The following is a 72,089-nucleotide window of genomic DNA, read 5'->3' on the forward strand; positions in this document are numbered from 1 at the left end:
CCTTCGGGCATGTTGGATACTCCGGCAGGTGGCTAAGAGCGGTGAGGCCATCCTCACCAACAATACCCCAGAGAAGTACTCTTCAGAGGATGACGATCTCAACGTATTTACGGTCTTCGAGACCTTTTCTTCAAATAATCGGCGCAAAAGGGCGCTCCGCGACCTCGCCGAAGTCAACCAAGTAGCCGCAATAAATCCTTGGAACGATACGGCGATAACTTTCAACGCCAACGACGAACCAAGGGCCCGATCAGTCCGAGCACCAGCCGCTTTGGTCCTAAACCCAATTGTGGACGGCTTTCGGCTCACCAAAGTGATCATGGACGGTGGCAGCGGACTGAACCTCATCTATGAGGACACGCTGAATAAAATGCAAATGGACAGGAGCCGCATCGAGCAAAGCAGTACAACCTTCCGAGGCATTATCCCCAGTCGAGAAGCGCGATGCTCGGGGGAAATTAAACTTGACGTGGTATTCGGCACGCGGGAGAACTACAGGCCCGAAGAGTTGATCTTCCACATGGCACCTTTCAATAACGGTTATCACGCCCTGTTGGGGCGAGACGCATTCACACACTTTCAAGCCATCCCCATTACGGGTACATGAAGCTCAAAATGCCCGGGCCCAACGGAGTTATCACTATCACCAGTGATCTGGACATAGCACTCCGCGCCGAATATAAAACCGCATCTTTGGCCCTCGAGGCATTATCCGAGGCCCTGGCGGCCGAGGAGCTAACCACTCTGCGTTCCACAGTGAACAGAGATGACGTAATCCTCGATAAGAGGCCGAAGTCTCTTTCAAGCCAGCAGACGAAATAATCAAATTTCAAGTTCACCCGATGGATCCCAACAAGACAGCCTGGATCTGATGGTTCACTCTGTCTGACGCGAGTTCCTGCGGGAGAATTGGGACATCTTTGCCTGGCATCCTTCGGATATGCCAGGAATCCCACGACGACTGGCCGAACATAGCCTCAATATAATAAAGGGGTTCAAACTAGTCAAGCAAACGTTGCGGCGATTCTCCGAACCCAAACGACAAGCTATGGGGGAGGAGCTGGCTAAACTACTCGAAGCCGGATTCATCAGAGAGATCAAACACCCGGACTGGCTAGCAAACCTGGTCATGGTGCCGAAGAAGGACAAATCCTGGCACATTTGTGTCGATTTTAAAGACCTCAATAAGGCCTGCCCTAAAGACCCCTTCCCGTTGCCCCGCATTGACCAAATCATTGACGCAACTGCTGGACACGATTCACTGTGTTTTCTCGATGCATACTCCGAATATCATCAAATTAAGATGAAGGAATCCGACCAGGCCACAACGACATTTATCACCCCGTATGGGCCTTTCTGCTTCAACACTATGCCTTTCGGACTCAAAAACACCGGCGCTACTTACCAACGCATGATTCAAACATGCCTGGAAAAGCAAATTGGCAAGACGATTGAGGCATATGTAGATGATGTAGTCATTAAGACTAAACACGTTGAATCATTGGTGGACGATTTACGCCTCACATTCGACAACCTCTGAACATATGACATATGGCTCAATCCGGAAAAATGCATTTTCGGCTTTCCGACCGGAAAGCTGCTTGGGTTCATTGTTTCCAATAGAGGAATCGAAGCAAACCCAGCCAAAATCCGAGCCTTGTCACAGTTGGCAACGCCAACAGACCTAAAGCAGGTCCAAAAACTAGTTGGGTGCATGGCAGCATTGAGCCGTTTTATCTCCAGGTTGGGAGAAAAGGCACTGCCACTCTATCGCCTGCTCCGACACACCGATCAGTTCGAGCGGACGGATGCGGCAACAGCCAGATTGGAAGAAATAAAGGCTTTGTTAGCAAGCAACCCAATCCTTGCCACACCAACTGTCAGTGAACCCATGTTTCTCTACATATCGGCAACTCACCAGGTGGTGAGTGCGGTACTCGTCGTCGAACGAGAAGAAGAGGGACACAAATTCCCACTCCAAAAACCAGTGTACTATGTCTCGGCGGTCCTCACACCATGCAAATCTCGATACCCACACTATCAAAAGATAGCGTATGTGGTCTTTATGGCATCCCGGAAGCTGTGACACTACTTTCAAGAGTGTTCGATTACGGTGGCTTCCGAAGTACCACTCAATGACATCATAAACAATCGAGACGCCACTGGCCGCATTGCCAAATGGGCCATCGAGCTCTTACCATTTTAAATAACATACAAGCCATGCAGAGCTATTAAATCTCAGGTGTTGGCCGACTTCATCGCCGAATGGACAGAAGCCGAGCTCCCTAAAGAGTACAGCACATACTCCAACTGGTGATGTACTTCGACAGCTCTAAAATGTTAGCCAGATTAGGGGCCGGCGTCATCCTAACATCCCCTACGGGGGACACAGTCCGATACATGTTACAAATCATGTATACGGACTCCAACAACACAGCCGAATATGAAGCACTATTGCACGGTCTCTGAATGGCTGTTTCTATGGGAATACAACGCCTCAAGGTGCATGGGGATTCAAACCTCGCAATATCCCAAATAAATGGAGAATTCGATGCAAAAGACCCAAAAATGGCGGCTTACCGCAACACCGTACTCAAGATATCAGCTCGGTTTGAAGGGCTTGAGTTCCATCACGCGGCTCGAGACAGTAATCAAGCGGTGGACATCCTTGCTCGAATGGGCACTAAACGCGACCCCGTCCCGCCCAACACCTTTGTGGAAAGACTCTTCAAGCCATCCGTAGTATGGCAGGACGAGAGCGCCAACACTATCCCGGAGCCAGTCATACCCCCAGATGCCGAACACAATTCCGATATCATCGGGGGCTCAAGCACCCAAATGACACCTTCCGCACATGAGATCATGGCTGTCATCGCTCCGTGGACCGAAACTTTACTGGCCTACCTTAATAGGCGGGAGCTCCCTGATGGCCAGAATGAGGCCCGTCGTATTGTTCGACGTTCGAAAGCCTACAAAGTTCATGCAGGAGAACTCTATAAGAAAAGTACCACCGGAGTCCTTCAAAGATGTATCTCTGAAGAGGAGGGGCCAGCTCTTGGCCGAAATACACGCTGGTCTCGGCGGCCATCATGCTACAGCTCGGGCCCTTGTAAGTAAGGCCTTCCGTACAGGTTTCTATTGGCCCACGGCCCGAGCAGATGCGCAGGACCTCGTTCAGTGTTGTGTTGGATGCCAGTTTTTTGTCAATCAAAGCCATATGCCGCCCACTACCCTACGAACAATCCCCATTACTTGGCCTTTCGCGGTCTGGGGGCTGGAGATGGTCGGACCCCTTAAAGGGGGAAGCCATAAGAAGAAATATTTGCTGGTTATGGTGGATAAATTCACTAAGTGGATAGAGGCCAAACTAGTAAAAACGGCTGAAGCCGGACCGATGATAGACTTTATATTCGGTGTCGTACACCGTTATGGTGTCCCACACAGCATTATTACTGACAACGGCTCTAACTTTATGGCCGACGAGGTGAAAACTTGGTGTGCTAATCTGGGCATTAAGCTCGACTACGTGCTACCTCTTGAGCACAGCGTTGGTTTTCCCTTGAAGAGGAAAGGGTGATGCAGCAAAGTAGCGTAAGTATTTCCCTCAGTTTTTGAGAACCAAGGTATCAATCCAGTAGGAGGCCACAAGCAAGTCCCTCGTACCTACACAAACAAATAAGAACCTTGCAACCAACGCGGTAAAGGGGTTGTCAATCCCTTCACGGCCACTTGCAAAAGTGAGATCTGATAGAGATGATAAGATAATAATTTTGGTATATTTATGATAATGGTTGAAAGTAAAGAATGCAAGATAAAATAGATTGGAAACTTATATGATAGAGAATTGACTCGGGGGCCATAGGTTTCACTAGTGGCTTCTCTCAAGATAGCATAAGTATTACAGTGGGTGAACAAATTACTGTCGAGCAATTGATAGAATTGTGCATAGTTATGAGAATATCTAGGCATGATCATGTATATAGGCATCACGTCCGCGACAAGTAGACCGAAATGATTCTCCATCTACTACTATTACTCCACACATCGACCGCTATCCAGCATGCATCTAGAGTATTAAGTTCATAAGAACAGAGTAACGCATTAGACAAGATGACATGATGTAGAGGGATAAACTCAAGCAATATGATATAAACCCCATCTTTTTATCCTCGATGGCAACAATACAATATCTGTCGTTTCCCCTTCTGTCACTGGGATTGAGCACCACATGATTGAACCCAAAGCTAAGCACTTCTCCCATTGCAAGAAAGATCAATCTAGTAGGCCAAACCAAACTGATAATTCGAAGAGACTTGCAAAGATATCAAATCATACATAAAAGAATTCAGAGGAGATTCAAATATTGTTCATAGATAATCTTGATCATAAACCCACAATTCATCGGATCTCGACAAACACACCGCAAAAAGAGTTACTTCGAATAGATCTCCACGAAGATCGAGGAGAACTTTGTATTGAGATCCAAAGAGAGAGAAGAAGCCATCTAGCTAATAACTATGGACCCGAAGGTCTGAGGTAAACTACTCACACATCATCGGAGAGGCTATGGTGTTGATGTAGAAGCCCTCCGTGATCGATTCCCCCTCCGGCGGAGTGCCTGAAAAGGCCCCAAGATGGGATCTCACGGGTACAGAGAGTTGCGGCGGTGGAAATAGGGTTTCGTGGTGCTCTCAAATGTTTTCGGGGTATATGAGTATATATAGGCGAAGGAAGTAGGTCAGGGGAGCCACGAGGGTGGGGCGTGCCTAGGGGGGCAGGCGCCTCCTCGTTCGTTTCTTGACGTCCACTGCAAGTCCTCCGGATCATGTTTGTTCCAAAAATAACTCTCCCGAAGGTTTCATTCCGTTTGGATTCCGTTTGATATTCCTTTTCTGCGAAACACTGAAATAGGCAAAAAAAACAGCAATTTGCACTGGGCCTTGGGTTAGTAGGTTAGTCCCAAAAATAATATAAAAGTGTATAATAAAGCCCATTAAACATCCAGAACAGAATATATAATAGCATGGAACAATCAAAAATTATAGATACGTTGGAGACGTATCACTACGCCTCTGTATATCACCCTCAAACAAACGGTCAGGTCGAACGGGCTAACGGCCTGATAATGAGCGGCATCAAACCTAGACTAGTGTGATCCTTACATGAATCAGATAAGCACTAGGTTGAGAAACTTGATTCCGTACTCTGGGGGCTGCGGACCACGCCCAATCGCACGACCAGATACACACCCTTCTTTATGGTGTACGGCGCAGAGGTTGTCTTGCCCTGTGACATTATTCATGACTCACCTCGAGTGCGCATGTATGAAGAGAGAGAAGCCGAGCTCGATCGGCAGGATGATCTAGACGGCCTATAGGAGGAGCGCGATATCGCAAAAGCATGTTCCGCATTTTACCAACAACAGGCTCGGAGATACCAGAGCAGAGAAGTGCGGGCAAAGACATATAATGTCGGTGAACTCGTTCTACGCCTACCAGAGAAGAAAAAGGACAAGCTCAAACCCAAATGGAAGGGTCCCTTCATTATAGATGAAGTTCTCACTGGAGGAGCCTATCACCTTTGCAATGCATCGGATAACCGCTTAGAGCCAAACCCATGGAACACTGCTCGGCTCCGAAGATTCTACGCCTAAGTCCGGACATATACCTTTGATTCGATGCTTTTTCTCCTTTTCAATTTTTCTTTTTTATCATTTTTATTCGTTTTCTAGCGTGTGTTCGGGTAAGCCGCACACTTGAGGGGCATACATCCTTAAATGTACATACCCCACCATAATTGGGGGCTTCTCTACATGAAAGCTTATTATTATTTTGAGCATAAAGCTCACCATATATATGTGTCGACTGCTCATATACGTCCTTTCTTCGCCATTATATGCACCTCTATGACTTAAGTTTTTGCCAAGCTGGGTTGCCTAGCTCCTGTGCTTATGCCCTACGTTCCCGCTTGTTCGGCTAGGGCATAAAGGGAGCATCTCTGCGATTGTTACAACAAAGTCATCCGGACATGTACCTCAGACGGGTGAAGCCGAAAGCTAGCGTTCTTAAGAGAATAATTGGTCGGCGGACAAACGACGAACTGCCTTCGTTGCAGTATAAACTCCCTATGATTTTTTAGCATCACAGTTGAGGCATGCATCAATACTGCATACTGACCCAGGGAGAGGAACCCTTAACGGAACTATTCTCTCTGGAAGATGTTTCTTACGTTCAACAGTAATATAACATAACTCCCCGAATACAGTTTGTCTGTTCAAGCACTATGACTGGATTGCCTGGTTTCCGAACATACTTGGTGTTTTCCACAGGTATAGTATTCGGAAACACTCCAACCCTTGGGTTTTGGAGGTTGAAGCGGATGGTCTGCCATGACAAATCTTTTCCAGTTCGGACAGAGATAAGTTTGATGATAAAGTACATTGCTAACATGGAATCAAACACCTACTCCTCATCTACATCATCCATCAGGCTGTCTAGTTTACAGTCCTGTTGTGAAAATTTGGCGGCTGTCTTTACTTGGTCGTACACCAAGCTCACTGGAATTTCTTGTTCGTCTGGTCCCCGTGGTCCAATCCGGGCCATATGATTCGAATCGAGTCCGGTATACCGCGTTTTCACCATGGCCCAAGCTTCTCGCGCACCTTCTCGACATGCTGATGTCTTCCATAGTTCAAAGCGGCGCCGAGCTCCCTTGAATAAATTCACGAGCTCCCCCATAATTTCTGGAGGAGAATCAGATGGCCATAAAGCCTTAGCCATGCTCCTCATGGCTTTACGAGCTCGCTCGTGCACGTTGGATAGCTCTTGCAGCAAGTCTCCTTGAAACCCGGACACTTCTCCCTCGGGCCGCCCAGTCAACAAACCTACAGGAACAATCTCGTAAAAATTTCCATTAGGGGAATCATATGAAAGTTAGGTTAAAGGACATACTGAATATGCCGCCTTTCAGCTTTCTGTTATCCTTCAAGGCATCCGACAGTTGGGCTCTTACGTCCTTTAGCTCTTCGGCTTGCTTGATGTTTGTATCCTGTAGTTTGTTCTTCTCATTAATGGTTCATGTTAATACACATTGACCAGCGGCTTCTTGCCCTTTGGCATGTTGTTTGTCCGCCTGAGCAACCTTCGGCCTCTCTTTCAACTGATCTACCGATCCTGCCGCTATAAACAAAACAAGGCATATTTAAAAATCATTGTTGGCGCAGAATCGTAATTTTCGAACACTGTTGTGCTTACCATCAGATGCCTTCCTGGATTTCTTCAAATTTTCTAGTTCGGTGGTGACATCAGTTAGCTTGGTCTGATATTCTTCAAGCTCCTTGGACAGCGTGTTGTTTTTCTCCGTGAGTACCTGATGATATAATGACCCTTAAATCAGTTGGACCAACTGCTTCAAGTCTCGGGGGCTACTGGCACATGATTACTGAATCTGCACAAAGTTTTTACCCGCGTATCCTTTGAAAGCTGGTGTGTGGCTCCGGCAAGTCCATCCCGAGCAGCTCGGATATATGCGTCCGCAGAGCTGAGGGCGTTGAATGCCTCTTCGGTGAAACTTGGGTCGTGCATGGCCTCTTTCCGCTGCCGATGATTCATCGCGCTCTCTACTTTGGAATTGGTGACGGATACATTATCCGAATCCTCCTGGAGATGACAATCCGGCGTTACGCCCGTATCAACCCTAGTCCTCGTGGTAGGGCCCGGGGCCGGATTGGTCGATGCCTGGCCGACGAGGTCCCCGGATATTGTCCGATGTATGCTCTTCCTGAAATATGGCACAGCAGAAAACGTCATAATCCGGTCTATCCGCCGAGGGCATGTTAAAAACTATACCTCTTTGGTGAAGGTGGGGGCCCGGTAGCATCACCGTTTGTCTTTCTTTTTAAAGACTCGCCCTGCGCGGGCGTCGCCTTCTTAGAGGGCGCCTTTGGTACAGCTCGGCGAGACGAACGCCGCCCCTTCGGAGCATGAGACAGTGCGGTGGGTGAGGCGCAATGGGAAAACTCTTTTGGAGGAGACGTCTCCTGGGTACTTACATGGGAGGAGGGGAGAAGACCGAGGTAATCGGCTATAATGGCCACTTGCGTGACGTCGTAGCTCGCCTGATAAAAGACCCCCTCCTTAAGTTCTATAAATATATCCGGGTCTTCTTCAAATCTGGGATCCAGGTCTCGAACATGGTCCTTTGGCTGTGGAGCGGGGCTGTAGACCCCCTCGGCGACCTTTCTCCATTCCTGTTAAAAGTAGCCGGATTAAATTCGACTAGCATAACTCAGGAAAAAGATTGAGTGAGGCCAATAATCAAGAAACTCGCCCAGTCGATGGGGTTATACATGGAAAAACCTTCCCGACATTTCAAGCGAGTGAAGTCTTCTTTCTCCCCTTTGTAAAGGTCAGCTAAGACGGTGGCCAGGCAGGAAAATTGTCTGGACCCTTGCGCAAACAACGGGATGCATCGTCCTCCCCGTTGTAATGCCACATAGGTAAGCCTCTAGACTGGAGTGGCTGAATGCATCGCGTTATTGAAATCGCCATTACCTCAATTATAGATAGTCTGGAGTTGGTAAGTACTCTGATCTTGCTGGCTAGCCTCTTAACCTCCGCACTGTCTTCTTCCTCGAGGCTTCGGGGACGCCAGCTGGAGCGCTTCTTTAAAGGAGCACTAGAGAATTCGGGAAGACCGCGCCGGATTGTGTCCATTCCAAGGGCCATTCTTCGAAGTGCCGGACAGGTACCCTGTCCCGGCTATGCGCCACACTTCGGCGCCGCCCACCTCGAAAATAGATCCCTTTTGGGAGCGGGGGACGAGGCAGAAGAATTTCCGCCATAGCTCGAAATGAGCCTCACAGTCTAGAAACAGCTCACCAAGAGCAACGAAGCCCGCAATATGCAGGATGGAGCCTGGCGTCAGATTGTGCAGTTGGAGGCCATAATACTCCATGAGACCTATGAGGAAGGGGTGGATAGGAAATCCTACACCTCTCAACAGGAAGGAAACGAAGCACGCCGGCTCCTCTTTAGAAGGATTAGGGAAATTATACGCCAAGGCTTCGTCGTTGAGGGAAGTTAGTCCAGCCCGAACAGAGACTAAATCCGCGGGAGGAAGATATCCTTGCACCTAAAGTTTATTCAGATGGGCGTGGGATACTGAGCAGCTTTCCCAATCGCCTTTTTGAGGGCCGTGGGGGCGTGGGGAAGAACTGGGAACGTCGGCCATGTTTGGACGATTTCCTATGGCGAGTTCTAAGGATTTCCGTGTGGTGTTGAATGGCATCTGAGATCTAATCTCCTTAAATAGATGCCTTCCCTGTGTGGTCAAGGGGTTATTTGTAAAAAACACCTGGACCGTTTGCATTCTTTGACACGTGGAAGCCGAGGCGACGGCAGCAAAGGATCAATAGAATGTGGTATTTAATGTGGAGCTGAACTATCGTCAATCCGATGTATGATGGAGAACCCGCCTTGCAAAGCCGAAGACATAAAGCCGGATACTACGTCGTCATTGAAGGCAAGTTCCAGGGCTACTGAGGGAGTCCTGGATTAGGGGGTCCTCGGAGGGCCGGGCTGTGTGACATGGGCCGGACTGATGGGCTGCGAAGATACAAGATAGAAGGCCTTCCCCCCGTGTCCGGATGGGACTCTCGTTTGCGTGGATGGCAAGCTTGGCGTCCGGACGTATAATTTCCTTCCTCTGTAAACCGACTTTGTACAACCCCAGCCCCCTTCGGTGTCTATATAAACCGGAGGGTTTAGTCCGTAGAGGTCATCACAAATCATACAAGCTAGACATCTAGGGTTTAGCCATTACTATCTCGAGGTAGATCAACTCTTGTAACCCCTATACTCATCAAAGTCAATCAAGCAGGAAGTAGGCTATTACCTCCATTAAGAGGGCCCGAACCTGGGTAAACATCGTGTCCCCTGCCTCCTGTTACCTTTGATCCTCAGACGCACAGTTCGGGACCCCCTACCCGAGATCGGCCGGTTTTGACACCGACAACAGCATTTAATTCCCTGTAATCTACACACAGTCTCCAGCCTCCATCTTTCTTTCTGACCATGATAGCTGGAGAAGAGAAAGGACTAAAACTTTCTTGTATCTCTCCCTTTTTTATGAGTTGTTTGATAATCTCCTCCATAGCAGCTTTCTGGTAATGTGGCACTCTATAAGGTCTCAAGTTGGGAGGTTTTGCTCCTTCTTGCAAAATGATCTTGTGATCACAATCCCTTTTTGGGGGCAGTTGTTGTGACTCTTCAAAAACATCAGCAAATGTTTGCAAAAGGGGTTGAAGTGCTCTGGGAGGAGGTTGGACATGCTTGTTGTGTTCTATTTCTACTTCATGCACTTTGAGAATATATCCCATTACTCCTTTTTGTAACAACTTCTCCATTCTTGCTGCTGATGTAACACACTTCTTTTTGGGAATTGTGTGATCAAACAATGTTACTGGCTGTCCTTGCTTGGTCACAATGAGGATTCTCTCGACCAAATCCAAACAGATTGGACTATATTGATAAATCCAATCTGCCCCTATGATGATATCATAAGAAGCAAGGTCTAGTACTTTGAAGCTCCTGCTGAAAGTGTGTCCTTGGATTTTAAAGTTCAACTCCGGTATTTTTTATACTGATAGTAGTTGTCCTCCCCCTGCTACAGTCACTTTTCTTGGCTGCATTGGTTGCTGATAGCAATTACTTTTGATTGCAAATTCCTTGCTCATTAAGGTATCTGAAGAGCCACTGTCAAACAGTGATGTAGCTTTCTTTCCAACAATTTCCACAATTAAAGAGAAGGTATTAGGTCATGTAGTTCCTTCTGCAGCATTGCCTGATATATGCATAGCTTGAGAGGCTTTTGCTACGTTAATCTCAGGAAGTTTCTATTTATCTGGAGTGTTTGGGGTTGTGTGGTAAGCTTGCTCAGGAGCATTTACATCTTCAGTTCCATCACTGTCAGCCTCTTCATCTACTTCTTGTAGTATGTGTAAAGTTTTCCCAATTTTACATTTGTGTTGTCTTGACCAAGTTCTTTATAGTACCAACATGCTCTTGCATCTTTAGGAAAAGGTACTGAGTATTTTTCCAGATTAGGGACTTGTACTTGTAGTGGAGGGCTGGGTTGTCTGGCAGTGTGTGTGTAAGATCTTGATTTATATCCTGTAGAAGGGAACACTTTTCTTGATGTTGCATCTTTCTCATACACCTTGGCATACCAATAAGCTTCAATAATGCATGTTGGTTTCTATCCACACACCTCATGTTTGATCTCAGCTTTAAGACCTCCAATAAAACAACTGAGCAAAAAAATTCCTATAAACAAGGATGATCTCTCTTGACCAAGGCCACACAGTGCTCAAAATCATCTATGTACTGTGCTACTGATGTGTGTTGATGTATGTTTTTGAGCAGTTCCACTGCTTCATGCACACTGGCTTCAGAGAATCTGTCAGCTATCATTTGGCAGAATTGCTGCCATGTGATCATCTGCCAAGGCACACAAATGTTCTTTAACCAGTTAGATGCTCTTCCTTGTAAATGCCCTGTAGCTAAGTTCACCCATTGATCATAAGGAGTACCAGACGTGTCATAAAACTTTTCACACGCAATCAACCATCCGATTGGATCTTCCCCACTAAACAGAGGTATTTCCAGCCTGGGCCCCTTAAGTACAGCTTCAGCAAAATAAGATGGACCTCCTAATTGAGTGGCATGCTGATTTCTCTGGGCATTATAAATATTTCCAACTGCTTGATATACTGGTGGTTGAGAACACCCAGTAGTTGACAGACTGATGTATTGTCTTGTGATAGGATTATATGTAGGGGCTGGATTGTATAGTGGAGCATTAATGGGAGCAAAGTACCCACTATTTCCTGAGAATCCCAATGTATGTGCCTGAACTGCTACACTGGTGCTCTCTGGAGTTAACCTGAATTGTTGCTGCCCCTGCACTTCTTGTTGTCTGTCAGTGTGCACTCTTGTGCTTTCTGTGAACAAACTGGTATGTGCGAACCCAGATGTTACTCCTGATATATTGTTTGGGGGGATATTTGCCCTGCTGTTAAATTCCTGCTGCAGATTTCGGTTAACTTGATGTTGACCCTCACCGGCTGGATCTGTTAGAGGAATGACAGATGGGATACCGGTCATAGCTGCTCCAGTGCACACGGGAGGTGGAGCGCTTGGAGTAAGTGCCTCTGTTTTCTGATTCCCAATTTCATGTTCACTAGAATCAGCTGCAGAGTCTTCTGAATTTCAGCATTCATGTCTGTTAGCTTGGCTTCTACCTTTGGCATCATCACCATCTTTGCCCTCAACTGATTTACCTCCTGCCGAAGGCCTTGTAGTCCTTCGATATCAGCCCGCAGATCTGCCACTTCTTTCTCCACCTTGTCGATTGTGATATGTACCTTTGCCCTTGTATCCGCCATGTCTTCCACTGATGTTGGACACACGAACCTCTTCCTGCGACCTTGACGCACGGATCTCTGCAGAGATCGGAATTTTACCACCAGGAGAATTTCTCCTAGCAACCGTCTCCGACTCAGAGATCTGCGCCCGAATTTCGCCGCCGACGTGTCGCCGCCACTGGAGCACACCACCGCCGCGAACAGGGAGGGACGGGAGGGATTTTATGAGAGACCCCAACCTCCTGCTCTCCGCTGGCCGATTCGCCGCCGTCCGCTGTCGCCGAGGAACAATTGTCGCTGTGATACCTTTGTAAGCGCCAATTCAGCGGAATTTGATCAATCTACTCAATTACTCTCACTCAAGAGCAAATCTCAACAGTTTTGGGGTAAAAATTGGTATGGATCGGAGGTCAGAGACCCCGTCTTAGCAGTACAAATAGCTAGGGTTCTAAGCTAAGATATGAAATGGGGAAAAATGACTTGTCTAGAGAGTTCTCGAGCGATAGAATATAAAGACGGAGCCAGCTCAGCGGCTGTAACTGTAGTAACGGTTACATAACAGTAGTTCTGCATTTAATCTGGGTGGAGGTGCGAGGACACATCCGAGCCGTTGATCTTCAGTGATGGATATCATTGCATCTGGACCGTTGCTTGTCTGAATCTCTTGTTCCTGTCATCTCTTCAGTAGTGTCTTGGTTCTGGTCCTGACAGTGCACCGGTTTGATGCTGGTTCTGTTAGCTGCTACCCTGATGTGCCCTGGCAAGGCTTAGGTAGCTCTAGTTGGAGCTGTTCCATTCAATTGAAGTTGCTTTGTTTCCCCAATGAATAGTCTAAACCTCAGTGTGCTTAATTGGAATGTGCGTGGGCTGAATTGCCCAAACAGAAGAGCCATTGTCAATTCAACTATTTCTACGTCTGCGTGTCATTTGGCCTGTCTGCAAGAATCAAAGCTCCAAGTTGTCGATGCCGCTGTTGCTTCTTTCCTTGGCAGATACAGATTGAAAGGTTTTGCCCAGCGCCCGGCTGTAGGCACGCGCAGTGGGATATTGCTGTTGTGGGACGAAGATCATGTGCGTCGAGAAAGTTCACCATGGCGACTACACTCTCGGCTCAAGTTACTATAATCATCTCAATACTTCCTTCAAGTTTACCACTGTCTACGGTCCAACTAGAAACAACCTCAAAGACGTATTCTTTCAAGAGATGAAGGATGAGAAGCGGCCTTTGGGAGAACAATGGCTCGTCGCGGGTGACTTTAACCAAGTTTACCAGGCAAGAGACAAGAACCGTTCTAATGCAAACCGTAGTCGCATCACCCGTTCCCGGAATGCCCTCAATTTTTGTGAATTAAAGGAAATCCACCTACAAAACAGGAGTTTCACTTGGAGCAATGAGCAAAATAACCCGACCATGTCCAAGCTAGATGGTTTCTTTTGCAATGAGGATTGGGATATCACCTTTGACAAGCACATCTTGCATGCCTTATCTTCATCTCTCTCTGGCCATTGCCCCCTTCTCCTGGCCAACGATGATGGCCCTCGGCGTCCGCAGAGTTTCCGTTTTGAGAACTTCTGGACCAACATGTCGGGCTTCCAGCAAGTCATCCTAGAGGCATGGAGCAAGCCCTCCCAGCACCATGATCCTTTCCTAAGGCTGTTCCACAAACTAAAAAAGACCAGCCAGAAACTTCGAGGTTGGAGTAGAACCCTTTTCTCCAACGCCAAAGTCCAACTACATATGGCCTTGGAGATCATCCTTCGCCTTGATGAGGCCCAGGATGTGTGGTCTCTCAGCACCGAGGAGGCGGACCTTCGAAAAGGACTTAAGAAGAGAGTGGTGGGTCTTGCAGTTCTAGAGAGAGCTAGGAAGAAGCAAAGCTCTCGGATCACAAACATCAAAGAGGGTGATGCAAATACCCGGTACTTCCACCTTAGGGTTAATGCTCGGCGACGGAAAAATCTTATTCACCGACTCAAGCAGGGCAATGACTGGGTGACGGACCATGAGCACAAGAAGAATATTGTCCACTCGCATTTCTCTGAGATCATGAAGAGGGGTGCCCCGCTCTCAAAGACCATCAACTGGGCAACCATTCCCCAGGCTGACCATGATCTCTCCATGCTTGGAGATGCAATTACTGAAGAGGAAGTGAAGACTGCAATCTTTGCTCTCCCTAGTGACAAAGCGACGGGCCCGGATGGTTTTACAAGAAAATTCTTCAAAAGCTGTTGGGAGATTATTAAAAATGACATCTTGCTCGTGATTAATAGCTTTTCCAATCTCCAATCTAGATATTTTCACTAGCTCAACTCGGCGAATATTGCTCTCGTGCCCAAGAAGGATGGAGCGGGGGAGATTTCTGACTTTTGACCGATCATCCTAATCCATGCGGTGGCCAAGCTCATTGCTAAGATTCTTGCCGCTAGGCCTGCTCCCCACATGAACGACATCGTCTCCATCACCCAGAGTGCTTTCATAAAAAAAGCATACATGACAACTTTATGTATGTGTGGAATTCGGCGGAAGATTTCACCGCACAAAAAAACCCATGCTCCTCTTCAAGCTTGACATTAAGAAGGCATTCGACTCTGTCAGGTGGGACTACTTGCTGGAGATGTTGAGCCATCATGGCTTCCCTACTCGCTTTTGAGACTGGATCTCGGCCCTCCTCTCCTCGGCATCCTCGAGAGTCTTGCTAAACGGAATTGCTGGCGACCCCATCAAGCATGGTTGTGGCCTCAGACAGGGTGACCCACTTTCCCCTTTGCTCTTCATTCTCGCGATCGACCCGCTACACCATATCCTCAACAAAGCCACCACTCATGGGAAGCTTCGCCCCCTGCCCGGGAGGCACACGGAGATTCGTGCCTCCCTGTATGCCGATGATGCTGGTGTTTTTTGTGCCCCATATAAGGAGGATGTCCAATTCCTGACCACCATACTAGCTTCCTTTGGTGAGTCCACGGGCTTGTCCACTAACTGCGCCAAGAGTATTGTTGCGCCCATCAGATGTGCTAATGTGGACCTCGACGATATTCTTCAGTCCTTCCCGGCATGTCGTTCCTCCTTCCCTATCCGCTATCTTGGCTTGCCTCTTGTGATCAAGAGACTTAAGAGGATTCACTTGCAGCTACTAGAGGACAAGCTGCTGGCAAATTAGTGCCTTGGAAATGCAAGCATGTTGCTATTTCGGGTCGCATGACTTTGGTCAAGGCGGTCCTCACGGCGGTGGCCATCTATCACATCACTCCGCTGGACCTTTCGATTGAGGTCCTAAAGGCAATTGACAAGCTGCAATGAGCCTATCTTTGGGCTAGAACGGACAAGGTGACTGGTGGCAAATGCAAGGTTAACTGGGAGCAAGTTTGTAAACCGAAGGAATATGGAGGTCTTGGCATTCTAAATCTCGGTAAGTTTGTCGCTGCCCTCCGGCTTCGGTGGCTTTGGCTAGACTGGGATGAGCCCCCGAGGGCGTGGTACGGGCAAGGGACGTCGTGCACGGCTGCGGACCGTGATCTTTTTGCAGTTGCGACCAAAGTGACGATTGGTGATGGGAATAAAGCGATTTTTTGGGAGTCATCTTGGCTAGAGGGTCTAAGACCCAAGGACATTGCGCCAAAGATCTTTGAGATTTCTCGCAAGAAAGGCGGAACGGTTGCCCAGGCTTTGAGGGATCACCATTGGATAGCTCAAATTGACACCGAAAGCGGCCTCACGCTTGAGCACCTTCAGCAATTCTCGGCCTTGTGGGAGAAGCTCGCGGGCGTTGTCATCCAGCTGGGCGTCAAAGATAGCATTTTGTGGAAGCTCGCCAATGATGGGAACTACTCTGCTAAGTCTGCATATTTGGCGCAGTTCGCTGGACTCACCCTCTCGACCTTTCAGGTCTCAATTTGGAAGGCATGGGCTCCTCCCAGATGCAAATTTTTTGCCTGGTTAGTCAAACAAAACAGAATTTGGACCGCGGATAGGCTGCAACGCCGAGGATGGCCAAACTGTGACTGATGCCCGCTCTGCAACCAGATCCGAGAATCGGCTGCCCACCTCCTTTTCAAGTGCAGGTTCTCTCTTCGGGTTTGGGATGAGGTGTTCTCCTGGCTTGGGCTTGCTGTTCCAACGACTACTTGGCACCAATTCGGCACTGTTAAATCTTGGTGGGATGAGCTCCTCTCGAACAACACCCGACTGGTTAAGGCCTTATCCTCTCCACTTCTTGTGGGGTGGGAACTTTGGAAGGAACGGAATGCGCGCGTCTTCAGGAGCAAAGCAGCTCCGGTGGCGATTGTCACGCGGATCATCAAAGAAGAAATGTCTATTTGGGCTATTGCGGGTGCCAAGCAATTGAGCAATGTAATGTCGCGAGAGTAATCCGTTTAGGATTGTGCTATTTCACGGCACTTGTGTAACAATACCCTCTTCTTAATTAATGAAAATGGCAAATCTTTTGCCTAGTCTCAAAAAAAAGAAATCGGTCAAAGATTTCCCAGGCAATTATGCATGGCAGCAACTACGCGGTGTCTACAATGAAAGGCCAGCAGAATCAACAACAAATTTTCCAACAAAGGTAATCTCACTATAACATCGTGCAAAATGATAAATGCTTAATTGGACAGTGAGACGTCCGGGGCTTGCGTTTTTAATAGCAGCAAAATCTTCTGGTTCAGAGATTAAGAAATCCTTATTGGTGGTTCATTTTCTGATTCAGATATTAATCTATTTGTTTAAGAGATTAATCTAGTAGTGCTGGTTAACATTAGCTTTCTAGGAAGTTTAAAAAATTGTTTTAGGTCTCCTCCGCGCCCCCTCTCCTCCGCGCCCCCTCCTATGCGCCGGTAGCCACTCCGGCTCCGACGGACACCGCCGCGCCGGTAGCCACTCCGACTCCAGCAGACACCCTCTCGCCGACGCGCATGGTTAGCCGGGTCCAGCTCTCGGGCTCCCCTTCCGACAGCTCGGGCCCTTCCTCCCCTGCAGATCTCGGCCACCCCTCCCCACCGCCGGCCCCCCAGCCCCGCGGCTCCGCTCCCTCATCGTCGCCCCGCCCCCGCCACCGTCGCGGGCCATCGCCCCTCCCCCGCCGCCGCCGCGGTCCTCTCCTGCTGCTCCTGCCCCGGGCGAGGGCGGAGCCCCTTGGCAGCAGGTGCGGAGCCGCAAAGATCGTCGGCCTCCTGCGCCAAGAAAGTAGTCCGCTTGGCTTCTTTCGGCCCGGCCATGGAGTCCAAAACCCTGCCTGCTTCGCTGCATGGATGCTTATACAACTGCGGAGAAGACGATGGCCACATCTCACTCCACTGCACCAACCCGACTAGGTGTGTGCGCTGTGGGGGTCAGAACCACATCTCCAGGGGTTGCACCCGCCCCCGCAGCTCCTCTCCGGTGGATCCGGCCCGCCTCCCGCCCGCGCTTCGCCCTCGCCACCAGCCGACGCCGGTCGCACCCCCCTCCCCGCCGGGCCCTCCGCCTGTGGGCGCCGTCCGGCTCGTGAGACCTTGGAGCCAGGTGGTACGCTCGGGTTCGTGCGAGAGCGTCGCCGGCCCGGGTTTCTCGGCCCCCTTCGCGCCGGCGGCCACCCCGGTCCTGGTGGAGGATCAGGTGGACGTCTGCTTCATGGAGACCGGGCCGGACCTCGAAGTCATGGAGGCGGAGCTGGCCCGTGCTGTGGTGGTCACTGTGGTGGGACGGCATGAGGACGCCGACCTGGCGACGGTGGCGGCTATGATTCATGCGGAATTCGAGGTGGATTCTTCGGGCATGTCCATCAGGCAGTACTTCCCCGAGGATTTTCTCGTGCTTTGCCGCTCGCCGGAGCTGCGCAACAGGATGATCCGCCGCAGCCGCGCAGGCTCCGGGAGTTTCAACTTGCTGCTCAGGCCCTGGTTGCGCCAGGCGAATGGAACTGGCATCGCAATGCCATTCTTGGTCCCGCTGGCGCTTTGTGGTGTGCCGGCAAATGCGTGGACGAGGCGCACCGCCAATGTGCTTCTCCATGGGCTCGGCATCGTCGTCAAGGTGGACGCTTCTACAGAGGCTAGAAGCGATATGTCGGACTTCAGGGTGTGGCTGCGCACTGACGACCCAGCGCGCATCCCGTCTCGGCGCATCCTCGCCGTCGAGGAGCCCGGGCGGCGGAGCAGCCGTGCGCTGCGTGGCGAAAGTGAGGTGGACGCCATCTGGTACCCTGTCTCCATCACCCAGGTGGCTGCGGCTGTTCGTGTGATCCCTCCGGCAAGCGCGCCCGGCCCCCCGCCGCCGCCGCCCCCGCCACCGATGTCGCCGCCGTTGGAACGCGAGGACGACCGGGACAAGCCGGGGTCCAGACGCGGCAGGGGATCTGGTCACCTAGGTGGAGGTGTCAGCCCAGACGGACACCCGAGTGGATCTCCGGCGAGCTCGTCGGCGTTGGCTCCTACGCCGGCCCGGCGGTGTGCGATTCAAATGGTGGGCGAGGACGGTCAGCATGGTCACGCAGGTCCCAATTCTAGCGTCATGGCGGACGTGGCTCAGGACGTAATCGAGACCAGGGTGGTGGAATCTGCAGCTGTTGACGGGCCTATCAGGCTTCGACATGTCGAGTTGCAGCAGAGCATCGGGGCCCCCTGTCGATGCAAAGCTGCGCCCGGGCCCGCCCCCGCTCGTTTGGTGGATGGCCCGGGACACGAGGAGGATCAGACGCGACTTCTGGAGCCTGCGGTCGCATCACCCAACGGTTCCCCGGCGCGATCTCGTGGAGGTTGTGCACGGTCGCACCACGTGATTGGCACCCCCACGCACCTCATGACAGGAAACCGGACCGATGTGACCAGAGATTCCTCGACAGCTCGGATTGGTGGGTGGGATCTGTGCATCGCTGCGACGGGTCCCACGGACGGGGGGGTCAGCTTTTCGCAGCGGGATCTCCCGGAGACCGAGGAGGATTTGGATAGCACCGGGGATCCGGCCAGGCCGGGGCCCACCCTACATGGCGATGTGACTCCCCCATGCACGCGGGAGGGGGGTTGGTTCGTGGTTAGCCTCTCAGCGGAAAATCAGGAAAATTCACCCCCAGCCTTGGCCGTGCTGGACGGGGAAATTGCTCAGTCAAGGCCGCCTCCAACTCCTCCCTCCCCGCCGACTTAAGTCACTCATCTCTGCAACGACCTGCGATGCGCACTATCACCCATGCTTTCACAGCCTTGCCGCAGAGAGTTGCCGAAGCAGCAGAGGAGGCCAAGGCAAAAGCGGCCACCAGTCACCACCCCGTGCAGGAGTGTCAGGCTCGCAAAGGGAGGCAAGGGATCCAAAGCTTCCAAGCAACAAGTTGTCATCATCAAGAAACTATGTCTGGCGAACGAGAGCGGTCAGATTAGCGACGAGGAGCTTGAACCCTACGCTAGGCTGTTTGACAAGCCACTGCTTGATTGCCACGTGAAGGCCATTCTGGCACTGTTCGCCTGGGACGCTAACTGCCTTCCGCTCGAGAACGAGGACGTGGCCATGTTGGAGGGCCAGTAGGTCGTGCTTCCCTAGGTGTGGGGCTGTGTGGGTTCGGAACATGTCAAACCACCCACCCAAAGTCCTTGTGTGGAAAGTGTGTGGCCACAACTCGGTGGCACGGCGTAATGCAGTATTCCAAGTTGTGGAGGGGTGATACGTCTCCGTCGTATCTACTTTTCCAAACACTTTTGCCCTTGTTTTGGACTCTAACTTGCATGATTTGAATGGAACTAACCCGGACTGACGCTGTTTTCAGCAGACTTTCCATGGTGTTATTTATGTGCAGAAACAAAAGTTCTCGGAATGACCTGAAACTTCACGGAACATCTATTTGGAAATAATAAAAAATCCTTGCAAAAGATGAAGACCAGGGGGCCCACACCCTGTCCACGAGGGTGGAGGGCGCACCTGTCCCCCTAGGGCGCGCCCCCCTACCTCGTGGGCCCCCTGGAGCTCCTCCGACCTCAACTCCAACTCTATGTATTTGCTTTCAGGGAGAAAAAAATCAGAGAGAAGGATTCATCGCGTTTTATGATACGGAGCCACCGCCAAGCCCTAAAACCTCTCGGGAGGGCTGATCTGGAGTCCGTTCGGGGCTCCGGAGAGGGGGATTCGTCGCCGTTGTCATCATCAACCATCCTCCATCACCAATTTCATGATGCTCACCGCCGTGCGTGAGTAATTCCATCGTAGGCTTGCTGGACGGTGATGGGTTGGATGAGATCTATCATGTAATCGAGTTAGTTTTGTTAGGGTTTGATCCCTAGTATCCACTATGTTCTGAGATTGATGTTGCTATGACTTTGCTATGCTTAATGCTTGTCACTAGGGCCCGAGTGCCATGATTTCAGATCTGAACCTATTATGTTTTCATGAATATATGTGAGTTCTTGATCCTATCTTGCAAGTCTATAGTCACCTACTATGTGTTATGATCCGGCAACCCCGAAGTGACAATAATCGGGACCACTCCCGGTGATGACCATAGTTTGAGGAGTTCATGTATTCACTATGTGCTAATGCTTTGTTCCGGTACTCTATTAAAAGGAGGCCTTAATATCCCTTAGTTTCCATTAGGACCCCGCTGCCACGGGAGGGTAGGACAAAAGATGTCATGCAAGTTCTTTTCCATAAGCATGTATGACTATTCGGAATACATGCCTACATTACATTGATGAATTGGAGCTAGTTCTGTGTCACCCTATGTTATGATTGTTACATGATGAACCGCATCCGGCATAATTCTCCATCACCGATCCAATGCCTACGAGCTTTCCACATATTGTTCTTTGCTTATTTACTTTCCCGTTGCTACTGTTACAATCACTACAAAACACCAAAAATATTACTTTTGCTACCGTTACTTTTGTTACCGTTACCACTACTATCATATTACTTTGCTACTAAATACTTTGCTGCAGATATTAAGTTATCCAGGTGTGGTTGAATTGACAACTCAACTGCTAATACTTGAGAATATTCTTTGGCTCCCCTTGTGTCGAATCAATAAATTTGGGTTGAATACTCTACCCTCGAAAACTATTGCGATCCCCTATACTTGTGGGTTTTCAAGACTATTTTTTGGCGCCATTGCCAGGGAGCATAGCTCTATTCTTTGAGTCACTTGGGATTTATATCTTCTGGTCACTATGAAGAACTTGAAAGACGCTAAGACAACAATTTATCCCTCAACTACGAGGGGAGGTAAGGAACTGCCATCTAGCTCTGCACTTGATTCACCTTCTGTTTTGAGTAAGCTTGCGACACCTAAACCTGCTTCTGCTATTCGTTCTGATATGTCGCATGTTATTGATGATGCCACTTCTGCTATGCATGACACTTATGATGAAACTACTTCTATGCTTGATACTACTGTGCCACTTGGTGAATTTCTTGATGAACAAATTGCTAGGGCTAGAGAGAAAGAAAATATTGAAACTGATTATATTGATGAAAATGATGATGAAGACTTGCCTGTTATTCCTGAGGGTTATGTTTTTGATAAAGAAGCTACTTTAGCTATTTTAGCTTGCAAAGATAGATATGAACTCAAGAGGTTATTAGCTAAATGGAATCAGCAATCTCTTAATGATAGAATGAAACCTCACCCTGCTTTTGCTACTTCACCTATTTGTGTTACTGATAAGGATTATGAATTCTCTGTTGATCCTCATATAATTACTTTGGTTGAATCTGATCCTTTTCATGGCTATGAATTTGAAACTGTTGTGGCACATCTTACTAAATTAAATGATATAGCCACCCTGTTCACTAATGATGAGAAATCTCGCTACCTATATATCCTTAAAATATTTCCGTTCCCATTAAAGGGTGATGCTAAGATATGGTTCAATTCTCTTGATCCTGGTTGTGTGCGTAGTCCCCAAGATATGATTTATTACTTCTCTGCTAAATATTTCCCTGCTCATAAGAAAAAACCTGCTTTGAGGGAAATATATAATTTTGTGCAAATTGAAGAAGAGAGCCTCCCACAAGCTTGGGGGAGGCTTCTCAAGTTACTTAATGCTTTGCCTGATCATCCTCTCAAGAAAAATGAAATACTTGATATATTTTATAATGGACTAACCGATGCTTCCAGAGATTACCTGGATAGTTGTGCTGGTTCTGTTTTCAGGGAAAGAACACCGGATGAAGCTGAAATTCTATTGAATAATATGTTGACAAATGAAAATAATTGGACACTTCCTGAGCCTATTCCTAAACCAACTCCGAAGAAGAGAGGTGTTCTATTTCTCAGTCCTGAAGATATGCAAGAGGCAAAGAAATCTATGAAAAAAAAAGGTATTAAAGCTGAAGATGTTAAGAATTTACCTCCTATTGAAGATATACATGGTCTTAATTTACCGCCTGTCGAAGAAACATATGATATTAATCCATTACCTATTGAAGAAACTCATGGTCTTGATAACCCGACACAGGTAGTAAAGGTAAATTCTCTCTATAGATTTGATGAAGGTGATATTCCTCACTATAAGTCTGCTAGACAATGCTTGGAAGAGTTTGATAATTTTATTGTCAAACAAGAAAACTTCAATGCTTATTTTGGTAGACAATTAAAACAAAATGCTTTTATGATTGAGCACTTGGGTGATTATATGGCTAATGTTAAAGGTGAACTTAAACTCATTACTAAACATGCTTCTATGGTTACCACTCAAGTAGAACAAGTACTTAAGGCTCAAAATGATTTGCTCAATGAAATGAATAGTAAGAAAAATGATTATGTTGTTAGAGTGGCTACTAGAACTGGTAAGATGACTCAGGAACCTTTGTATCCTGAAGGCCACCCTAGGAGAATTGAGCAAGATTCTCAGAGAAATAATATTGATGCACCTAGTTCTTCTAAAAAGAAGAAAAAGAAAAATGATAGGACTTTCCATGCTTCCAGTGAACCTGTTGCTGAACCACCTGAGAATCCAAATGATATATCTATTTCTGATGCTGAAACACAATCTGGTAATGAACATGAACCTAATGAAAATGCTAATGATGATGTTCATGATGATGCTCAACCTAGTAATGATAATGATGTAGAAATTGAACCTGCTGTTGATCTTGATAACCCACAATCAAAGAATCAACGTTATGATAAGAGAGACTTTGTTGCTAGGAAGCACTACAAAGTAAGGGAACCATGGGTTCAGAAACCCATGCCTTTCCCTCCCAAACCATCCAAGAAAAAGGATGATGAGGATTTTGAGCGCTTTGCTGAAATGATTAGACCTATCTTTTTGCGTATGCGATTGACTGATATGCTCAAAATGAATCCTTATGCTAAGTATATGAAAGATATTGTTACTAATAAAAGAAAGATACCGGAAGCTGAAATTTCCACCATGCTTGCTAATTATACTTTTAAGGATGGAATACCAAAGAAACTTGGAGATCCAAGAGTACCCACTATACCATGCTCCATTAAAAGAATGTATGTTAAAACTGCTTTATGTGATCTTGGAGCCGGTGTTAGTGTTATGCCTCTCTCTTTATATCGTAGACTTGATTTGAATAAGTTGACACCTACTGAAATATCTTTGCAAATGGCTGATAAATCAACTGCTATACCTGTCGGTATTTGTGAGGATGTGCCTGTTGTGGTTGCAAACGTTACTATTTTAACGGACTTTGTTATTCTTGATATTCCCGAGGACGATAGTATGTCTATTATTCTTGGAAGACCCTTTTTGAATACTGCAGGGGCTGTTATTGATTGCAACAAAGGCAATGTCACTTTTCATGTTAATGGTAATGAGCATACGGTACACTTTCCGAGGAAACAACCTCAGGTCCACAGTATCAATTCTATTAGAAAAATTCCATCGATTATTTTTGGAGGTTTTGAATTTCCTCTTCCTACTGTCAAGAAGAAATATGATATTCTTTTTATTGGGGATGTGCATATCCCCGTTGAGGTAACATAGTGTTTTTCGAAATTTCTCCAGTTCCATGTTATTCGGAATGAGTTTGTTAACAAGACTTGATCAACCTTGTTAGTGGATTCCTTTTGATGAGCATGAGATGGATGAAACTAGAAGGCACAACCTTCTGTACCCTCTCTCTACTTTCTGTTATTTAGTTGAAATAAAGTAAAAATAGTATTTTTCTGTCTGTTTTCTGATTTATCCGTGCAATATAAAAATACCCCAAAAATAAAAGTTCTCCAAATGCCCTGAAAATGGAATATGATTTTTTTTGGAATATTTGAGAATATCTGGCACTGAGAACACAGCAGGAGGGGCAAGCACCTGGCCACGAGGGTGGAGGGCGCGCCCTACCCCCCTGGGCGCGCCCCCCTACCTCGTGGGCCCATGGTGGCTCCCCTCCACTTATTCCTGCACCCACACATTCCTTCTTCCTTCCACAAACACCAATATCCAGCCCAAGCACGAGTTCTAGCTCATTTTGCTGCGATTTTCGATCTCCTTGCTCAAAGCACCTCTCACAAAACTGCTTGGGGAGATTGTTCCTTGGTATGTGACTCCTCCATTGGTCCAATTAGTTTTTGTTCTAGTGCTATATTCATTGCAAATTTGTGCTGCCTAGGTGACCATGCTCTTGAGCTTGCATGTCAAATTTATATGGTTCCAAGTAGTTCTAATGCTTGATATAGGCTCTAGGCACTTGTAGGAGTAGTTGCTATCAATTTTATTGAGCTTGGTTCACTTTTATTTTGAAGTTACTAAAAAAATTCAGAAATTTTTCAGAGTAAGAAATATGCTTAGGAAAATGTTCCAAGGTGGTTCTTCAAGGAAGCAAGGACCCAGGCTTGCAATGCGTGATGCTGACGATGAGCCACCAAGGGACGCTCCATTATGGCCTTGTGAATGGCCTTCAGAAAACTTTATGGATCAAGCGGGAATCAAGGAAGAATTTAACGCATATTTGCGTAACGCTGATCTTGTGAGCTTCGAGGCAGACAAATGCCGCCAGTACCACTATCTCACTAGTTCCTTTGTGAGGAGGTTTGAATTTTCTTCTTCACGTAATTCTCCAACTGTCTTGTTTGATCTCTATGAAAAATCTTATACTATGGACTTAGAGGATTTTACCACTGCTTGCAAACTTCCACAATGGGGTAGTGCTAGTGAACCTCGCAAATCTGAATTTAGAAATTTTCTTGCTAGTATAACTGTGGGGGAATCTAGAGATATAGCACAAGCTACCATAGGGAGCATTCGTTTTCCTGCTATACATTATTTTGCTCTCTTCATAGATAGGTGCATAATTATAACTTGGGAGCCATTGTTGCACGTAGGTTGCATCATAATAGATTTAATGGAGATTTCTTTGGAGGAATTTATGCAACCCGCTTAGCTGATTTTCTTGGTGTGGACGTTCGTGAGGATGATATTGAGTTGCCTCCTACTTATTTAGGCTATAATGCTATGGTCCACCACCAGTTTATCGAGAGAAATGAATCACCTCTCCGGTATCGCTTAATCTTTGACAGACGTAGGGTTGTCCGTATTACTCTCCCTGCTCCTGCCTTCTTTGATTATCAGGCAAAAGGAAGATATGTTATTACCAGAGAGGAGGCAGATGAGTACGAGAGGAGAGCGGAGGCAGCTCGCCGCCACGCTGCAGCTCAGGAGGCAATAACTGTCGCAGCTCAGTACGACCCCAGCTACAACTATGGATATCCGCCAGGTCATCCGTGGCAATGAACCAACTTAGGCCAAAAGCCTAAGCTTGGGGGAGTACGTATTTCCCACCGACATTACATTTATGTTCACACACTCATTGCTGGATGTCGGTGCTCATACTTTTTCACTGTAATATTCATGCTAGTTTATTTTATTTTTCTTGCTTTCTTCTTGTGTGTTTGATAAACCTTAAGAAAAACAAAAAAAATAGTGTAGCTTTTAGTTAGTTTACTTTTCTTGCTGTAGTAGTAATAATTAAAAAGAAAACCCAAAAATATTTCATGTTCTTCTTTTGCTTGTTGGGAGCTTTTCCGTGTAAATAGTTTTAGATCTTTTCTTTTCTTTGGGGGTCGATAGGAGAAGACCATAATTAAATTGTTGAAGTGGCTCTTATATGCATTATTGTTGATTTAACCAAGAGCCCATATTGCCTTGTCTTCTCCTGTTTATTGAATGCTCGCAGATTCCAGCTTAGTCCAATACACGTGCACTCTTATTATTATTCACATCGCTCGGTCGTGCAAGTGAAAGGCAATTATGACGATATATGATGGACTGACTGAGATGAGAGAAGCTGGTATGAACTCGACCTCTCTTGTTTTTGTAAATATGATGAGTTCGTCGTTCCTGATTCAGCCTATTATGAATAAACATGTTTGCAATGACAATTAGAGATCATAGTTGCTTATGACATGTTTGATTAGCTATGAGTTATAATGGTTTACCTTGCGTGCCAACATGCTATTAAAATGGTTGTGATGTGGTATAGTGGGGTGGTATCCTCCTTTGAATGATTTAAGAGATTCGACTTGGCACATGTTCACACATGTAGTTCAAATAAATCAACATAGCCTTCACAATATTTATGTTCATGGTGGATTATATCCTACTCATGCTTGCATCCAATGTTTATTAATTTTAATGCATGTTCATGCCTGTTGTCCCTCTCTAGTTGGTCGCTTCCCAGTATTTTGCTAGCCTTCACTTGTACTAAGCGGGAATACTGCTTGTGCATCCAATCCCTTAAACCCCAAAGTTATTCCATATGAGTCCACTATACCTTCCTATATGCGGTATCTACTAGCCGTTCCAAGTAAATTTGTATGTGCCAAACTCTAAACCTTCAAATAAACATTCTGTTTTGTATGCTCGAATAGCTCATGTATCAACTAGGGATGTCCGTATCTTCCATGCTAGGTGGGTTATTCTCAAGAGGAGTGGACTCCGCTCCTCACTCACGAGAAAATGGCTGGTCACCGGGATGCCCAGTCCCATGCTTTATGCAAACTAAATCAAAATAATTGCAAACAAAACTCCCCCTGGGACTGTTGCTAGTTGGAGGCACTCGTTGTTTCCAGCAAGCCATGGATTGATGCTTGTTGGTGGAGGGAGAGTATAAACTTTACCATTCTGTTTGGGAACCGCCTATGATGTGTGTAGCATGAAGATATCGCCATCTCTTGGTTGTTATGTTGACAATGAAAGTATGCCGCTCAAAATATTATTTATCTCTATTTCAAAACCGAGCTTTGGCACCTCTACAAATCCCTGCTTCCCTCTGCGAAGGGCCTATCTATTTACTTTTATGTTGAGTCATCACCCTCTTATTAAAAAGCACTGGCTGGAGAGCGCAGCTGTCATTTGCATCCATTACTATTAATTTATATTGGGTATGACTGGATCTCTTTTACCATGAACTACAATGTCTAGTCAGTCCTTGATCTTTAAAGGTGCTCTGCATTTATGTTTTGCGGACTCAGAAAGGGCTAGCGAGATACCATCTTATTATATCATATCATGATTGTTTTGAGAAAGTGTTGTCATCCGAGATTTGTTATTATGGCTCGCTAGTTGATTATGCTATTGATATGAGTAAACATGAGACCTAAGAGTTATTGTGAATGTGGTTAGTCATAATCTTTGCTGAAAACTTGAATGCTGGTTTTACATATTTACAACAAGAGCAAACAGAGTTTGTAAAAGTTTTTTTTATCACTTTCAGTTTATTAACTGAATTGCTTGAGGACAAGCAAAGGTTTAAGCTTGGGGATTTGATACGTCTCCGTCATATCTACTTTTCCAAACACTTTTGCCCTTGTTTTGGACTCTAACTTGCATGATTGAATGGAACTAACCCGGACTGACGCTGTTTTCAGCAGACTTTCCATGGTGTTATTTATGTGCAGAAACAAAAGTTCTCAGAATGACCTGAAACTTCACGGAACGTCTATTTGGAAATAATAAAAAATCCTTGCAAAAGATGAAGACCAGGGGGCCCACACCCTGTCCACGAGGGTGGAGGGCGCGCCCCCTACCTCGTGGGCCCCCTGGAGCTCCTCCGACCTCAACTCCAACTCTATATATTTGCTTTCGGGGAGAAAAAATCAGAGAGAAGGATTCATCACGTTTTACGATACGGAGCCACCGCCAAGCCCTAAAACCTCTCGGGAGGGCTGATCTGGAGTCCGTTCGGGGCTCCGGAGAGGGGGATTCGTCGCCGTCGTCATCATCAACCATCCTCCATCACCAATTTCATGATGCTCACCGCCGTGCGTGAGTAATTCCATCGTAGGCTTGCTGGACGGTGATGGGTTGGATGAGATCTATCATGTAATCGAGTTAGTTTTGTTAGGGTTTGATCCCTAGTATCCACTATGTTCTGAGATTGATGTTGCTATAACTTTGCTATGCTTAATGCTTGTCACTAGGGCCCGAGTGCCATGATTTCAGATCTGAACCTATTATGTTTTCATGAATATATGTGAGTTCTTGATCCTATCTTGCAAGTCTATAGTCACCTACTATGTGTTATGATCCGGTAACCCCGAAGTGACAATAATCGGGACCACTCCCGGTGATGACCATAGTTTGAGGAGTTCATGTATTCACTATGTGCTAATGCTTTGTTCCGGTACTCTATTAAAAGGAGGCCTTAATATCCCTTAGTTTCCATTAGGACCCCGCTGCCACGGGAGGGTAGGACAAAAGATGTCATGCAAGTTCTTTTCCATAAGCATGTATGACTATTCGGAATACATGCCTACATTACATTGATGAATTGGAGCTAGTTCTGTGTCACCCTATGTTATGATTGTTACATGATGAACCGCATCCGGCATAATTCTCCATCACCGATCCAATGCCTACGAGCTTTCCACATATTGTTCTTTGCTTATTTACTTTCCCGTTGCTACTGTTACAATCACTACAAATCACCAAAAATATTACTTTTGCTACCGTTACTTTTGTTACCGTTACCACTACTATCATATTACTTTGCTACTAAATACTTTGCTGCAGATATTAAGTTATCCAGGTGTGGTTGAATTGACAACTCAACTGCTAATACTTGATAATATTCTTTGGCTCCCCTTGTGTTGAATCAATAAATTTGGGTTGAATACTCTACCCTCGAAAACTGTTGCGATCCCCTATACTTGTGGGTTATCAAGGGGGCAAAGGTCGCCATTGTATGCCTCCAGGAAACTAAGTTAGAGGTGGTTACGCCGGAAATTGTGAAACATTGCCTTGGTAATAAATTTGAAAACTTTTACTATGTGCCAGCGGTGGGCACGCGTGGGGGAATCTTGCTAGCGTGGGATGCCTCAATGGTGTCAATCTCCAACCACCATATCTCAGAGAATGCCGTCACGGCCTTGGTGCAACAGGAGGGAGCACCCATGTGGTGGCTCACAGGGGTTTATGGACCGCAAGGAAATGCGGAGAAGATTGCTTTTCTCCAGGAGCTGGTAGACATCAGAGATTTACATATCGGTCTGTGGGTCTTGGCGGGTGATTTCAACCTCATCGTCAACGCGAAAGGCAAAAACAATGCCAATATCAATCGGCGAATGTTGGCAGGATTTAGAGCCCTCCTGAACAGGCTGGAATTGAAGGAGCTCTATCTCAACGGGCGGAGGTACACGTGGTCGAACGAAAGGCTAAACCCCACGATGGAGAAAATTGATCACATCTTTGCTACGAACACTTGAGAGGATGGCTACCCAGCAAATCTACTCACTACCCTTGGTACATCAATCTCGGACCACTGCCCACTCCTGCTGGACTTGGACGCGGAGTTCCATATGGGCCGCCGGTTTCGTTTTGAGAGCTTTTGGACTAAGGTGGACGGGTTCCATGAAGTAGTACAGCAGGCGTGGCAATCTGTATCGGCTGATGGCAACCCGTTCTTAGTGTTGGATAGCAAGCTGAGGGCGATGGCGAAAGCCCTTCAGAGTTGGAGCGATCGCTGGATTGGGAACATCAAGCTTCAACTTGCGATGGCTATGGAGTTGATTGCTCGCTTGGACGCGGCGGCTGACAAGCGTATACTCAAGGCCACGAAGCACGACCTGCGGAAGCTGTTGAAAAAGAAGCTTCTTGGCTTATGCTCCCTCGAGAGAACCATAGACCGGCAGCGATCTCGGCTTCTCTTCCTGAAGGAAGGGGACGCGAACACAGGTTTCTTTCACAAGCATGCAGCATACAGACAGCGGAAAAATGCCATCTTGAGCCTGCACCAGGATGAGATCATAACAGGCCAGGAAGATATATCATCGGTGGTGGACGCGTACTACGATGCCTTGTTGGGAGATTCAAATGCCAGAACAGCATCCATCAACCTCGATCTCCTGGACTTGCCCTCGTACGACCTATCTCACCTAGAGGTTCAGCTCACCATGGAGGAGGTGGAGAAAACCATCAAGGCAACGCCGCTCGATAAGGCTCCAGGCCCAGACGGCTTCACAAGGCGTTTCTACGCCTCCTGCTGGCAGATTGTAAAAGCAGACTTCATGAGGGCGCTCGACCATTTTCATCGAGGCGACATGCGTGGACTCGCGGCGATAAATAAGGCGTTGGTATCGTTACTGCCAAAACAGGAAGGAGCCCTTGACATCAAAGATTTCAGGCCGGTGAGCTTAGTGCATAGTGACATCAATATCTTCGACAAAGCTCTCGCTCTCAGACTAGCAGAGGACATGCCAAGACTTGTCGGAAAAGCACCAAAGCGCGTTTGTGCGTGGGAGATCTCTGCATGACAACTTCATGTTCGTGCAATGCACGGCTAGGCGGCTTCATGCACTCCGTCAACCTTCCGTCTTGCTCAAACTTGATATCACCAAAGCATTTGATACGGTGAAGTGACCCTTTATGCTCGAGGTGCTCGAGAGATTTGGCTTTGGGAGCCGCTGGCGCGCATGGATGTGTGGCCTCCTGGCCACCTCGTCGACGAGGGTGATGTCAAGGGCACCGCTTCACTGTCGCTTCTTCCTTTGGCTCGCGATCCAAAACAGATGTTGGACTTCGGACCGTTTGGCCAGGTGAGGGCTACCTCATCAGGACGCGTGCCCCCTCTGTGACCAACATGAGGAAACACTACAACACCTACTGCTTGGCTGTGTGTTCGCACGGCAGGTCTGGCATGAGATGGGGAGGACGACAGGGCTTCATGAGCTGGAGCCACTCCAGAATGAATCTTTGAGTGCTTGGTGCTTGAGGCAGGATCATGATCCGACATGCAGAAAATCAACACGAGCAAAATGCATCCTCGCTTTGTGGACAATTTGGAAGCATCGAAACGACGTCGTGTTCAACGGGGCACCGGTTTCTCTGCCACGAGTCAAAGAGCGGCTACTAGAAGAAGGGAAGCTCTGGGCAAAAACTGGCTTGTTTAAAGATGACATTAGAGTGTTTGAAGAGCTAGGTAGTGAGCGGACAGACAGTGAGTAGTATGATTTAATGCACGGTGGAGTCGGGAGTGTTTTGTGTAAATATTGTAGCCCGTGTGGATGTTTGGGGAGTCTCCCCCCCCCCCCCCCCCCCACACACACACACACACCCCCCCCCCCCCACCACACACACACCCCTCTCTTTAATGAATGATACGCACACTCGTGCGTATTCGAAAAAAACATTAGCTTTCTAGTTATGAGAATGTTGTGATGGCTAACACTGCCCTTCGGTATCAGCAGGTCTTTTTGATTAGTATCATTCTTACGGGTTTTTCCGTGATTCTTCCTCATTACTAACAGCTTCTTGATGATCTCCTCCCTTGTGCAACTTCACTCCACCGGTGTTCTTCTGAAGTTCAGTGAGCATCAAGTTATCATCAAATTACCTTGTCTAACGCTGCTCTTCAAAAGACCAACACATAACTACTAGTCATAAAACTAACTCTACACGCATGATGCAGTCTGTTCATGCATGTTCGCAGTATGTAGTCATAAAATATTTTATCTGAAGTTATGCAGCCCAATACGAAACGAATGCTGCTTTTAGAACCTTTTCTATGTGGCGTCTGAACTCTGAAGTATCGTCTGTCGAGTCTCCGTCCTTGCGATTAGTTGCCCAATCAATCCACCAGCTTATCCCCATCAGAAACTCCAGTCCTCAGAGATCTGCATGTGCAAAGCATCATCATTCCACCTCGCGACACCAGATCGGACAACAAGACTTCTCGGTTGCCTTTAACAAACGCAGCCAGCTGCTGAAAGTTACTGTCCAACGTTTTTATATGGCTCCTCGACAGAAAGACTTCTCGGTTGCCTTTATCAAATGTAACAACTGGTACAGAAAAAAATTACTGCCCAACCTTGCGAGGAGTGACGATGTCAATGTCATGCCATAAAGATACGGGCCATGCCGGAGAGATACCGGCTAATGTGGACACAGGATCGAGTTGGCATCAACGTAGCATTGTCGTGGAGGCAGGCCTGATAAATTCCATTTTGTTTCTGGCACTCATGCCAACCACTCTGTACTTTGGGTATTTGGCAGCACCAGACTTGCACGTCGCCACCTGATCCTGATGTTACCCTTTTCTCGCCTTCTTTCTTTCCCCTGCCTTCTAGACCTGTATGAGGTATCATTCAGGACGCCCTAGCCCCTAGGTGCCTGTTGCGGCCAAACATGATCAAAAGTAGGAACCCTTTTTTCCATGGCTGCATGCATCTCTACTATCATCATCAACGTCAGTGCGATGTATGATGGGTCATCAATCCAGTAGATGAAATGGCAGACAACAGTGATCAACCATCGCAAGGAACTGCAAGGAAAAGTTATTTCTTTGTCTTTTACCGCTAGGAGACACGGATGGCCGTCTCCGGCCGGGCGTGTATCCATTCTTGAAGGCGTTGATGTGGAAGAAGATGACTCAGTAGTATGTGTTATATTTACATCTTGATGTTTTTGGCCTCGTTGCCTTGCATCAACTTCAAAAAAGATGGCTGTGTGCATCACAATGATGCAGCGGCCAAGGGTCTTAACCTCCTTTTCAAAAGAAAGAAAAAAGATGCATGTGGGAAAAGCTTAAGCTAATTTACCACATGTGCGTGTGCATGGGCTGGTTTCCAATATGTATGTCTAATCAGTTTGGGGTGCTTGGGCAGCCTTCCCTGTGAAGAAAGGAATATGTGAATAAATAGGATTTCTCACCATCACATTCAGATTGTGTACTATTGGATACCTGGAATGAGATCAGCATAGCACTTGCAACAGCTGCGAACAAGCGATGTGTTCCCTGTTGAGGCCAGAGAAAAAGCAGTGATCAGGAACCATCCCTAGTAGTGATGACCAAATAGAACACAGGAGAAGAGTGGACAAACAACAAAGGAACAAGATACCAAACAGGTCCCTGATAAATTGCGCTTTGAAAATGCACATAGATCTGCATATCTGGCCGAGGGCGACGCATGTTGGTACTGCCCCCTGCAGATATGGTTAACTATGTGGAAGGGAGCCTAGGTGCCTCTCCTTTTCTATCCTCATCAAGTTGACCCAGTATCAAATGTAAGCTCTATCCATTCCATCCCAATAAAAAGCATCCCAATGCTAACATCATCACCACCACAACCACACTTGCGCAAACACAGGGAAAGCAGCAAGATGGCAAGAACTCAGCTTCCATCCCCACACAAAAGACTACCTAAAAAGTACAGGCGGACCTCTTCCGGTGCACTTGTGACAGCAACAGTCTCCCACTAAAGCAAACAAATGTGATGATGCCCAACAAGTTAACAGCATATGGCCACAACTATTTCCACAGCGTATATACAAGTCAATTATTGGCTCTGGAGGGGATGACACGATGCATAAAACAATACTATCGGCCTCACCGTTCTGACTCAAAGTTGTTGTGTTACTTCTCGCTTTTCAGATCAGATTGTTATAATATTGTTGACAGAGTTGCAAAAAGGATGTATGTTTTTACCAGCACCATCTTTGAGTGATAGATAGTCTTCAGAATAGTGATGAAATCAGCTGTTGGCGTCTATTGACATTGCTTGTTGTGAGTTCTGACCTAACCATCATGCTTTCAGTGCAAGCAGTTAGTTTGCCAAAAAAAAAGTAGCTGTAGTACAGATAGAGGGTGAATGAAAAGATTGTACACAACTATTGCAACAGTATCTGTCAAACAGTGTTCAGGAACCAATAATATAGGATTGCTTCTTGTGGCCTAACCTAAATATACCTTTTTTTTTGCGGGAAAACCTAAATATACCTAACCACCATTCTAGAGCCCCAAACTGTGGGCTTTCCTGATTCGACTCAACCACAATCCTAACAAGATTCATGACTTTGTTATTAATGTGAGATCGCTTTCAACACCCCACCTGCCGAATAGTCAAATGGGCACCTGTGCTGTGTCAGGCATGCTTGCAAATGGAGGAAAGCTTGTCATGGAAACCTCATGCCCTGTACTGTGATTCTTGTTGTCTCTTTTGGAAAAAGAGTAGGAGTACACACAGCAGCAGGCATATATGGTGTGAAACTAGATATCAAGTCACCAAGGCAAGTAGAGGAAAAGATGACGGGAGCATGCATTCCCTTGCCTTGCCCTGGGATATGTAGCACCACTATGATATATGAATGGGCCAGCCAGGTAGGAAAGAAAGAAAGAAGAGATAACCAAATAAAGATAGAGATCCACTAACTCCAGACGAAGTTCTCTTTACCTCCTGATTCCTCACAAAGACCCCCCACAAGCCTCAATTATTAGCCAGAAAAAAATTCCATGCACCTCCCAACCTCGTCCCCCTTTATAAGGCAAACTGCGAACTGGAAGAGATGCACCACCCACCCATGAGCCGCAAGCAGGCCTAGAGGGAGAAGCAGGAGACAGTTTCATGATAGGATATGGAGCGAGCAGACGAAGCATCATCGGTGAACAAGGGGAGCCCAGAGCGGCTTACCATCGACCAGGACGACGGCGCGTCGTGGCTGAGCCTCACGGTCGGCGCAAATGGGTCGGCCGAGGCGGCGGCAAACTGCTCCGAGCCTGAGCCTGACCCTGAGCCCAAGCCTTCTGCTGCCCCACACAAGGTTTTCTCATGCAACTTCTGCATGAGGAAGTTCTTCAGCTCACAGGCGCTGGGCGGCCACCAGAACGCCCACAAGAGGGAGCGCAGCGCAGCCAAGCGCTCCTACCATGCGCAGAGGATGGTGATGGGGCTGCCTCTCGAGGCGCACGCCGCCTTTGTGCAGTCCCTGCGAGTTAGCCAGAGCTCAGTGATTCAGAAGTCCAGCCAGCCAACACAAATCAGGACAGCACCAAGGTTTCATGAAGATGGGATGACCTGGGCAACAATTCCCTGCGAAGAGGTGCTGAACTCAACATGGCCAGGAAGCTTCAGAGCGAGGACCCAACCTTCAGACCAACAACCATCAGAACAAAGTAAGATAGACTTGAATCTCAGGCTTTGATAGGTTGATGTATCAACTTTGAACAGTACAAAAGTCCTCATCAAGTTTGTCCTTCTGAATAAATTGGCATGAAGTGACCAGTTAAGCTCAGCTCACCATCAGAATCAAAGATGGTACTGAACTCTGAAGATGATGTTGTTCCTTTTGAATTCGTGGCGATGCTGCTGCAATATTTATGTAGCCAGATAGTTAATATGATCATGTGTAGTCTAGTTGACATCGGTGTGAAGGAACCCAGGGATTTTTTGTACTTACTAGAAGCAGCATATATAATGTCTCTGTCAGTCATCCTCATATTAAAGGTTCTGCAAGTTCTTGTTTTCATTAATCTAGCATACCATGGAGTATAATAGTTGGACAGACATAATATCAACTCTCGTGCAGATCAAAATAAATACCTTAAAAAATCACAGGAAAATGAGCAAATTAACACATAGCTATGTGAAGCTCTGATTAAAATTTTGCAAATTAAGCAGAGACACCTGAAGCCGCAAAGTCCGTTACAAAACAGTAAGATCATCTAACTTGAGCTATATTTTATACAAATAAATCAATCAGATATGGCATCTAAATTACTCCTTCCGTGAAAATACAGAGCATATTTTGCCTTGCACTTAGACCAAGGAAACATTGAAAAGGACTAAGCTGCCCCTAATTATCCCTGAAGTATTATTCAGTGTATCCATGTAGGGACACCAAGTAAAGGTAGCATATTCTTTAGGGAAAGAGATGGAAAATCACACTTTCTTTTGCACCAGAATTTGAAATGCACCTTGTATTTCCAAACAGAAGTAGTCTGCACAGCAGACTAAAGAAAACCAAGAAGCATACATCTGCGATCATCTGGTCTGCATATTGCTCAGTAAATGTGTTTTGAATCTCAATAATTGCTGTTTAGTGTGCCATCAAATTTATAACGAGTCATTCAGAAGTGAACACCTTATAGGCAGCAAATGGGTTGATCATTCATTGGAAATGACTCAGGCCTCTAGGATTTTGATTCAATAAAGAATGTTACACTAACAAGCTATCGAGGTGATAGTTAAATAGTGAAAAACAAGCATCATGCCAAGTATGATTATTCATGCAAGCTATGTTATTTAGGCCTATCGCTAATACAACCCCTAGGTAGAAAGGTAGGTCATAGGTACTGTAAGCACACTCACAGGTGACAGATCAAAAGAAAAAGAATCAGCAAAGGCAATGGATCAACATATATCAAACATTACCTGTGAGTTACTGTTTTCGTTAACCTAGCATACCATGGAGTATAATAGTTGGACAGAGATAATATCAACTCTCATGCAGATCAAAATAAATACCTTAAAAAATCACACGAAAATGAGCAAATTAACACATAGCTATGTGAAGCTTTGATTAAAAAAATGCAAATTAAGCAGAGATACAGATACCTGAAGCCGCGAAGTCCGGTACAAAACAGTAAGATCATCTAACTTGAGCTATATTTTATGCAAATTTATCAAGCAAATATGGCATCTAAATTACTCCTTCCGTGAAAATACCGAGCATATTTCGCCTTGCACTTAGACCAAGGAAACATTGAAAAGGACTAGGCTACCCTAATTATCCCTGAAGTATTGCTCATTGTATGCATGTAGGGAACACCAAGTAAAGCTACTCCGTAGCATACTCTTTAGGGAAAGAGATGGAACAGCACACCTTTTGCATCAGAATTTGAAATACACCTTTCATTTCCAGACATAAGTAGTCTGGAATGCAGTATTGCATACAAAATTATTATTATTATGAGGAAAGTATTGCACACAATATTAGTAGTCACTGTTCATAAGAATGGCATTAGCAAGAATAGACACATGTAATCATTTATAACAAAGTAAAGAGGCAATTGCAGTGGAGATACAACAATTTGACACATCACTTCATTATAGTCCATCAAGTTGAAAAATGCAATGGACTAGTGCACAAACTTTGCTTGCACATTCATTAGCAAGAATAAATAATAAATATGTAACTATTTAGGAAGTTTCGGCTACATCAGTTGCCATCAGAAAAGAATTAAGAAGTGCCATCAAATTTATAACGAGTCATTCAGAAGTGAACACCTTATAGGCAGCAAATGGGTTGATCATTCATTGGAAATGACTCGGGCCTCTTGGATTTTGATTCAATAAAGAATGTTGCACTAACAAGCTATCAAGATGATAGTTAGATAGTAAGCATCTTGCCAAGTATGATTATTCATGCAAGCTATGTTATTTAGGCATATTTCTAATACAACCCCTTGGTAGAAAGGTAGGTCATAGGTATTGCAAGCACACTCACAGGTAACAGATCAAAAGAAGAAGAAAAATCAGCAAAGACAATGGATGAACATATATCAAACATTACAAATATGTGGCCAAACAGACCAAGGCACATTGTTCTAAGATATAATACAGAAGTACAATTCTACAAAAGAAGAGAATGCCTGGCCTCCTACTTGTGATAAACCTAGCTCCTAAATGAATTTGAAAAGCTCCTGGTTAAGCTTTTAAACCTCAAGCATCTAAACAGCTTCCAGCATTCTAACTTGTCTGAGAACCTGCTCTGAAACTGTAATTCTCCCTTATCACAAGGAGCTCAAGATGAGCTCAGAGTTATTAGCTTTACAGTGGAGCGGTCCAGGAACAACTATTCTGTTAAGTCTTGGAAGTACGATGCAGGGATCTCGACAGGAGGAAGCAACATCGATACACATTTGAACTGTTCCAAATGATTAGAGAATTAGACCAAACAATACAAGCATAACAACACCAAAGGAATATTACATAACTGTTGGAGTTGAGCATACCCTGTGTTGCTTATACTTGTCTCGAATTGCTGGTAACGATTGACCCTTTCTATTGAGCTGCAAATCATGTATGGCTATAATGCAATCCTTCAGCTCTGATGCCTTGTAGCCTGTCAGTTTATGCATTTCCTTGCCCTGCAACCACATAATCACAGGATAGCTTTAGCTTTGAGAACTTCAAATATCAAAAGCAACATTTCAAGCTTTCACATTCTACTTCTCCACTCTTACCCAAGGATTAGTGTCTGGTCCAATGGTCAGCCTAGCAAGAAAAAGTGATGAAGCAGCAACCACTGATGGCAAGAACCGGAGACAGCTGTAGTCCAGAAGACTCAGCTCAGCAAGATAGCTACCCATGAACTCCAGTAATAAGCTGGAGCGCTGTGACAAGCATGCAAGAATAACTTCAGGCACCCACACACATAAGCAGTTGAGGAAGAATTAAATCAAATGGATCCAATATGGAGAATTTAAAGGATTGGTAGTAGTCACCTTCTTGTCTTCTGGGCCAGATCTTGTAAACCGCCTGAAATTAGCAAAACAGGGGGGGAATGCACAAAGATTCAGTTGGACACGGAATGAAAATATTCAGAGATTATGAACTATTGGGTCAGTGACAGTATGCCACCTGAGGAAGGTCTTGATGGTCGGACTGCCTATCTCGAAGTTGAGGAGCTTGAGTATGTCGCTCTCCATGGTGAGAAGCTCCTGCCTGGTGTAGGTGTTGTCCGTGATGTAGCAGAAGTCCTCCACATGCGGGGGACTGATCTCCTCGTACTTCCTGCAACCACCCCAAAGCCAATCCAACTCAATCCACAAAATCTTTTCGAACCCTTCAAGGAAATGGGGCAGGAGGCTGCGCTTACGAGGCAATGAGCATTGCAGCGACACCAAGGAGCTGCAGCCTGTTGCGGCCGAGCGGGTTGGCGGAGAGGAAGCGGTCGACATAGGAGACTGTGAGGTAAAGCGTGTCGGCAACGAGCTTGTACTCCTCGGCAACCTCGACGAGCCAGTCGATTAGGATAGCCCGCATGTTGGCCGTCACGTCCGTCTGCACGGTCTCGATGTAGTCTGCCGCCGGCCGGCGCGGCGCCTCCACCTGCACACCCCATTCGGACGAACCAATGATTAGACATCAGACCAGTCGTTCCCACCCAACCCCAGCGCCGACGGATCGAGGCATCCGACGGCCAGAAATGGAGATCAGGAATCGGGAGTGCCGTACCTCCATAGTGCGGAGGTAGGTGTAGATGTCGGAGGCGTAGGACCCGCTGAGCTGGGTTTCGCTGCCGCCGCCGCCGCCGCTGACCTCCTCCTCGGCGGGGGTCGGCGAGGTGGACGCGCACCTGCTCAAGCCCCCGCGCTCCTCCTCCCCCTTGGCCGCAGCCGCGGGCTTGGCGGGCTTCGACGGCTGGCGGAGGACGACCCCCGCGTTGGAGACGATGGGGAGCTCGCTGAGCGCCACCCGCTTCCGCTTGGCGCCGCCGGAGGGGCCCGCGGAGCAGGTGGCGGCGCGCTTGGCCGCGGCACGGGTGAGCCGGGGGCCAGCCTCCGCGGCGGGGGCCGCGTTCTCCTTGTCGGCCATGGTCGGCGGGCTCGTGCTCCCCGGGGCGGCGGGGGTAGGGTTTGGGATTCGGTGCGCGGCGAGGGGAGATGGGAGGCGGCGGCGGTTGCGTTATGTAGAGGGGATTGGAGGAATGGGAGGGAAGATGGCCGCCAAAACACGCGAATTCGAAGAGGAGGGAGGGAGAAGAAGCCCGCGCTGCGCCGGGTTTCGCTTGCTGAGCTCTATAGGATTTTCGCTTGCTATAGGATTGGGGAATTTTGGATGGAGTGGGGCGCACGTGCTGGTGAGAGGTGGGCGGTAAAAGTTTTAAAATAATACGGAAATCCCGCGGCGCCTGCCTGCCCGCCAGCTCCCCCTCCGAAATCGTACTGGGCCTTCCGCGTTCCAGCGCGAAACAGCACACTCCGGATCGGGGGTTTCTCTTTTCTTGGCCCAACACTTTTTGGCCACGAAATTGTATTTCGGTGGTGGTGTCATCGTTATTAAAATATAGTACTTTTTTTTCTTTTTGCGAGAGACCGTGAGTTTTTCTTAGAGGAAAAGGACTCACGCCCCGGTTCCATTGCAATAACGAAACCACAGAACATTTGTTTTTGGAGCTACAAGGCGTGCAGGGGGAATAAAACAACAGAGATGCTGCCCCAGCACGGAAACTCTAGACGATCTACGCTCCTCAAGGAGCAAGAGAGCAAGAGAGCGAAATAAAAGTATCAAGTACATCATACATCAGCGCAAGCAATGAACATCAGAAAAAAAATTGCACCGGGCGCATCTAAAAACCCCAGGTCTTCAGAGCGAGAATCCAGACCTGAAGTGAGGTCTTGTCGCTCCAGAGCATTGGTTCAGGCCTAGCCAGGGTCCGGCCACAGTAGGAGGGGCGGTGCTCGTGCCATTTGTTCCAGTCTTTGCACCAAGAGACGACATCTCCTCTTGGCGAGATCCGCACACCTGATCTCCCACGAGGCCAAAAAGGAAACTGTCCTTTGCCACAGAATCTGCATCCCAAGCCAAGGCACAGTATTAAAGCACATATCGTTTCGATATCTCCAGAGAGTCCATAATGCAGCTGCATGAAGCATAATATCCACAGTTTTGTTGCAATTTCTAGACCACCATTCAAGGAACCCATACGAGTTAAGCTCGATGTCGCCCCCTAGGGAGCCAAAAATCTCTCTCCAGAGTTCTCTCGAAACCACACAATCAAAAAATAGATGATTTACATATTCTAGTTCATTGCAATAAAGACAGGTAGCATCTGCTACATGTTGTCTTTTCTGAAGATTGTCCCTGGTTAGTGGCTTGTTCTTAACTAGCAACCAAAGGAAAATCTGAATTCTCTGAGGAACATTAGCATTCCAAATCATCATAATGTTATCTAGAATCACTCCTCTAAAATTCACAAAGTTATAAAAGGATTTAACTATGTAAACCCACTTGGACTCCAAGTCCCAAATGATAGTGTCATCACTATCATTCAAAACCAGGTCCTTAACTACACTAAAAAGCTCATTCCAAGCAGCAAGCATGTCCGGCGAAAAGCACCTCCTAAAGTTGATTTTCAGGGTCGTGCCATCCCAAACCTCACTGATGGAGACATTAGTTGAATTAGCAATATTGTACAGCTCCCAATAACTGGTAGCAAGTGTAGTATTGCCAATCCAACGATCTTCCCAAAATCTAACGCTCTTGCCATTACCCACCTTCCAGGAAAAGCCAACCTTGGCTGCTAAAATAGCCCAAAGTATTCCTTTCCAAAGAGGGGAGGCTCCAGTATCAGGACAGGCAAAGATGTTAGGACTACGAGTTCTGTATTTGGCATCAATAACTTGTTTCCAAATTTTACCATCATCATTAAAATATCTCTTGGACCAGGAGGCAAGCAGGCTAAGATTCATGTCAGCAATGTCAGGGATGCCCAAGCCACCATATTGTTTCTTGATGGAAATATTCCCCCAAGAAGCAAGGTGGTATTTATGATGCCCCCAATAATCATCCCAAAAATAGTGAGCAAGTTGAGAGCTAATCATTTTAGTGGCCCACTTAGGGAATTTCATAATCCCCATAAGATAGCAAGGAATCCTAGATAAGCAAGATTGAACAAGGGTAAGCCTCTTACCAGAGGAAAGTAATCTACCTCTCCAACCGGCCCCTTTCTTAATGGTTTTATCTATGGTAGGTTGTAGATCCTCTTTTATAAGTTTGCTATAGTGGAGAGGAGCCCCTAAATATTTAATGGGGAAATCTCCAAGCTTATAACCAAGGACCTGAGCAAATATATTAGCTTCCTCTCGGTCAATGTTAATAGGGACCAGATCACATTTATAAAAATTGATCCTCATCCCAAATAACTGTTCAAAACAAGACTGTAACCACTTAAGGTTTTTAGCATAAGATAAATTTTTACTCAAAAAGAGCAAGGTGTCATCAGCATATTGCATACTGATGATACCTGCAGGATTTGAGATGGGAAAAAGCCTTCCAACTTGTTATTTATAGAGGCCTTAACCAAAATTCTAGTAAAAACATCAAGAACTAGATTAAAAAGGAGGGGCGAGAATGGGTCTCCTTGCCTGGCACCTTTGCCAGGGACAAAGTATTCATTGTTATTGTCATTAACTCTGACACCAACAGAACCCTTAAAGATGAGAGATTCCACTTTACTCATCCACTTATTACTAAAACCTCTCCTCCTCATCATATCTATCAATAATTCTCTATTGGTCATGTCATAGGCTTTTTCATTATCTCGTTTGAACACAAAACCAGACTATTTGCTAGAGTGTACAGAATGAACAATTTCATGAGCTGTAATAATACTCTCAGCAATAAATCTCCCCTTAATGAAAGCTGTCTGGTTTAGTGCTATCAGATCATTGCAAATGGGGCCAAATTTAGTAGTGGCGCACTTTGCAAAGATTTTAAAGCTACAATTAATCATGGCAAGGGGTCTGAATTTCTCCATTCTAATAGCCTCAATCTCTTTAGGAACTAGAGTTAGTAGGGAGAAGTTAAGCCTATAAAGGTCTAATTCTCCTTTCTCCCAATCCCTGAATAGAGCAAATAGGTCACCTTTAATAAGGTCCTAGAATTGCTGATAAAATAGAAAAGGAAAGCTATCAGGGCCTGGCGCTCCTTCAGCACAAGAGTTGAATACAGCATCCTTTATTTCCTTCTCAGTAAAAGCAGCATCTAAAATGTTGTTATGAGCTTCAAAGACTAATTCATCCTCACTCCAAAAGTCATCTTTCAGAGTGATATCAATTTTATCTACGAAGCCAAACAACTTTTTATAGTAATTAACAGTAGTATTCATGATACCTTCAGGGTCAGTAACAGTACCTTCATCATTTTCCAGCATCAGGATCTGCTTCTTCCTTCTTTTTTGACTTGCCACAGCTTTAAAATAACCAGTATTAAGGTCACCTTCTAGAATCTCCCTCTCCCTAGACCTCTGCTTAGCTTTGATCTCTTCATTCCTCCATATATCATTCAGCTCACCTGCAATAGTTTTCATTCTCTGCTTAGTATTAGGTGAGGGAGGGTGAGACTCAGAAAAAATGTCTACGCAGTTGTATTCAGCTATCAAGGCCTGCTTGTGCCTGTTTTGAGCAGCCTCATAATTAGCACACCAACCTTTAATAGCTTTCCTAGTATTTCTAATATTGAATTGCCAAATATCAATGGCCTTAGTTAAGCAACATTTAGTATTCCAGGCTTTATAGACTATCTCCCTAAAGCCTTCTACTTCAAGAAACCATTTCTCAAATCTAAATACCTTCTCTTTAGGTATGGAGAAAGCACAAGTATTCAACACCAAAGGGGTGTGATCACTCCCTACCCTGGGTAGGGCTCTGAGATGAACATTAGGAAAAGAGGCTGCCCAGTTAGTGGATATAAACACCCTATCTATAGTGGCCATAACCAAGGAATCTTGGTTATTGCCCCAGGTGTATTTTCTGCCATTAATTTCCAGCTCAAGTAGAGTAAATTTGTTGATCCAGTCATTAAACAAATATTTCCAGTGCTGATTAGTCAGACCAGTGTTTTTCTCACTGGCCTCTCTAATTAAATTGAAATCACCACCTACCAGAGTTGGACCGGTCCAACCAGTAAGCAAGTTGTGCAGCTCATTAATAAAGTCCAGTTTATATTGATCATAAGCAGGACCATAAATGGAGATCAATACCCAAGAAGATCCATCTTGTTTGTTTTTGAGCAAACAAGAGACACTATAAGTGTGTATGTCACAGCAAACAATATCAAAAAGATATCCCCTAATCCCTACCTGAATGCCTCCAGTAGTGTTATTAGCAGGGAGCCATTTCCAGGTGAAGCAGGATCTAACATCAAAGACTTCCAGCTGAAGAGGGGTGAAGTCTTCTTTCTTAGATTCTGAAATACTAATAAAATCAGGTTTATGAGCTATAATAAGCTCTTTCAACTTGTTGCATTTGATAGGCCCATTCAGGCCTCTAATGTTCCAGAATAGACCAATCATTTAACAATAAAATCAAGTTTTCCTCTACTCCTACCAGAATTAGAAAAATTGACCTCAATCCAGGGGGAATCTGGCTCTTAGTCCACATTCATATGTGGGTCATCACCAGTTTCAACTTGAGCCCCTGAACTTGTGGTTACAACATTAAATTCTTCACCAGAAATATCTATATTGGCTGGAAGAAAAACTTCAGGGTTATCTTGATTAAATTTATCAAGTCTCTGAAGTTCAATGTTCTTAATCACAGCAATATTCTTATTAATATTGCACCCACTAGAACTCAAGTTAATACCTGAGCAATCAGCAGTGGAGATAAGCACATCATCATCCAGACAAGCAAAAGAATTTTGAGTACATGTTTTACCTCTTTTTGGTAGGTCCAGATCTTTGATTTGTTTCAATTCTTGAGCTTTCTGCAGAGTAGGTTTCCCATCCTTCTTTTTTCTAGTGCCGGCCCTAGTAGAAACCACAGGGCCCCACTTTTTGTTCTTGCCAGCTATGCTTTGAGGAAGGGTGTGAGATTGGGTAATAACAGCCTCAAATTTCTCCAGGAGGGGACCTCCCATGTTTTCCATTGGCTTCTTTTTGACAACCTCCGGATAGCTTTTGGTCATTGGGGCCCCTTGAACTTTAGAGAAGACAGAGGCTTCAATAATGCTCTCAGGGACAGGGGTGCAGCATTTTTGCACAGACTTTGTACCTCTGGAACCAGTACCAGCAGCAGCAACTTTGTTGTTGGTGTTACTAGTCCTAGTGTCCATATCCTCCCCCAATAAGTCATCATTGTTGGAATCAAAATCTTCCTCTTCTTGTTTCTTTTTGTTAGTATCATCATCATGACCATCAGGGTCAGATGGTTTGTCTGAGGTGGTCCCAATATCAGCATCTCTCTCCACAGTAAAATTTAGCAGATATAGTTCATGATTGATCTCTACAATTCTGTCTCTGGGGATCTTGTTGGGGTCTCTAACAGCAACCAGGACCCTGAATTTCTCATAAAAACTTCTGAAAATGGTATGCCAATCAATATTGACAAGCACACCAAGGGTTGTGCCCACTTGAGCAATAGTAGACCAAGATAGCCATTTTGGTGGAATGCCCTCAATGACAATCCAAGTTTCTATCAGGCTGTCATAGACAGGGTGTTCTCCATTCCAATCAGCAAATGAGATTGTCACTCCTTCCTTCTTTAGGTTAATTGAGGGGTATTCCACCAAGTTCATGATCTTTTTGTTAGGAGGGAATCTGACAATGTACTTGTTTTTGTCATAAGGTCTTATCTGCCAAGGCCAGTTAGTCTTCCACATATCAGAGAAGTGTTGCCCTAGCTCCTTACCAGAGATTTCACCCTTTTCAACAGGAACTAGCCCCACATTGCCAAAATTAAGCCACTCACAGTCTTCTGTACCACTAGTTTCTATGTGAAAAAACCCAAGTCCAGTATTTGCACTCCCCCAATACATAGCTGCAGGATAAGCTTTGTACCAGGTGGGGCAAGCATCCATATGGTGTCCAGGGGTCTTGCACATGAAACAAATCTTAGGAATGGAGCACATGCCCACAAAATGATCAGGCAGGCCACAGTTATAGCAGATACCTCCAATGTATTTTGGGTCCACAGTGAAAGGAGGATCATCTTCATGCATAGAGGCACTCTGATTTTTGTTTTTTTCTTCTTGCTCTTGTTGTGACCAGCCTGAGTTTGATCACTCCCACCCACTGATGAACTTCCACCACTGTATTGCACTGTCTGTACTGGTTGCATATTCTGACTTGCTGAGTTGAATTGCTGCTAGAACCCTGGGGCAGTTGGCATGTACTGATACTGGAAATTGGGGTGCTGGGGCCACTGTGGCATCTGCTGCATATGAGGATTCCACCCACCCTAAAATCCATACATGGGGTTTGGCCGCATCATCGCAGGAGCAGCACCCACCGGAAACAATGGGGGTTTTGCAAAGATAGACATAGGCGGGGGTTGAGGTTGAGGAGCCTGTGGAACCTGGGGAGGGGGCAGAGCAGTCGCCGCTTGACGACCATCAGTAGTGGGAGCAGGGGAACGGCCTGGGTTACACCCTCTACCACCACCATACCTCCCCCCTCCTCTATTGCCTGCATCTCTACCACCACCCGCCATTGAATTGACCACTAAAGCGTAGGGGATCTTACCCGTCTTCCTCGACCAGAGATCACGGGAGAAACTAAAGCACTTTGGGACAGGCAAGTGCTTAGAATCACGCACTGCAATAGGGAAACAGTCCGCAACTAAAAAATCTCCTGAGGAAAACTTGTCTTTCCGTATCCAGACTAGACTCGATCTGGGTCTCGGACGAACCCTAGCTATAGCTCTCTCTGTTTCCCCAACCCGTAGGTCAGAGGAAGCACTGGAAGACGAATTTTGAGAAGGCGCCACCACTTTAGTAGAGTAGCATTCGTCTCTCCCTCCGCACCATCCAGCTGGCTGGTTTCCACCCTTTTTGCCTGAACCACTGACCTGTGGGGCTTCCCGATCTAGATTCTTCCAGGGGCCCAAGTCCACACTTTCCATCAAGATGAAGATCATCGGCGGCGCCGAGGTCGATCTCCTCGAGCTCAAACTGTTGCTTCTACTGGAACCAGAATGCGCGGAAGCTGACGAAGAGAATCCACCCTCAGAACTTGAGATTTGAGCAGATACCTGACGACCTCTCCTCAATCTCGACTGGTCGCAAGCATCAGGGACGAGAGTTGCAGTGGTGCGCCCGACGGCAGCACCCCCAACAAGCACTCCCACCTCAGCGCCCTCCGGGGATCCTCGGATTTCGCCTCTGCCCTCGCCCACAGAACGAACTCGGCCGGTGGTGAGTGGGGGAAGGCAGGCATCCTTGCCCTTTCCTCCGCCGTGGCCTCCTCAAAAATCCTCCTTGCTAGTATCCTCTGCACTAAATCTGACCTCCTCTGGCAAGTCTCTGCATACTTCAAAGCCGCGGCTCTCGTGCTTGGGTCTCTCGCCACCGCCACCGCCTGGTCTGCCGCCTTCCAATCTCGCACGCACCGGATCCACCCTGCGGTGGCGTAGAGAATCCTGGTCGCCCGCTCCGTCCAACCTCGGGCCCCGGTCACCATGATGCGGGACTGGTGAGATCAATCTCAACATCTCCGAAAAGGCCTCGTAGATGTGCGGGGGCAATCAAGGGGGGGAGGGGGTGCGGAAGCGCCCGCGGTCGCCGCCCATGGTCCTCGCCGGTGAGGCGGCATGCCGTGAGGTTGGGGCGGAGAGATCTGCTGCGGTGGTGGCAATGGCGTGTGGGAGGCATGGAGTCGCCGTGGTAGCGAGCGGGGGGAGCTGGGGGGGGGTCTTAAGGCGTGAGTTTTTTATTCCGCAAAATGACAGGTTTACATTTTGCTGGCAATTATAAACAAATTAACGTGTGGGAGAAGGGCGGTCAAATAGCATGGCCACGTGGTGCATGCTGATTGGCCGTGGCGAGAAACTTTTTGATTTGTTTGAAAGATGAAAGTGAGACTTTTTTTCTTTTAAATTTTTTTGGGAGATTATATTTTAAAGATGGAAGTGAAACTTTTTTGTTTTTTCTTTTTGAGAATTTTTTTAGGCTTCTTCTTTTTCTTTTTGAGATGGATGTGATGTCCACGTGTCGCGAGAAAGTTTTTTTTAGATGAAGGTCAGTGCAAAACAGTTTCTTACTGAACTGAAAGTAGAGGTGGAGAAGACGAACTTGGTTGATCATGCATCAGTCGATTAGGGAAATGAATATATTGTTCTAATATTGTGCTTATGAAGGTGAACTAGCTATAAGTTGTATTGTGTTGTTTTCACGTAGCTATCGTACTGCGATGTTAAAATATATTTATGTGCCTGATATGGAACTGGCAAAAAATTGTTCGATATGAAATGTGAATTTGCTTAATACTGGAATTATTAATAGTAAACTAATAACCTGCTAAATGGTCATGAAACTTTACAAACGGTTATAGCAGTAAAAGCGTGTGTGATGGATAGCTCAATGTCAAACAGTTTTCTTAATCGAATCATCTGTGATATACTTGAATAAAGCAAACGGTTAATGGAGGTAGAGCGTGTGTGATCGTTACACCTATCACACACGAGGCTATACAGAAAACTGTGTGTGATGTAGATATGAATGGAAATGTTTGTTTGGGATTCACTGTGTGGGATGTGCAGACGAACGGAAACGTCTGTCTAGGATTCACTGTATGGGATGTCCATACGAACGGAAATATTTTTCTGGGATTCACTGTGTGGGATGTACATATGAACGGAAATGTTTGTGTGGCATTCAGTATGTGGGATGTACTTACGAACGGAAACGATTGGGCCTGTATAATTGTATGCGATGGCTAGCCCGATTGCACACGAGCTCATTTTTCTCAGTGTGTGTGACCGGAGGACCTATCCCCGACGGTTTCTGGGTCGTGTGGGAAGGACCCCCCTATCGTATACACATGCAAGGCGACGGTTTAAAACTCCGTTGCGGAAAGGGGTTAAAAACCATTTGTATAGCAGCTCGCTGAACCAGTGGCTGTTGGGCCCCGGCATCTTGAGCTTCAGGCAAGCGTAGTGCGACACCGCATTAAAGCGGGCGAACCCAGTATGCCCGAGCAACACATGGTAGCCACTGCGGAAGGGGACTATATCAAAGATCAAGTCCTTGCTTTAGAAGTTATCGGGGGAGCCGAAAACAACTTCCAATGTTATGGGTCCAGTGCGTTGGGCCTCTACGCCGGGTATGACACCCTTGAATGTAGTGTTACTAGGTTTGATTCGTGATGAATCAATGCCCATCTTTCTAACCGTGTTAGCTTAGATCAGGTTCAGGCTACTTCCGCCATCCATATGAACGCGGGTTAAGTGAAACCCATTGATAATGGGCCAAAGCAGCCGACCAGCCATGATGGATACTGGTCGGGTGGTCCTTTTTGTCAAAAGTTATCGGGCAAGCCGACCACGGGTAGTATTTCAGGGCTACAGGCTCTAAGGCGTAGACGTCCCGAAGTGCGCGCTTCCGCTCCTTCTTAGGAATGTGCGTGTCATAGATCATGTTCACGTCCTTGACATCGAAAGGAAACTCGTTTTGGCCGCCACTATTCAGCCTGCGAGGCTCGTCCTAGTCATCGCTTCGAGGCTGGCCCTTTCCCGACTCCTCGGCTATAGCTTTGTCGGCCTGCTTAAACAACCATCTGTTTTGATTGGTGTGGTTGGCGGGCTTGTCCGAGGTGTCATGAATCTAGCAAGACATGTCAAGTATTTTAACCAGGGCGCTTGAGCCATCCTTGTTCCCTTTAAAGGGCCTCTTGTTGGGTCCGCCTCGTGAGCTGATGAATCCCATGTTTATTGCGGGATCCTCAGCATCGTTGTTCTTGTTCCGGCACATGTTTCTATTACGCCTGGGTCTGCCATTCCCGTCGCTTGCTTTTAATGTGCCGGGGTCACTCGTATGAGAGCTACGGGCCAGCCAATTGTCCTCTCCTGCGCAAAAGTGGGTCATTAGAGAGGTGAGAGCCGCCATAGTTCTAGGCTTATCCTGCCCGAGCTGTCAGGCTAGCCATTCATCCCGGATGCTGTGCTTGAATGCCGCAATTGCCTCGGTGTCGGGACAACCGATGATCTGGTTCTTTTTGGTTAAAAACCAATTCCAGAATTTCCGAGCTGATTCGCCATCTTTCTGGACTATGTGGTTAAGGTCATCGGCATCTGGGGGGCGAACATAGGTGCCCTGGAAGTTTGCCCTAAAGGCCTCCTCGAGCTCCTCCCAGCTTCAAATGGAATTCCTAGGGAGGCTATGGAGCCAATGCCTTGGCGGTCCTTTGAGCTTGAGTGGTATGTATTTTATTGCGTGGAGGTCATCACCTTTCCGCAATTCACTAGCCTCTTCGGTACCGTGCATTGCCCTTTCTCGCCTTGAGAGTTGGTGCAAACTTCGCCGGTGCATCCAAACCCTGTGATATGATACGCTCTATCACACATAAGCCTCATTATATCTTCCTCAAAACAGCCACCATACCTACCTATTATGGCATTTCCATAGCCATTCTGAGATATATTGCCATGCAACTTGCACCGTTCCTTTTATTATGACACACACCATCATTGTCATATTGCTTTGCATGATCATATAGCTGACATAATATTTGCGTCTTAGCCACCGTTCATCATTTGTATACATGTTACGCTAGATCATTGCACGTCCTAGTACACTGCACAAGGCATTCATATATAGTCATATTTTGTTCTAGTATCGAGTTGTAATTTGGAGTTGTAAGTAAATAGAAGCGTGATGATCATCATTATTCATTATTAGAGCATTGTCCCAAAGGAAATAAAAATAAAAAAAGGCCAGAAAGATCCCATAAAAAAGAGGCCAAAAGGAGCCCACCAAAAAAATGAGAGAAAAAGAGAGAAGGGGCAATGTTACTATCTTTTCCACACTTGTGGTTCAAAGTAGCACCATGTTTTTCATATAGAGAGGCTCCTATGTAGGCACTTTCATATACTAGTGCGAATTTTTTATTATAGAATTTGGCTTGTATATTCCGATGATGGGCTTCCTCAAATGCCCGAGGTCTTCTAGAGCAAGCAAGTTGGATGCGCACCCACTTAGTTTTCAGTTTGAGCTTTCATACACTTATAGCTCTTAGTGCATCCGTTGCATGGCAATCCCTACTCCTTGCATTGACATCAATTGATGGGCATCTCCATAGCTCTTTGATTAGCCGTGTTGATGTAAGACTTTCTTTCTTTCTTGTCTTCTCCATCTTCTCTACCACAGTACTCTATTCCAACCATATTGCTATATCCATGGTTTGCGCTCATGTATTTCGTGGGGGTTGAAAAAGCTGAAGCACGTTAAAAAGTATGAACCAATTGCTCGGCTTGTCATCGGGGTTGTACATGATAAATACTTTGTGTTAAGATGGAGCATGACAAGGCTATATGATTTTGTAGGGATAGTGTTCTTTAGCATTTATATTTTGAAAGGCATGATTGTTTGTTGGTATGTCTGAGTATTGATGTCTTTATGTCAAATTATAGACTATTGCTTTGAATCACTCGGATCTAAATATTCATACCATAAAAGGAAGATTACATGATAGACATGAAAGGTAGCATTCCACATAAAAAAAATTGTTTTTATCATTTGCCTACTCGAGGACGAGCAGGAATTAAGCTTGGGGATGCTTTATACGCCTCCAACATATCTATAATTTTTTATTGTTCCATGCTATTATAGTATCAATCTTGGATGTTTTATATGCAATTTTATATCATTTTTTGGGACTAACCTATTAACCTAGTGCCAAGTGTTAGTTGCTTTTTTTTGCTTGCTTTTGTCTTATCAGAATATCAATATCAAACAGAATCCAAATTGAGAAAAAACTTTGGATTAATTATTCTAGACCATAAGGGACCCATGAAGGTTCATGACAAGACTAGAAGAGTCATGAGGGAGCGACAAGCTCAGGGGGGCGCCCCCAGGCTTGTGGGCCCTACCTAGCACCTCTTGATCTAATTCGTCCTCTATAAATTCCCAAATATTTCCAACACATTAGAGAGCCACCCAAAACACTTTTTCCACCGCCGCAAGTTTCTGTTCTTCCGCGATCCCATCTGGAGGCATTTTCCGGCACCCTGCCGGAGGGGGAATCAATCACAAAGGGCTTCTACATCATGCTTGTTGCCCTTCCGATTATGCATGAGTAGTTTACCAAAGACCTACGGGTCCATAGCTAGTAGCTACATGGCTTCTTCTCTCTCTTTGATCTTCAATATACAATGTTCTCCTCGACGTTCTTGGAGTTCTATTCGATGTAATCTTCTTTTGCGGTGTGTTTGTTGGGATCCGATGAATTTTGGGTTTATGATCAGATTATTCATGAATATTAATTGAGTTTCTCTGAATTATTTTATGCACTATTATTATAGGATTGTATTTCTCTCTGATCTATCCGTTTAGTTTGGCCAACTAGATTGATTTTTTTTTTGCAATGGGAGAGGTGCTTTGTGATGGGTTCAATATTGCGGTGCTCAATCCCAGTGACAGAAAGGGACATGACACGTATTTGTATTGTTGGCATTAAGGATAGAAAGATGGGGTTTATTCATATTGCTTGGGTTTACTTTGTCTACATCATGTCATCTTGCTTAAGGTGTTATTCTGTTTTTATTAATTTAATACCCTAGATGCATGCTGGATAGCGGTCGATGGGTGGAGTAATAGTACTAGATGCAGGTAGGAGTCGGTCTACTTGTCTCGGACATGATGCCTATATACATGATCATTGCCTTGAATATCATCATAACTATGCGCCTTTCTATCAATTGGCCAACAATAATTTGTTCACCCACCGTACATTATGTGCTCGAGAGAGAAGCCTCTATCGAAAAGTATGGCCCCGGGTCTACCTTTATCATATAAAAAAACAAAAAATACCTTGCTAAAATTTTATTATGGTTATTTTATATTTTATTTTATCTATACACTACTACGAGATTTGATCCTTGCAAATAACCACCGAGGAGATTAACAACCCCCTTGTTTGCGTTGGGTGCAAGTATTTGCTTTTGTGTGTACAAGTGTTGCTAACGAGGTTCTATGTAGTTCTCCTACTGGATTGATAACCTTGGCTCTTGACTAAGGGAAATACTTATCTCTACTGTACTGCTTCATCCTCTCCTCTTCGAGGAAATCCCAATGCATCTCACAAGTAGCACCTACCTACTTCGCTGCGTTTTTGGTGACAGCCTATTTGCTCATCTCATGCAAGTTTGGTGTTCTTCATATGCCTTTTGGGACCTGCCGCAGAGTGTCTCGGATGTCGGCTCCTACTTCGCTGCCCATCCCGATGAGTCAGAGGAGAAGGCCTTCTAGGCCCAATTCTAGGCGCCAGAGCACCCGCCGCTGTTAAACAATCAGATGAAGCAGTTGGCGGAGCTGTTCCGCGTGGCCCGGCCAGTGATGTAAGACCTCTAAATCAACCTTTGGCCTGCCAAGCTGATGCCGACCAACTTCTTCGGCCTGGTGAGCAGGCCATAAGAGGCCATCCCCCCGGTGGAAAACTGGAAGCGGTCGGCCTGTCTAGAGGGAGCGGGAAGGTCATATGCATCAGTGATGGCACACTTTCGGAAGATCAAGTCACTGGACATTGCATCCGGACCTCCAGAAGGAAAGAATTGGACGCCAGAACAGTTTCTGGCCGAGGTGCACGAAGGTGCTTGGGTGACCGAGGCCAAATGTAGGAAGTCAGAACTCAAGTTCTGAAGGGCCCTCGGTATGCTGAGGAGAAATTTGTATAAAAATTTAATATTTTGCTTACCAGTCATCTTTATCCGATGTTTTGTTGTGGCTCTGACGTGGCTTGTATCTGTGTTGGTATTTCCCAAAAGAGGAAGGTATGATGCAGCACAACTGCGGTAAGTATTTCCCTCAGTTACGAAACCAAGGTTATCAATCCAGTAGGAGAACCAAGCAACACTATGTAAACGGTACCTGCACACAAAGAACAAATACTTGCAACCCAACGCGTAAGGGGGGTTGTAAATCCCTCTACGTTAAAAAGATAGATTAAATTGTATGAGATTGGATAAATAGATCTAGAAAAAACACAAAGTAAAAAAAGTAAAGAAAAGTGTAGCAATGTATTTTTGGGTTTTTGGAATAATAGATCTGAAAACAATAGGATAAAGGATAGAACCGGGGGCCGTAGATTTCACTAGTGGCTTCTCTCGAGAAAATAGCATACGATGGGTAAACAAATTACTGTTGGGCAACTGATAGAAGAGCAAATAATTATGACGATATCCAACACCATGATCATGTATATAGGCATCACATCCAAGATTAGTAGGCCAAAACGATTCTGCATCTACTACTATTACTCCACACATCGACCGCTATCCACCATGCATCTAGTGTATTAAGTTCATGGAGAAACGGAGTAATACAATAAGAACGATGACATGATGTAGACAAGATCTATTCATGTAGGAATAGACCCCATCTTTTTGTCCTTAATAGCAACGATGCATACGTGCCTCGCTACCCCTTCTGTCATTGGGTGAGGACACCGCAAGATGAACCCATCACAAAGCACCTCTTCCCATTATAAGATAAATCGATCAAGTTGGCCAAACAAAACTGAAATATCAAGAAGAAATACGAGGCTATAATAATCATGTATGGATATGAATAGATCTGATCATAAACTCACAATTCATTGGATCCCAACAAGCACACCGCAAAAAGTCATTACATCAAATAGATCTCCAAGAACATCGAGGAGAACAACGTATTGAGAATCAAAAAGAGAGAAGAGGCCATCCAACTACTGCCTACGGACCCGTAGGTCTATGGTGAACTACTCGCGCATCATCGGAGTAGCACCAATGAGGATGATGAACCCCTCCGTGATCGTGTTCCCCTCTGGTAGAGTGCCGGAATTGGGCTTCAGACTAGATCTCGTGGTTCTGGAACTTGCGGTGGCTGGAATTGTGTTTCGATCGCTCCCCTAGGGTTTTGGAATATCCGAGTGTTTATAGAGCTGAGAGGCGGTGGAGGAGACCTCCATGGGCCCCACCACGCATCAGGGTGCGCCAGGGGCCTCTGGCGTTCCCAAGGTGGGTGGTGGGCCCCATGGGCCTCCCCTCTGGTGCTTCCTTGGCTCCCAAGTTGTCTTCTGGTCCAAAAAAATCCGTAAAAAGTTTCGTGGCATTTGGACTCCATTTGATATGGATATTCTGCGAAGTAAAAAATAGCAACTGACACTGGGCACTATGTCAATAGGTTAGTCCCGAAAAATTGATATAAAGTTGCTATAAAATGAATATAAAACATCCAATAATGATAATATAACAGCATGGAACAATAAAAAATTATAGATACGTTGGAGACGTATCGGCATCCCCAAGCTTAATTCGTGCTCGTCCTCGAGTAGGTAAATGAGAAAAACGGAATTTTTGATGTGGAATGCTGTCTAACATGTTCAATACATATTCTTTTTTTCTTTTGTAGCATGGACATTTGGACTTTTAGATGGTTCAAAGCAATAGTCTATAGTTGACATGAATACTTCAATACTCAAGCATATCAACAAGCAACCATGTCTTTCAAAATATCAACACTAAAGAAAGTTATCCCTGGCCCATCATGCTCAATCGTTGATCCATTCACGAAACACACTCGAATATTAGCTACATCCAATGCACAAATATGATCACAGTGCTCCCTAGTTGGTGCTTTATAAGAGAAGATGGAGACTCAAATAAAAATAAAAAATGCATAAAGTAAAATAGATAAGCCCTTCACAAAGGGAAGCAGAGAGTTGTAGAGGTGCCAGAGCTCAAGGCTTAAATTGAGAGAATTTCTTTTGAGAGGCATGCTTTTCCCGTCAACGAAAACGACCGAGTAGTTCCCAATACTTTCCATGCTAGATACATCATAGGCGGTTCCCAAACATAAAATAAAGTTTATTCCTTTTCCACCATTCTTTCACAATCCATGGCTAGCTGTATCCACGGGTGCCTTCCATGCCAACACTTTCCAAGGAATTTATTATTTGACAACATAAAGTAAATTTCCTTTTTATTTCGGGACTGGAAATCCCTATTACCGCCACGCTCTCGTGCAATGACAAGTGAATAAACACTCACCTTGGGAGTAACACATCTAGCATGGAAAAATATTGGTCACCCCTTGCCGCTTCATGAGCGGTACGGGCACACAAAAAGGAAATTCATTTTGAAAATTAGAGTTGGCACATACAAATTTACTTAGAACGGCACGGAAATACCGCATATAGGTAGGTATGGTGGACTCATATGGCATAACTGGGTTTAAGGATTTTGGATGCACAAGTAGTATTCCCACTTAGTACAAATGGAGGCTAGAAAATAGATTGAGAAGCAACCAACCAAGAAACAAAAATATCATAAACGAGCATTAAGCATAACTAACACCGAATAATGCACCACAAGTAGGATGTAAGTTATTGCATAACTATTGACTTCGTGCTTGCATAAGGAATCACAAACCTTAACACCAATATTCTTACTAAAGCATAATTACTCACCAACATGACTCACATATTACTATCATCATATCTCAAAACTATTACAAAGAATCAAGTTTATTTTGCCCAATGATCTTCATGAAGGTTTTTATTATATCCCTCTTGAATATCTATCACTTTGGGCCTAATTTCATATATTGCAACTACAAGCTCAAACAAATTTAAGTGAAGAACATGAGCATGAAAATTTGTGTCTCTCAAAATAATATAAGTGAAGCATGAGAGAATTTCTTCAAAAAATTACTAACTCTCAAATTAATCTAATTGAAGCATGAGAGTATTTCTTCAAAAATTAAAGCATCACTGTGCTAAAAAAAAGATATAAGTGAAGCACTAGAGCAATTCCATAGCTCAAAAAATTTAAGTGAAGCACATAGAGCAATTCTAACAAATCATAGCATAATTATGTCTCTCTCAAATAGGTGTGTCTAGCAAGGATGATTGCGGCAAACTAAAAAGAAAAACAAGCAAAGACTCATATAATACAAGACGCTCCAAGCAAAACTCATGATACGTGATGAATAAAAATATAGCTCCAAGTAAAATTACCAATGGTTGTTAGAAGAAAGAGGGGATGCCTTCCGGGGCATCCCCAAGCTTAGCTGCTTGGTTATCCTTGAATATTACCTTGGGGTGCCATGGAAATCCCCAAGCTTAGGCTCTTTTCACTCCTTATTCCTTCATCCATCGTGATCTCACCCAAAACTTGAAAACTTCGATCACACAAAACTTAACAAAACCTTTGTGAGATCCGTTAGTATAATAAAGCAAATCACCACTTTAAGTACTGTTGCAAACCCATTCATATTTTATTATCGCATTATACCTATTGTATTCTAACTTTACCATGGCTTATACCCACCGATACAATCCATAGATTCATCAAAATAAGCACACAATGCAACGAAAACAGAATTTGTCCAAAACAGAACAATCTGTAGTAATCTGAACTCTAACCATACTTCTGTAACTCCAAAAATTCTTAAAAATTAGGAAAATGTAGGAAGTTTGTATATAAATTTTGTGTAAAAAAATCAGATCAAAATCACATTTCTGTGATTTTAAAATTCTGCTACTGGGCGCAAAAGTTTCTGTTTTTCAACAAGATCAAATCAACTATGACCCAACATGATCCCAAAGGCTTTACTTGGCACGAACACTAATTAAAACATAAAAACACAATCATAAAAGTATCATAGTTGTGCGAACACTCAAGAACAGAAAGAAAAATGTAAAAAAAAAAAATCGTTGGGTTGCCTCCCAAGAAGCGCTATCGTTTTATGCCCCTAGCTAGACATAATGCATAGATTCAAGTATTGTCATCTTTGGTTTTTGCCCCATAGGTTGCCCTCATGATTGATTCATATGGTGGCTTAATTCTTGTTCTAGGGAAGTGTTCCATACCCTTTGTTAGTGGAAATTGAAATTTAATAGTCTCTTCTTTCATATCAATCACGACACCTATAGTTCGTAAAAACGGTCTACCAAGTATGATGGGACAAGACGGATTGCAATCAATCTTAAGAACAATAAAATCTATGGGCACATATTTCCTATTTGCAAGAATAATAACATCATTAATTCTTCCCAAAGGCTTTTTAATGGTAGAATCTGCCAAGTGCAAATTAAGAGAACACTCTTCAATATTAGTGAGACCAAGCACATCACATAGAGATTTCGGAATTGTGGAAACACTATCACTAAATCACATAAAGCAAAGCACTCATAATTCTTAATCTTGACTTTAATGGTAGGTTCCCATTCATCATATAATTTTCTAGGAATTGAGATCTCTAATTCCAACTTTTCTTCTAAAGCTTTTAGCATGGCATCTATGATATGTTTAGTAAAAGCTTTGTTTTGTTCATAGGCATTAGGTGAATTTATCATGGATTGCAACAAAGAAATACATTCAAACAAAAAGCAACTATCATAATTAAAGTCTTTGTAATCCAAAAGAATGGGCACATCACTAGTTAAAGTTTTGACCTCTCCAAACCCACTTTTATTAATTTTTTCAACAAGATTTTCACCATCTGAATTATGAGAACGCCCTCTAGCTAAAGTTGACTCTTCTTCGGTCCTCTTTTCATCAAGTTTAATATTACTAAACAAGGAATGAATAGAAGAAACACCAATCATTTTAAGATCTTCATCATTTTATGAAAGCAATAACTAGAAAACACTCTTTCTAAAAATCTCTTTTAGCTCTAAGCATAGTGGTTCTTTTCTTACTTTCATCCATAGAAACATATAAAGCTTTAATTGATTCATTGACATCAACCTTAGGTGGAAAATTTTTAATCTTGAGATTTTCTCATCATGTGAAATTCTATCAATGCTTCTAGACATATCATCTATCTTATTCAACTTCTCTTCTATCGTAGTATTGAAAACTTTTTGAGCATTGACAAAATCTTTAATATTACTCTCAAGATCAGAGGGGTTTCCTATTATTATTGTAATAAGAATTATCATAGGAATTGCCATAATTATTAGAGGAATTTCCAGGAAAAGTCCTAGGATTAAAATTACCTCTATAAGCATTGTTATTAAGATTGTTTCGTGAGACAAAATTGACATCTATCGGATCACTATTTTTCTCAATCAAAGTAGACAAAGGCAGATCATTAAGATAAATAGGAGCATTTTTACCAGCAACCAATTTCACAAGTGTAACACCCCGAGAATCATGCTACAGTAACTCCCTGTGATTAAGCTAATCATGTTGCTAAACAGGGCTTGATCACATTTGAATCACATTCCTTTTCAAACTCCTAATTCAAACTTCAAATTAAAATTAAAGTGGAAAATAAAAGTTTTCAAAAATTTGAACAAAAATGTTCGGTGGGTGCCAAATAATACACTGGTAATTATGGTGGAGAAAACACATTTTTATAAAATACCTAAATACTTTTAAATGAAATAAAACAGAAAAGAAAATAAACAAATAAAAAGAAAAAGCAAAAGAACACAGCACAGACAAAGAAAAAGAAAAAAAAGGAGAAGGCCCTTTCCCTCGCTGGACCCCTGGCCCGACTGGGCCGACCCCCGGCCCAGCCGGCCTAGCCCATCTCCCACTCCCGCTCGCCCCCTTCCCTGTTCCCTCGACCGGGGTCGGAACAGGGGCCGTCCCCGCCGCACCCCCTCGCCGGCGACGGGGAGGATAAGGGCGCCAGCTCCCCCCGCCTCCTCGGGCCTCTCTCCCACTCGCCCCGCTCTCCTCTCGGCCCCTGCGCCTCCCTCTTCCCCCCGAGATCCGCGCCGCTCTCTTCTTCCCCACGCCCGACGCGCTCGCCGCCGTTCCCGTCGTTCACACGGCCACCGTGCCCCAATCGCCACCTCGCCGTGTCATACGCCGTCGCCGCCCTCGACTACACCACCTCCGCCTCTCCGTTGAAGCTCGGAGCCACTGCAACGGCCTCCCCGAGCTCGTCTTCAACTTCGGACGCCGGCGACCCCCTTCTTCCCCGGCGCCGACCTGCTGCTTCTAAGCTCTCACCGGCCTCCGTGTGCCGCGCGGTGAGCCTCTCCCCCCTCCTCCCCTGTCCTTTCTCTCTCGCGCGCCCCCTAGCTTCTTCCCCGCGCGCGCCCGAACGCCGCGCCGCGGAGCTCGCCGCCGGCGGGTCTCCGGTGACCTTATGGTCACGGGCTCAAGCCCGTTGCACTCCCCACCTCGCGTAGATGCCCCCCAGCCCCTCCGCTTGCTCGATAGCCCGCCGTAGCCTCGTTTCCGTCGGGCACCCGTGCGCGCCGCCGCCTCCGCCGCTCGCCGGCGCCGATTCCGGCCAAGTCCGGCGAAGCCCCGACCACCCCTAGATGCGGTGCTGCGAGCCCTTTCGAATGGGCCTAGCCCCGCTCCTCCCCGAGCCCCGTAGCGCGATTCCGGCCAACTCCGGCGAGGGGCCGCCGCCGTTTTGGTCGCCGGAGTTGCTCCGGCGCCGGCCGCCGACGTGGCTGGCCTGGGCCCCCCCCAGTGCCACTGCCAGTGGGCCCGTGGGCCCCGTTGACTGGGTCCACCCAGTCAACGTGCTGACTGGGCAGGCCCAGCCACTGACATGCGGGCCCCGCCGCAAAAAAAAGAAAAAAAAAGAAAAGGAAAATGTTTTATAAATAAAAATAATTAATTAATCTAATCACTCACTGACAGGTGGGCCCAGTAGTTAATTAACAAAAAATTAATTAGTTTAATCTTCTGTTAACCCACTGTCTATGACAGGTGGGTCCCCCGTGTCAGTTTTGACCAGTCAACCGGACTGTTGACCGCTGACGTCACTCATACGTCATGCTGACGTCATATCCCTTTTCTGTTAATTAAATAATTCCAAAAATTCAAATAATCTTTGTAAATTCATATCTTTTAAACCGTAACTCGGATGAAAATGTTTTCTATATGAAAGTTGCTCAGAACGACGAGACGAATCCGAATACGCAGTCCGTTCGTCCACCACACCTCCCTAACCTATTGAACTAGCAACTTTCCCCCTCCGGTCCGTCTGTCCGAAAACGCGAAACATCGGGAATACCTCCCGGATGTCCCCCCCCTTCGCCGGTACCACCTACCGTCGCGTTAGGGCACACCTAGCACCGCTCATTGTCATGTCACGCATCGTCATGCTTATGTTTGCATTGTATTTACTGTTTCTTCCCCCCTCTTCTCTCCGGTAGACTACGAGACCGACACTGCTGCTGCCCAGTTCGACTACGGAGTCGACGACCCCTCCTACTTGCCAGAGCAACCAGGCAAGCCCCCCCCTTGATCACCAGATATCGCCTATTCTTCTCTATACTGCTTGCATTAGAGTAGTGTAGCATGTTACTGCTTTTTGATATCCTATCCTGATGCATAGCCTATCCTTGCTACTACTGTTGATACCTTTACCTGCAATCCTACATGCTTAGTATAGGATGCTAGATTTCCATCAGTGGCCCTACATTCTTGTCCGTCTGCTGTGCTATACTATCGGGCCGTGATCACCTGGCGGTGATCACGGGTATATACTTATATACTACATACATGACACATGTGATGACTAAAGTCGGGTCGGCTCGTAGGAGTACCCGCAAGTGGATCTTTGTGGCGGAGCGACAGGGCAGGTTGAGACCGCCTAGGTGAGAGGTGGGCCTGGCCCTGGTCGGCGTTCGCGGTTACTTAACACGCTTAACGAGATCTTGGTATTTGATCTGAGTCTGGCCATTTGGTCTATACGCACTAGCCATCTACGCGGGAGTAGTTATGGGTATCCCGGCGTCGTGGTATTAGCCGAAGCCTTCTTGATGTCAGCGACTGAGTGCCGCGCGCCGGATTGGACTGGAACGCCACTAGGCTAGGTCTGCTTCCGGCCGCGTACGCAACATGCAGGTGTGCATAGGGCGATGGGCCCAGACCCCTGCGCGCATAGGGTTAGACCGGCGTGCTGACCGCTCTGTTGTGCTTAGGTGGGGCTGCGACGCGTTGATCTTACGAGGCCGGGCATGACCCAGGAAAGTGTGTCCGGCCAAATGGGATCGAGCGTGTTGGGTTATGTGGTGCACCCCTGCAGGGAAGTTTATCTATTCGAATAGCCGTGTCCCTCGGTAAAAGGACGACCCGGAGTTGTACCTTGACCTTATGACAACTAGCACTGGATACTGAATAAAATACACCCTTCCAAGTGCCAGATACAACCCGGTGATCGCTCTCTAACAGGGCGACGAGGAGGGGATCGCCGGGTAGGATTATGCTATGCGACGCTACTTGGAGGACTTCAATCTACTCTCTTCTACCTGCTGCAAGATGGAGATGGCCAGAAGCGTAGTCTTCGACAGGACTAGCTATCCCCCTTTTATTCTGGCATTCTGCAGTCCAGTCCACTGATATGCCCCTTTACACATATACCCATGCATATGTAGTGTAGCTCCTTGCTTGCGAGTACTTTGGATGAGTACTCACGGTTGCTTCTCTCCCTCTTTTCCCCCTTTTCTTTTCTATCTGGTTGACACAACCAGATGCTGGAGTCCAGGAGCCAGACGCCACCGTCGACGACGACACCTACGACACTGGATGTGCCTACTACTATGTGCAGGCCGCTGACGACGACCAGGAGTAGTTAGGAGGATCCCAGGCAGGAGGCCTGCGCCTCGTTCGATCTGTATCCCAGTTTGTGCTAGCCTTCTTAAGGCAAACTTGTTTAACTTATGTCTGTACTCAGATATTGTTGCTTCCGCTGACTCGTCTGTGATCGAGCACTTGTATTCGAGCCCTCGAGGCCCCTGGCTTGTATTATGATGCTTGTATGACTTATTTATGTTTTAGAGTTGTGTTGTGATATCTTCCCGTGAGTCCCTGATCTTGGTCGTACACCTTTGCGTGCATGATTAGTGTACGGTCAAATCGGGGGCGTCACAACAAGAGCAAAAACTTTTTCACTCAAAGTACTAATTTCTTCAACTGAATTAACCTTTTTACTAGCAGGTGCTCTTTCGATATGCCATTGAGAATAATTTGCCATAATATTCTCTAGAAATTTAGTAGCTTCACCCAAAGTAATCTCCATAAAAGTACCACCCGCGGCAAAATCTAAAAGATTTCTAGAAACAAAATTTAATCCCGCATAAAAAAATTGTATAATCATCCAAAGATTTAAACCACGAGTAGGACAATTTCTTAGCATCAGTTTCATTCTTTCCCAAGATTGTGCAACATGTTCATGCTCAAGTTGCTTAAAATTCATGATTTGATTTCTAAGGGAATAATTTTCGCGGTCGGAAAATACTTGGTAATAAAAGCATCTTTGCACTTATCCCCAGAACTGATACTATTGCGAGGCAAAGAAGAAAACCAAACTTTTGCACGATCCCTCAAGGAGAAAGGAAACAATTTCAACTTCACAATATCATTGTCCACATCTTTTTTCTTTTGCATATCACACAATTCTACAAAAGTGTTTAGATGGGACGCAACATCCTCATTAGGAGTACCGGAAAATTGCTCTTTCATAACAAGATTCAACAAAAAAGCATTAATATCACAAGACTCCACACTAGTGGCGGGAGGAGCAATCGGAGTACTAATATAATCATTGTTATTAGTATTGAAAATATCACACAATTTGGTATTTTCTTGAGACATCATGACTACGCAAAAAAGATTGCAAGCGTAACGAGAAAAAGGCGAACGAAAAAGAAGGCAATTTTTTTTGAAGTGGGGGAGATGAAAATGAGAGGCAAATGGCAAATAATGTAAATTGCAAGGATACGAGATTTGTGATTAGGAACGGCGCCAGAAATCCTTTTGACGTGGCTTGTATCTGCGTTGGTATTTCCCCAAAGAGGAAGGGATGATGCAACACAGCTATGGTAAGTATTTCCCTCAGTTATGAAACCAAGGTTATCAATCCAGTAGGAGAACCAAGCAACACTATGTAAACGGTACCTGCACACAAAGAACAAATACTTGCAACCCAACGCGTAAGAGGGGTTGTCAATCCCTATACGGTAAAAAGATAGATTAAATCGTATGAGATTGGATAAATAGATCTAGCAAAAACACAAAATAAAATAAGTAAAGAAAAAGTGTAGCAAGGTATTTTTGGGTTTTTGGAATAATAGAGCTGAAAACAATATGATAAAGGATAGACCCGGGGGCCATAGATTTCACTAGTGGCTTCTCTCGAGAAAATAGCATACGGTGGGTAAACAAATTACTGTTGGGCAATTGATAGAAGAGCAAGTAATCATGGCGATATCCAAGAAAATGATCATGTGTATAGGCATCACGTCCAAGATTAGTGACCGAAACGATTCTGCATCTACTACTATTACTCGACACATCAACCGCTATCCAGCATGCATCTAGTGTATTAAGTTTATGGAGAAACGGAGTAATACAATAAGAACGATGACATGATGTAGACAAGATATATTCATGTAGGAATAGACCCCATCTTTTTATCCTTAATAGCAACGATACATATGTGCCTCGCTACCCCTTCTGTCACTGGGTGAGGACACAGCAAGATGAACCGATCACAAAGCACCTCTTCCCATTGCAAGATAAATCAATCAAGTTGGCCAAACAAAACCGAAATATTGAAGAAGAAATATGAGGCTATAACAATCATGTATGGATATGAATAGATATGATCATAAACTCGCAATTCATCGAATCCCAACAAACACACCGCAAAAAGTCATTACATCAAATAGATCTCCAAGAACATCGAGGAGAACATTGTATTGATAATCAAAAAGAGAGAAGAAGCCATCTAGCTACTACCTACGGACCCATAGGTCTATGGTGAATTACTCACGCATCATTGGAGAGCACCAATAAGGATGATGAACCCCTCTGTGATCGTGTTCCCCTCCGACAGAGTGCCAGAATAGGGCTCTAGAATGGATCTCGTGGTTCTGGATGTTGCAGTGGCTGGAATTGTGTTTCGATCGCTCCCCTAGGGTTTCTGGAATATTTGAGTGTTTATAGAGCTGAGAGGCGGTGGAGGAGACCTCCATGGGCCCTACCACCCATCAGGGCGCGCTATGGGCCTCTGGCATGCCTAGGTGGGTGGTGGGCCCCATGGGCCTCCCCTCTGGTGCTTCCTTGGCTCCCAAGTTGTCTTTTGGTCCAGAAAAAATCCCCAAAAAGTTTGGTGGCATTTGGACTCCATTTAATATGGATACTCTACGAAGTAAAAACAAGCAAAAAACAGCAACTGGCACTGGGCACTATGTCAATAGGTTAGTCCCAAAAAAATGATATAAAGTTGCTATAAAATGAATATAAAACATCCAAGAATGATAATATAACAACATGGAACAATCAAAATTTATAAATACGTTGGAGACGTATCAGGCTCATGTGCGACCGTTTTTAATTCTGAAAGCAGCCAGTCGTCGGCTTCTGCCCCCTTGTAGATGCTACATGGGGTGTTCCTTAAAACGCGTAAACCCTTAGCCGACGTCTCGGGGCCCGGAGGCGGTTGCGTGTTTAGAGGAACGAGGCAATCAAACTATAATGGCTTTATAACTTTCACTTAGTCATAGGAGTTCAATTTGTGTGGTAGTTGACCTAGCCCCGGTGTAGCGGTGATCGGACTAGTTGAGGTCTACCTGACTTAACACCTCGGTCCTTATAACAAGAACCGTTTGTTTAACACGGCATAACCACCAATGATTTATAGTTTGACACTACCTTTGGACCACCGACCGGTTTGCGCTTATTATGATAATCGATTTTTGGCTTTCTCCACTATGGTACTTGACCATTCGGGCTGGAAGTACAATCATAGTGGTTCTCCCTTTACACTCCTAGCCGAACAAGGCGGAACGTAGGAGGCAAGCATAGGAGCCAGGCAACCCAATCTTTGACTAAAGTCACAATTCAAAACTGATGCATATAATGCAATATCCAAGACGCCAAATAGTTATCGGACTTGAACATTGGCTCGATTCTAAATCCAAGCCCCCGGTTGAAAGCTGAGCTCATTTGTATATTTTGAATGGTTGCTATACACCTAGGAGGCAAGAGCGAAAGAAGAAAAAATGACACTTAAAGTTGTGCGAGGACCGAAAAGAGGTCCATTTTATCATCCATGAGGCTTTTAGCCCTGTATGCCGAGCTGTTTACATGGAGAAACCATAACCAATACACAGAGTATGTAAAAAAATTAAAAAGGTGGAGTGTGACACAGGGCTTTAATAAACAGGTTATGTGGCCCGTGTCTTTCCCTACCACACGTCCGCACCTCCGTGCTGCTACCAGCTCTTCCTTGTCTATTCCAAGGCTTTTGAAGACTGCCAGCTACTCCGCATAAGCCATGCTTGACGCATCCAAAAAGCGGGACCCCTAACGAGGCTGGAGCCATAATGTGACAGCCTGACGCTGCCGAGATATACTTCCCGGTGGGCCTTTATTGTGCTAGAGAGATTGCCAGGCTTCAAGTGTGTTCGAATGATCTGAGGTGGCACACCTTGTTTTTATGCTCCCCGAGCTCCCAAGGAATTTTAAGTGTGAATTGTGTACTCTAGGTACGTAGTCAGTTACCAGGAGGCGGGAGCTGGGGAGTGTGTGTCCCTATTTAAGATTCACACAAGTGTGCCCAGGGGCCGGAGTAATGATGCGGGCGCGCTTTGAGGAGCCTGGTAGATCCAACCGAGCTGTACGCTGGGCCGCTTCCTCGGCTGCCTGGGAATCGGCTGCAAAGGTCGTTGTTTGCTCCTTTGTTAATGGTCATGACGTTGTTGGGCCCGGCATCTTGAGCTTCAGGTAAGCGTACTGTGGTACCGCACTAAAGTAGGCGAACCCAGTACGACCATGACGGTGTCCTGGATCAAGGGGTGCTAACCTAGTCTGCCCATGCTCCTCGGGTTGGGCCGATGGACCCTCATTCATACTCAAGATGGACTCCGGAGGCGGTATGCGGGAGGTGTGATCGAGACTACCTCCGCCGAAGACTTGTCGTACACTCCAAGATTCCTCCTGCCGCCTTGCGCCTAGATACCGACCTTGTAACCCTAGATACCCTACCTGGTGTGTATATAAACCATGGGGTATAGCCCATAGAGGGGACATCAACGAAATATCATTCACCTAGCCCTAGAGTTAGACCACATCTTACGATCTCGAGGTAGATCAACTCTATACTCGATACATCTCCATTAATATAAACAAGAGCAGGACGTAGGGTTTTACCTCCATCAAGAGGGACCGAACCTTGGTAAAACATCGTCTCTCTGTTTCTATTACCGTTTGTCTGAGATCCACAGCTCGGGACCCCCTACCCCGAGGTCTGCCGGTTTTGACACCGACACTAGTGCTTTCATTGAGAGTTCCGCTGTGGGATCAACAGAAGGATCGATGGCTCGCCCGTAGATCAACTGTGTCAATGGCCGCGGGAGCATTTACGCCCCCGACCAGCCTTTTGTGTTCGGAAGCATGATCTTTTGCGCCAACTCGACGGGCCACTCGTCCTCCTTAGAAAACTATCCCTCATGTCGGATCGTGACCTTCGGCGGCCTCGAGTACACCGCAGATTCCCGCGGCAAACTTGTCCTATCGGGTTGGACGCCCGGCCGGATTGAGGACCAACCCAACTTCGGAGGATCGACTCCGGAACCGATCTCTGCCGAGGACGTCAGGCCAAGACTCGTAGCGTCACCAAAGACCCCTGGCTCAACAACCCCAGATGGTCCCCTTCTGATCTCCGGTCTGGACATAGAGCCAACTTCCGCCCCTGAAATCGCGTCAAGCCTAGAGCTGACCTCGGCGCAAGATCTAGAATCACCTTCGGATCCCCTTCACGCCGAAGATACGTAAAGTTACATATCGAGCATGCTTCGAGTCAGCCCCGCCTACAACCAAGTAATAAAACCCGAAGAGTTGTCCCACCTCAATGAGATGCTCGACCATATCCAGAGCATGTCTATCTCACACGTCAGGATTTCGGTTTATGATTATATCAGACTTAAAGCCGACGATCGGGAAATTTACATCCCACCCACCACCCACCTAGTCGCCATGGTCGATGATTTAACCAACATGTTAGACTACGACGAGGCCATAGACATGGATGAAGATGCCGATGGCCCCATAGAGAACACCTCGCCTCTGGTAAACATTGGCAGGTGGACTGCGACATCAACTTATGATGTCTACATGGTTGACACCCCCAATCCCCTCCAAGACGTCGACATAGACGCGGAAGGGCTAACAACGGGGAACTCAGTGGTAAGAACGCTACCGCCGACAATGGCGATGCAGCAGCCGGTGACGCCGACGACCCTGAGGAGGACCCTCAAGCTTTCCTAGTATAGAACGGCACACCCGAAGGACATCTCGAGGACTTAGATCCCGACGACCTCTTTGAAGGGGCCGATGACAACTATATGCCAGAATCCAAGGAAGACAAGAGCCTCAGTACCAAGGACTACGTCGTCCCCGAAGACCCTTTCGAATAAGAGTGCTTCTGGCAGCGCCTCATCGCCACGGCTCGGAGCATGAAGCGTAAGCTGCAGCAGTTGCAAGCTACCACCGACGCACTAAATGAAAGGTGGGTCGAAGTGCTCTCTGCCGAACAAGATCTAGAAGAAAGGCGCCTTAGTGCACTGAAATCATACCCACACAGGTGTCTGCTGCCTGAGTTCGATGAGGAGCTAGCCGGCGATGAGCCTGACCGACCCACTAGAGGACGGGACATGCCAGTACGGGAAAACCTCAACCTCGGCCACCTCCATGCCGCTATGGCAAGGACCCTGTAGACTACCTAGACTCTCATGACGTTCAACATCATATTGAGGCAAATAGGGCACCTCCTCGGTCCATTTACGAATTAAGAGGACACGCGCCCGCCGGGCCGGACGATTACGATGCTTGGATGGACAGGAACGGCCGCGCCCAAGATCAAGCCTACACACGGCTCTTACCCGACCTCCGACGGGACACCACCCGATTCCGAGGTCCAGCTCACCCCATCTATTTTACAGATAGGGTCATGGAACTACAGACCAGTGTCCATAAGGGTTTAAGCCCATCAATATAGAGTCATACGATGGAACTACAGACCCCATAGTATGGATTGAATATTTTCTTCTCCACATACATATGGCTAATGGAGATGATCTCCACGCAATTAAATACTTGCCACTCAAACTAAAGGGGCCGGCTAGGCATTGTCTTAACAGCCCGCCTCCTCATTCTATTAGTAGCTGGGAGCCCCTTGAAGATGCTTTTCAGGCAAACTTCCAGGACACTTACGTCCAACCTCCGGACGCTGATGACCTCAGCCGTGTCACCCAGTAGCCAGGCGAATCAGCTCGGAAGTTCTGGAACAGGTTCCTCACTAAAAAGAACTAGATCATTGACTGCTCCGATGCTGAAGCCATCCCGACATTCAAAAATACGACGAGTGGCTTGCCCGCCAGCTCGGCCAAGACAAGCAGAGGACCATGGCGTCCCTCACTTCACTCATGACCCGCTTTCACGCGGGAGAAGATAGCTAGCTTGCCCGAAGCACCCATAACGGTGAGGCGGGCACCTCAGAAACACGCGACGTCAATGGAAAGCCCAAGCGTAACAAGAACAAGTGCAGGCACAAAAATGGCGGGAGCAACACAGAGGACGCGATAGTCAATGCAGGGTTCACCAGACCCAGATCCGGACAGAAAAGGAAGCCCTTTAAAGGGAACAAAGACGAACCTATCCAGCTCGACAAGATCCTGGATCGCCCGTGCCAAATCCACGGTACCCAGGACAAACCAGCAACCCACACCAATAGGAATTGCTAGGTCTTTAAACAGGCTGGCAAGGTAGCGACGGGGGGTCAAAGTAAAACTCAACATCATAGCGAAGACGAGGATGAACCTCGGCGGCCCAATAATGGAAGCCAAAAGAAGTTTCCTAATGAGGTAACAGAGGTCAATATGATCTACGTTACCCACATCCCAAAAATGGAGAGGAAGCATGTACTTTGGGATATCTACGCGTTAGAGCCAGTTGCCCCGAAGTTTAACCCCTGGTCAGCTTACCCGATCACACTCGACAAGCATGATCATCCGACCAGCATCAGGCATGGCGGATCGGCGGCGCTCGTCGTCATTTGACACGAGTCCTTATGGACGAGGGAACCAACCTCAATTTAATCTACGAGGACACGGTTAGGAATATGGGCATCGGATCATCTCGGATCAAGCTGAGCACCACCACCTTCAAAGGTGTCATTCCAGGCGTGGAAGCCCGCTGCACCTGAACAGTCACACTGGAGGTAGTCTTCGGCTCACCTGAGAACTTCAGAAGCGAGGAGTTAATCTTCAACATCATCCCCTTCTGAAGCGGATACCACGCGCTCTTAGGGCGCACAACTTTCGCAAGCTTCAATGCAGTCCCGCATTACGCTTATCTCAAGCTCAAAATGCCGGGACCCAACGGCGTTATCACAGTCAATGGTAACACTGAGCGCTCACTCCGAACGGAGGAGTAGACCCTGACTTCTCTAGCCGAGGTACATGCATCCGAGGAGGCAGCCCCGCAGCGATAAGCACACCGCCAGCTCTTCGAAGCGCACACGGGCTACGCAAGTCGACCTCGGCCATGTACCCCCGCACCCTAAATAGGGATACGGGCTCCTTGCGTGCCCTCCTTGGATGGGGCACTACATCCCCAGGGTGCATAATTTTGCAATCAAAAATCCCTGGGCCGTCAAGGAGCCAAAATTTACTGAAACATCGGAACAGCTCGACCGAGGAATGATGTGGCTTCGAGCCCCCGCATCAGCAAGTTTCTGTCAAAGAACCAGCCAACATGACTACATCAACGTGGCCTAAACCACACAATGGACTCCTACAAAACCTCCTTCAAAGGGCTCGACCAATAAAGCGCCTGGAGCGTATAAAAGACTGAGACGACATCAGTCCCCGTAAGTCCCACCATCAATGGCGACAAGCTGGTCAACAACTCGGAAGTGCAGACGTGCAGCAGGAAGTGGCCTGGGTTTTTAAAACCGGATGACAATATCCGCCCTATTTTTTCTTCCTTCTTTACCTACTCTTTTATGTTGTATTCTTTTAGTTCCCCTCGTTGCAGCTCGGCATGTAAAAGCTTGAAGTTATGAAATAAAGAAATCGTGCCCCTTAAAGGTCCTTATCGTATTTCTGTACAAGCACTGCCTTTGCGCCACAAGAATGTCTTTAAGATACAAACATTATGGGGCCCCATTCCCCTGTCTTGAAATACAAGTCTGAGGTACTCGATGTCTCGGATGTTGCTTTATATGCATCAGTTTCAAACCTAGACTTTGGTCAATAGTTGGGTTGCCCAGCTCCTACGTGTACCTCTTACATTCCCGATGAATTCGGCTAAGGGTGTAACAGGAGAACTACTGCGATTGTGCCGCCAGGTTAATTGGCAGAGCGCCTCAGTGGAGAAAGCCAAAAACCGACTATCTAGGTTGGCGCAAACTGGTCGGCCATCTGCAGACCGTGTTAAGCAAAGAGACGATACAGATCACCTGTGTTAAAGGAAGGACTTCCCTTTTTAGCCGAAGTGCGTCATGGCTTAGACCTCAGCTTGCTATGCCGACCACTTCCCATACCGGGGGCTCGTCACCAGCCCCCACAGTCAAACTCCTAGGACTAAGTGAAAGTTATTGAGGCGTTATAGTTTGATTGCCTGGTTCCTATGAGCACAGACTGATACATCTCCAATGTATCTATAATTTTTGATTGTTCCATGCTATTATATTATCTGTTTTGGATGTTCTATATGCATTAATATGCTATTTTACATTATTTTTGGGACTAACCTATTAACCTAGAGCCCAGTGCCAGTTCTTGTTTTTTCCCTGTTTTAGAGTTTCGCAGAAAAGGAATACCAAACGGAGTCCAAACGGAATAA

General features: G+C 46.1%; 3 protein-coding genes across 3 annotated transcripts; 2 read left to right on the forward strand and 1 right to left on the reverse strand.

Moving 5' to 3' along the window:
- Positions 1-13,835: 13,835 nt before the first annotated feature.
- On the forward strand, positions 13,836-15,585 carry LOC109776888 (uncharacterized). Its single transcript, XM_020335552.1, has 2 exons — positions 13,836-14,684; positions 15,340-15,585. Exons 1-2 carry the CDS (start codon positions 13,836-13,838, stop codon positions 15,583-15,585), a joined length of 1,095 nt encoding a protein of 364 aa, XP_020191141.1.
- A 19,288-nt stretch (positions 15,586-34,873) lies between these two features.
- Positions 34,874-36,156, forward strand: LOC109763502 (zinc finger protein 7). The gene has a single exon (XM_020322350.4). The coding sequence runs from the start codon at positions 35,195-35,197 to the stop codon at positions 35,759-35,761; it is 567 nt and encodes a 188-aa protein (XP_020177939.1). The 5' UTR covers positions 34,874-35,194; the 3' UTR covers positions 35,762-36,156.
- Positions 36,157-38,093: 1,937 nt separating this feature from the next.
- Positions 38,094-40,419, reverse strand: LOC109763507 (cyclin-A3-2). Its single transcript, XM_020322355.4, has 7 exons — positions 39,799-40,419; positions 39,440-39,672; positions 39,202-39,354; positions 39,066-39,099; positions 38,805-38,954; positions 38,574-38,708; positions 38,094-38,485 (listed from the first exon to the last, which is right to left on the reverse strand). The coding sequence occupies exons 1-7, from the start codon at positions 40,156-40,158 to the stop codon at positions 38,414-38,416; spliced, it is 1,137 nt and encodes a 378-aa protein (XP_020177944.1). The 5' UTR covers positions 40,159-40,419; the 3' UTR covers positions 38,094-38,413.
- Positions 40,420-72,089: the final 31,670 nt, after the last annotated feature.

Source organism: Aegilops tauschii, chromosome 5 (assembly GCF_002575655.3).
Source record: "Aegilops tauschii subsp. strangulata cultivar AL8/78 chromosome 5, Aet v6.0, whole genome shotgun sequence".
Classification (NCBI taxonomy): Eukaryota; Viridiplantae; Streptophyta; class Magnoliopsida; order Poales; family Poaceae; genus Aegilops; species Aegilops tauschii.

Coding starts and splice junctions, on each gene's coding strand:
- LOC109776888 (XM_020335552.1), top strand. CDS start 13,836: ATGTCCAAGCTAGATGGTTTCTTTTGCAATGAGGATTGGGATATCACC. Junction 14,685..15,339: donor TTAAAAATGACATCTTGCTC/GTGATTAATAGC, acceptor GCCCCATATAAG/GAGGATGTCCAATTCCTGAC.
- LOC109763502 (XM_020322350.4), top strand. CDS start 35,195: ATGGAGCGAGCAGACGAAGCATCATCGGTGAACAAGGGGAGCCCAGAG.
- LOC109763507 (XM_020322355.4), bottom strand. CDS start 40,158: ATGGCCGACAAGGAGAACGCGGCCCCCGCCGCGGAGGCTGGCCCCCGG. Junction 39,355..39,439: donor GCTGCAATGCTCATTGCCTC/GTAAGCGCAGCC, acceptor GGGTGGTTGCAG/GAAGTACGAGGAGATCAGTC. Junction 38,955..39,065: donor CTGGCCCAGAAGACAAGAAG/GTGACTACTACC, acceptor TGCTTGTCACAG/CGCTCCAGCTTATTACTGGA.